Here is a 70,049-nt window from a genome sequence, read left to right as displayed (position 1 = left end):
GGAGGCAGAGGGGCCTGGCTTCCCCCCGTCTGGAAAGACCTGTACCTGGGGAAGGGAATCAGGCGAGATGACCTGGGCCACTAACCTGGAGGAGCATGATTTCCCGGAACGTTCTCTGGAAGAGACAGAAACACAGGCATGGGGGCCAACAGAGCAAGAAGCAAGCCTACATCCTGGAAGGCTCCAAACACCCACTGGACCACGGATCACAGAGGGGACAGTGTTCCAAGAGACACCAGGAAACCCGCTGTGATTGGGCTTGGGATCTACACCTGAGCCTCCAGGCACCAAGGCAGGGGGGTCCCTCCTGCCCTCATCCCACTCACTTACCTGGGCATCCGTCTTATCCCTGAAGGCATCAAAGATTTTCTTGATGGCCACGACCTCACCAGTCCTCCGATCCACTGCCTTCCACACAATGCCGTAGGCCTGGGGAGGAGCACGGGCAGCCTGCTGAGGACAGGGCCAGCTCCTGCCCAGCTGTCCCCTGACCATCCAGATTGCACCCTGAAGACAAGAGGCTACTCCTTCCCACTCTGGGTCCTGGGAGGGGACAGGAGTGTGGTGAGGTCTGGAGCTCTGGACCCCATAATTGCAGGCTGCCCAGGACTCTGGCACCTTCCAGAGCGGGCGATGAGAAGCAAGGGGAGATGGAGGCAAGGGAGGAGGTGAGAGCTGGTGAGGTCTCTGGAGGAGATGAGGTCACAGAGAACTTCTGGGCGGGAACTGAGGGTGGTCTTTCACCCTTCCAGCCACCTAAGTATTCTCAATCCCTCTTTCTCACACACCCCATCCAGCCTGCCAGCAAACCCCATGGACTCTGCCTTCAGAATTCATCCAGAATTCAACCAGTTCCCACCGTCTCTGCTGCCTCCACCCGGGTCTGAGCCTCCAACATCTCCTGCTGGATTGCCACACTAACCTCTTAACTAATCTCCCTCTGCCACTCCCGCCCACCCCCACAGCTGATCCTTAACTGCACGGGCAAGGTGAGCCTGGTAAATGGTACCGACAGCTGCTACAGATCCCAGTGTCAATAACAGTAGAAGCCAAAGTCCTCAAAGTTATCCAAAGCCCCTCAGTCAGGCCCCTCATCGCTTGTTTAGCAGGGTCTCCCCACCCCCCACCCCTGTCTTACTCCCCAGTCACACATAAGTCTGCCCTCTCTCCAGTAACCAAGCAGGCCCTTGCCTCAGGGCCTTTGCACGTGCTGTTTGCACTCTGGACGCTCTTCCTCCCCCTCCCCTCCACGCACTCCAACACACCCGCACAATCACACCTCCACATACACAGCCCCACATGCTCACGCCTCTCCACGCCTACCCCATATACCCGCTCTGGTCCTTCCTGGGCCTCCCCATGCGCTCCTGAGACAGGGCTGATGCCGGGATCCGCCCCTCCTGCCCTTCGGCGACCTAAGCCGGACTGACGCTCCCGGGAGCGTCCTGTGGGCATAGGGAGAAGCGACCCAGAAGCAGGGGACGGTGGGCGACCGGGACGCCAGGATCGCTCCGCCTGAGACCGCTGGAGGCCCTGGCTGCCACCTGCTTCCCGGAGCCAGGCCCCTGGGTGGAGGCACTGCCAGGATCGTGTTACCCCATGAGGAAACTGAGGCACAGAGGGGTGCGGTGGCCTGCGCAAGGCCTGTTCCGCAGAGCTGCGGCGCCCCTCGGTAGCTCACCCCCTTCCCGAGCCTCCGCTTGAGCAGGTATCTGCGGGCGACGTGGCAGTCCACCTCGGCGGCGCACATGGTGGCCGGCGGGCGCCCTCGCAGGGTCGGCGTGGAGCCCCGCGGGGCTGGCGCTGTTGAGTCCGTCGCCCTGGGAACCGACGGCGGCCCGCGCCTGCGTCTGGGCGGGTGGGCGGGTCGGAACCAAGCCCCGCCCACCGGGCCGCGCGGCCCCGCCCCTCGCCCTCCAGCCCCCGAGCAGGCTTCGGTCACCGCCCTCGGCTCCGGTGAGGTGCGCTCGGCGTCGAGGCGGGGCTCGCAGACGCGCCGCTCGTCCGGAGCCGTTTGCGGGCAGGGGCCGCGCGCGGTCGCCGCAGCATCCAGCCCAGCGCGAGCGGGCGCCGAGTGGGCAGGTCCCGGCGCGGCGAGGGGACTGAGCGCCGGACGCCGGGGAGGCCGGGGGCGGGCGCCCGACGGAGAGCAGCGCCTCGGCGGGAAAGAGCGGGGTCAGGGGCCGCGGGGCGGGGCGGCGCGGGGCAGGAAGTGGGAGCGGCCCCGGACACCGGCGGAAAGCTGGGGAGGGCACGGCTGGGCACGGGAGCCCCGCGTGGAGGAGCGCGGGCGCGGGGACCGAGAGCGACGGCGCCGGCGGGGCAGGGGTGGGTTCCGGCTGCAGTGGAGCCCCTGGATTTACTGTGAGGAAGAGGAATCCGCGTTGACGGCCACGTTCACGGCTCTGGAAGGACGGGGCGGAGACGGGGAAGGCGGTGGCTAGAGCAGGTTTAGCGAAGAGACTCAGGAATTGGGACATCTTAGAGACATGACTTTGGAGGGACGAGGTGACAGACACTGGGGGTGCTGGTGCAGGTGTCACTTAAAGTAGCAGCCAGGCAAGATCACCAGGGGGCGAGGGTGGGTACAGAGCAGGGCCCGGCAGAGTCCTGGGGCCCCGCCCCGTTCTGAGCCCGCTTCCCAGACTGCCTGGGGACCAGCATGTAAGAATTCTGTGCATCTTCGACAAGGTGATTTTCATTCCTTTGCATATACACCCAGCAGTGGGATTGCTGGATCGTATGGCAGTTCTATCTGTAGTTGTTTGAGGAACTTCCATGCCGTTTTCCCTAATGACCGCACCAATTTACAGTCCCACCAACAGTGCAGGAGGGTTCCGTTTTCTCCACATCCTTGCTAGCATTTGTTATTCTTTTTGATAATAGCCAGTCTAACTGGGGTGACATGATATCTCAGTGTGGTTTTGATTTGCATTTCCCTGATGCTTAGCGATGTGGAGCACTTTTTCATGTGTCTGTTGGTCATTTGTATATCTTCCATGAGAAATGTCTGTTCAGATCCTTTGCCGATTTCTTAATTGGGTTACTTGTTTTTTTACTGTGAAGTTGTTTGAGTTCTTTGTATATTCTGGATATTAATCCCTTGTCAAATGCATAGTTTGCAAATGTTTTCTCCCATTCTGTAGGTTGTCCTTACACTCTGTTAAATGTTTCTTTTGCTGTGCAGAAGCTTTAGTTTGATATAATCCCATTTGTTCACTTTTTCTTTTGTTGCCTGTGCTTTGGGGGTCATATTCATAAAGTCTTTGCCCATACCTATATCTTAAAGTGTTTTCCCTGCTTTCTTTTATGAGTTTTATAATTTCAGGTCTTATATTTAAGTCTTTAATCCATTTTGAGTTGATTTTGGTATATGGTGAGAGATACTGGTCGTTTCGTTTTTCTACATATGTATGTCCAGTTTTCCCAGCACCATTTATTGAAGAGGCAGTCTTTTCCCCAATGTATGTTCTTGTTGTCTTTATTAAAGATCAGTTGGCTGTAAGTATTTGGGTTGGTTTCTGAGTTCTCTATTCTGTTCCATTGGTCTGAGTGTCTGTTTTTATACCAGTACCATGCTGGTTTGATTACTATAGCTTTGTAGTATAGTTTGAAGTCAGGGAGTGTTATGCCTCCAGCTTTATTATTATTATTGTTAATTTTTTTCTGCTCAGGATTGCTTTGGCTATTTGGGGGTCTTTTGTTGTTCCATATGAATGTCAGGATTGTTTTTTCTGTTTCCGTGAAGAATGTCATTGGTATTTTGACAGGGATTGCACTGAACCTGGAGATCACTTTGGGTAGTATGGACATTTTCACAACGTTAATTCTTCCAATCCATGAGCATGGGATGTTTTGCCATCTTTTTGTGTCCTCCAATTTCTTTCAGCAGTGATTTGTAGTTGTTGTTGTAGAGATCTTTCGTCTCCTTGGCTAAATTGATTGCTAGGTATTTCATTTTTTTGGTGACTATTTTAAATGGGCTTGCTTTCTTAATTTCTTACCTGCACTTCCATGTTTATTTATTTACAATAAATAAATTACAATAGCCAAGAGCTGGAATCAACCTAAATATCCATCGACAGATGACTGGGTAAGGAAAATGTGGTATATATACTCAATGGAATGCTACTCTGCCATAAAAAAGAATGAAAATTCTGCTATTTGCAGCAACTTAGATGAACTTAGAGAAAACTATGTTAAGCGAAGTAAGCCAGGCACCGAAAGAGAAACACCACATATCCTTACTCATATGTGGGAGCTAAAATAAAGAAAGAAGTAAGTAAGAAAGAATGAATGAATGAATTACAATAATACATTAAACTAAAAAAAAAAACAAAAACAGAACTGTGGTTATCAGAGGTGGGAAAGGGGGAGAAGGGTTGGCGAGAAACTAGTTAAGGGTCACAGAGATTCATTACACTTTGTGAACGTGAGTGTACTAATACTGATTTGATCACCACATTTTGTACACGTGTATTGATATTCAATTCTGTACCCCACCAATATGTATAATCAATTACCTTTCAATAAAAAAACTGTCAAAATAAATAAACTCAAAAGAAAAAAACAAAAATTAAATTAAAAATTTGGAAATCTGTGGCAGATAATTTTGTTAAATACAGTAAAAATGAATTACTAGAAAAAATTTAAAACCATAGACATGCAAAACAAAGCCCCAACTTTTTTTTTATTAGATCCAACAGTTATAAAACTACCATGTGCTACAGGCATGTGAGTTTCTGAATTCTTCCTCTCCATTTCTGAGTTTACGTCACTGTAGATCTGTACCAAGCAGTATGTGGGAGGGTGCTGGAGACTGAGGGGCATGGATGGAGTAGGACACAGGACAGGCAGCTGCGCTGGCTAGTGGCCATGTGAGACAGCGTCTGAAGGGAGTGGGGTGGGGATGAGACTCTGAGGTGCCGCGTGTGTCTGCTAGAATGGCTGACATCAAGGGAACTGACCACAGCAAGTGCTGCAGAGGATCCGGAGGGACCAGGATGCTCCTGCACTGTCGATGGGACTACAGAAAGCTACACTCACTTTGGAAAACAATTTGGCAGTTTCATAAAATACTGAACATAATTATCACCCAGCCGTTCTACTCTGAGGAACTTAAGAGAAATGAAAACACAGATCCACCCAAAGAAGCGCACACTAGTGTTCATAGCAGCCTTATGTGTAATGGCCCACGTCTGTTTATCCATTCCCCTGCTTCAAAGGTTGGAAGCAACATTTGGGCTGTTTCCAGTTTGGGTTAATACACATAAAGCTGTTATGATTCCATCTATGCAGTATTCTAGAAAATGCCAACTATGGATCACTGGCGAGGTGGGGTGGAGGGACAGATGGATTGCAAATGGTAGGAGAAAACTTTGGAGGTGCTGAAAAGCTCAGTTGCAGTGATGACTTCAGGGTTTTATACTTGTGTTGGTACTGTTCATATCATACACTTTAAATACATGAAGCTTTTTGTACTCCAATTATACCTCAATATAAAGTTGGAGGGGTGGGGAATACATGCATGAAAAAGAAGGAAGGAGAGACTTCTGGTCATGATGGAGTAGCTGGAACTGTACATGCCCGCCTTCAATTACAGCTAGAAAACTGGACAAAATATGTGAAGTGGCTATCTATAAACCCTGGACAACCAGCAGTGTGGGGCTGTGATTCCTGAGAAAACAAACAAAAAACCCCAATAGTCCTCTTGATTCTGTAGCTGAGCACTAAGTCAGGGAGAAGTGGAAATTTCTACGAGGCCCGGCAAAGAACAACTCAAGGTGTGTGGGGGATGGGGAGCTGTCATGTGGACAATTCCCAGAAATCACATAAGGAGGGCAGATCTAAGTGCCAAGGCGGAGAGACTCCGTGGAAGACCAGAAAGTTCAGGAGAAACCGCAGACAGGTCACACCTTAGTGATACGATTAAATTAGCTCCAGATTAAAGGCCACTCTACACCCATCATGAGTGTTGAAGACAAGCCTTGATACAAAAATAGCTTAACTGACTAGAAGAACAAACTTCCACAATCTTGAAAGGGAAACAACAACACAGGAACGCTTGGCCTGAAATTCACAATACACAGCAATTACAAACATGGGCAAAGGGACCTGGGTAGACATTTCTCCAGAGAAGATACACAAGTGGCCACCACCACATGAAAAGATGCGTGGCATCATCAGTCATCAGGGAAATGGAGACCAAGACAAGTGAGATACCACCTCACACTCACTAGAACGGATGTGATTTAAAAAATGAAAAAAGTCGTGGCAAGGATGCAGAGAAAGCAGAACCCTGTGCATCGCTGGTGGGGATGGGGCAGCCGCTGTGGAAAATAGTCTGGCCACTCCTCAAAAAGTTAAACACAGAATTGCCATGTGATCCAGCAATTCCACTTCAAGGTTTATACCCAAGAGAATCGAAAACAAATTAAACAGATACTCATGCATTAGTGTTCACAGCAGCACCATTCTCGGAAGCTAAAATGTGGAAACAACCCAAATGTCCAGCAACCGATGAATGCACTGTATTAGGGTTCTCCAGAGAAACAGACCTACAGGATATATACAGGTGTGTAAGAGTGGGTTTATTATGGAAATTCGCTCATGTTATTACAGAGGCCAAGAAGTTCCACGATATACCATCTGCAAGCTGGAGACTCAGGAAAGCCCGTGGTGTAATTCAGTTTGAGTAAGGCCTGAGAACCAGGGTAACTGGTGGTATAACTCAGTCCAAGCTGGAAGGCCTGAAAAACAGGGGTAGCAGGGTGAGTGCAGGGCTGGTGTTAGTCCCCGAGTTTGAAGGCCTGAAAAAACCTGGAGTCCTGATGTCCCAGGGCAGGAGGAGATGGGTGTCCCGGCTCCCGGAGAGGCAGCGAACCTGCCTTTCCTCCACCGTATCAGTCCATGGGGCCCCCAGTGCATTGGATGACGCCCGACCGTATTGGTGAAGGCAGATCTTCTTTACTTACTTTGCAAGTTCAAATGCCACACTCAGAAATCATGTTATGTCATCTATCTGGGTATCCCTTAACCCAGTCAAGTTAACCGTCACAGGATAAACACAATGCGCTACATCAACGCAACGGAGTGGTATTCAGCCATAGGAAGGAATGAAGTATGGGTCCATCTATAGTGTGGATGAAGCTTGCCAACCTAAGCAACAGACAGAGAGGCTCTCTAAAAGAAAACGATGTTTATTTGGGTATAGAGTGTTGCAATGGGAATACATGTGCCATAGCAAACTATGTGTAGATTCAGGGAGGTAAAGGAAGGCAAAGGTTTTTAAAGAAAAAGTGATGGAGGATGATGTAATTGGGGATAATTATCCTTTGCTACAAGGATCAATAACAAGGTTAGACGGGCAGCAGATGGTCACATGTCCTCACAGAAGTATTTATTTATTTGGTATAAGGTTGCAATAGACTTTGTGTAAAGGTGAGGTGTTTACAGAGTCTTTTGTGATGGTTCTTGTCATCAGAAATTTATGCATAAAAACCTCTTTGTGGCCTTCCCTGGCTCTATTTGTCACAGATTTTTAACATTTATTTTTAACATGTACTTTGATTCTGGAAACTTTTACATTTTCCTCATTTGATCAGTATCTTTTTCCAAAAGTATTGCTGATCAGTCATCCTCTAGTTAGGTTTCCATGTCCACTGATGCCACAGGGATGTGTCCTGGGATGCTGGTCTGGTTCCACACTGGAGAGAGTGTCAAGCTGGGAGTCAGTGTCAAGACATTTTCGCCACACTTGAGCAACAGGGGAGGCTTGAAGAGACTGGCTCTCAGGCTGTGTCCCCAAAGTCCACTGTCAAGTTCAACTTTGTTCTGTAGGCACGCTATCATCTCAAAGTGCTGGGCCAGCATTATTCCTTTAGGAGTTGTACTTCTCCAAAAATTTAACAAGTAACAGATAGAAAGTTTAAAGTAAAAATACAAAGTAAAATTAATAGTAATATGACTATTCTAGGTTGTAAAATGGTTTTCATTCATAAACCTAGGCTTCAAGACAACAAATTGAATAAACCAAATGACCACTATACTGCCAAGTGAAAAAGGTGGACATGAGGAGGGAGAGTTTCACTATGATACGGAGTCTTGTTCCAATATCTTGGGAAAAGCTGTCTACAGCATGAAACCATTAACTTCTCATCCTTGTTTGCAGTTTGAATTTCTCTGGTTATGGCGTCAGGTGGTTTGGTAAACTTTTTGTGTGGACATCAGGCACAAGATTTGTCCCTTAAAAATCATATAGTTTCATCATATAGGGCTCCAAGAACAGAGAAGTTCCCATTTTTAGCAATTCTATGGAAGAAGGTTGGATTGCAGAAACTTAGAAGATTTTAGGACCTAGTGTAGTCTACAGGTAGATGATAAAAACTCAATTACAATGCACAGGCTACAGTCTAATAACAGGTTTATTATCGTTTTTTCTTATAAAAGCATAAGTTTTTTCTCTACATTGATCTCATAGGAATCTCAGATTTAAAAACCTCTTGAGGTTAGGAAGCCAAACCAAGGCAGACCAGATTTCACCTAGGGTCTCCAGGTTCCTGGGCTGCCAGAAAGTGACCATTTTTGCTCACTCATTGTAAGACTAGAAACCCTTGAAATTAAGCATTTTATACACATTCTCAAATATGATAGTCCAGTGAAAGCTTTGGTAATACAACTAATGTTTTCAATTGTATCCTGTAACAAAGACAGAACAAATTTCTATTAAACTTGTTTAAGTAACCATATTGCCAAAAAAAAGAGAGAATATTGATGAATAGTTTTTGAATTTGGGGAAAATCAAGTAGGGAGAAAAAGCAAATATTTCCATCTTGTTCCCAAAGGCTTACTTTACCAAGTTGTTGTAAAGTATAGATAGCTTGACTTCTGGTCAAGATGGCATAACAAACAGTCCCCAGTGTCATTCTTTCCCACAAATCAACCAATTTACAACTATAAAAAAGCAGTGACAGCCAAGCTGTGGCCACTGGAGCTCAGGGGGAGAGGAGGAGAGACCTACAGAGTTCATGAAGACGGGAGAAGCCACGATGAGAGAAAGAAAAAACTGCTCCAACCATTTCAAATCCCGGCTGTCTCCAAGCTGGACCTGCTGAGTGCAGGAGCCGGCAAAAGCTTCTGCTGTTCCCTTCGGATGAAGTTGCTTGGAGGCAGCGGGGGAGAAGAGGGCCTTGGTGGCCCCCAGGCCAGCAAGACCACTGACAAGTTTCCTGTGGACCCACATAGGAGCAAGGAGCCACAACAACGGAAAAAAAGGAGCCACTCAGAGGCCGATGAGTCATTGAAAGGGACCAGAGCACAGCCCGTCCTATGGGAAGTGTTTGCAGCACAGGTGGTGGGGGAGATGAGCCCACGAGGGGAACACTGGGGCACAGCAAGGACAGCTGATCTACCCTCCAATCAGCTCAGGACCACCCCGAGGAGACTGGTCAGGAATATAGAATTGCAGGGTGTGCAGTTTGATGAAAAGACTCAGGCTCAGACCAGAGTTTCTACACAACCCAGGTGCACTGGATCTCACTAGACTCGGAAGTACCTACAAAGTCAACCATTAAGAGCTGAGCTGCACAAAAAGTCTTCCCTAGGGAATCAGCAGCAAAGCAGCAATTTAGCTCAACCACACAGCTCAAGTGCTGGTCCCCACAGGAAGTTCCCCCATTTTTGAAGTAAGCAAAGGACAAAAATTAGTTCCAGTGCAGAGTTTAAGTGGTGGGAACAGCAAATAATCCAACACAGAACTGAAAGAAAACACAAAATACCAACAAAGTTTGGCAGTAACTAGTAAAGGCCTCATGTCACCAAAGAACACCTATAACATCTAGAAGGACCAGAAGTCCCCTGGGCTACCAAGCCAGAAAGGGGGGAGGGCTCGTGGCCTCAGCCATGCCCCCAACACCTGCAACCAGTCCTGAAGGTGGGGGCCGAGGGTCTTGGCCACACACCCCTGACACGTGCAACCAGCCCAGCAATGACCACCGAGCTCCCGCAGGAAGCACACCAGACTCTCCTGAGCTGGGGCGGTGGGGGACTGAGGGCCTCAGCCATGGCCCCCGACACACACAACCAGCCCAGTGATGACCACCGAGCTCCCGCAGGAAGCACACCAGACTCTCCTGAGCTGGGGCAGTGGGAGGCCAAGGGCCTTGGCCATGCTCCCCCTGACACATGCAACCAGCCTAGCGATGACCACTGAGCTGCAGCAAGAAGGGCCCCAGGTTCCTGAGCTGGGGTGGTGGGGGGCAAGGGCTTCTGCCACACCCTTCTGACATCTGCACCCAGCTCAGCAATGACCCAACCACCGCTGGAAGCCCCCTGGTCTCCCCTGCGGGAACGAGGGGGGTCCACAGGCCTCAACCCCGCCCCTCCTCCTTCCTCCTTCTTCCATCCCATTTCCTCCCCCTTTCCCCCTCCACCTCCCTCCCAACTGCACTGCAACAACATCCTAGAATGTAAATAATATGAAGCATGATTTGGTTTAAAAAAAAAAAAGTATAGATAGCTTAGGAGAGAAAATTTTGTTAAATCTGAAAAACAAAACATTTAAGTAAGAACCAAAAATGTTTCAAATAAAAGTCATAAAAACATTGTCTTCTTCAGTTATTCAATCTCTTGTAGTTAAACTTTATTCTGCTTGGTCTCGATTAGCAGTTTCATGAACCCATCATTTTCTTCATTAACATTCTGGAAAATTTTATTTAGTTTGTTGATCTTAAAGTCATTAGAAACCTGTAAACCCAGGATTTTATGTATGTTGACAATTTTGAAGATTTTTTTTTATTTTATCAACAAATTTAAAACTAGCTTCTTTATTAAAGATTTACTTCAGTCATGTGAACTAACACATTTGAACTAACTATTACATATTTTAGCAAAGTTTATGAGTGCTCTCTTATTTAAGCCAATCTGAATAGAATTCCTTAAGGATTTTCTGGCCAACTATGTCAGATTTTATCATGTAGACACAACATGCAACATAATACATGTACATATGCATAAATATACCAAACATATAAACATACACCAACAAAGATCTTATAGCTTTCATTTTAGAATTTTAGTCATGAGACAGTAAAACGATGTAAATATAAACTCATTTATAAAACACAGTAGGGTACAAATTATATTTCTGACAAAATGGGACCTGTTCACATGGCTAAACTTTATTGCCCCTATAGGTAATCTAATGAAGGCTGTGGACCAAAATTTTGGGTAAAGCAGTTTGTTATTTAAAAAAACAAACAAAAACCCTCTTTTACCTTTTTCTTTTTCAGTTTTAAATGAGTATAGGGTTAAATTTTCAAATGTTTGCATTTTAGCTAGGACTGGCTCAATTATATAAGAAAAAAATCTCCACTTGCCTTTGAAATAGTAACAAATTTATCTTTTGTCAGTCTGATTTCCTTGACTAGTCAATGAGGGCAGCAAAGCATTTTTTTGTGTGTGTGTGTGTGATGGCAGCAAAGCATTTTTAAAAAGAATTTGCAGAATTTCGAAAAAAAAAAAAATTTTTTTTTTCTATCCCAAATGGCAGACAAAGCAATTTTTATGTTGAACAGAAATACCTTATATTATTGCTCTGAGCTCAAGATTTTGACATGGTTGATCTGAGAGACTAAGTTTTATAAACATTTATCTAGTTCTTTTCTCTTCGATTATCAATCCTTCAATTAGCTGTTTTATCACCCTAAGCAATTGTTTGTCAGGAAAACCTAAATTTACATTTCCAAAAGGTTTCTAGGTTGTTGGTTGCCACAGAGTGGCTGTAATTTGTAAAGACATTAATTTGAAGATTTTTTGAAGACTAATTTAAGACTTCTTCCCTTTCTTTATATCTTAGCTGGAATGCCATAAACAGTGAGCTTATTTCAACACCAGCAGAATAGTCTGCAGGTTCAAAGTAGGCAAGGGAAAAAAATTTAGAAAGCTCTATATGTTAATGCTATAATTGCAATCTCTTAATTTGGTGCTAAGAAAAAGAACAAGCCTGGCGAGTCCGAATGTTCCCCACAATGGCCATCGATTTTAAAACATGCATATGAGGAAAAATCCAGCCAGCTGGAGTCCCAGAAAGCCATTGAGAATACCATCTGTTTCTTATTAATCTCTTGAAAGCAAAGAAAATCCTATAAATCCTGTCAGAGAATGTCAGAAGTTTGGATCAGTGCTTTAGATGGTGGAAACTGCTCCAATGGCTTTTTTTTTTTTTTTTCTTCCTTAAAGATGACCGGTAAGGGGATCTTAAACCTTGACTTGTTGTTGTCAGCACCACACTCTCCCATAAGAGCTAACCGGCCATCCCTATATAGGGATCTGAACCCGTGGCCTTGGTGTCATCAGCACCACACTCTCCCGAGTGAGCCATGGGCCAGCCCTCTAATGGCTTTTAATTAGCCATCCTGCACCCACCATTTAGAATGTTTATTTTCGCTCTCAGAAGATTTCCAGAAGCAAGCCAGGGAAAAGAGCCAAATTGTTTACAGACACAAGTAACCAAAACAAAATAAGACCAAGAATAAAAGTGTTCACAAAAAGTTTAAACCAGGCATGCAAATCAAACAAAATATTAAAATACGTGTGCAGAACCAAGAGTAAAGTCACCAGTAAAGACATGCCTCACAGAGGGAACATAAATTCTGTAGAAACCAGAGTATTCAAACAAGAAAGGTTGTCTTTGTACCAGAAAGGACTTCCTAGAAAAGACAAAAATTATTTTATCTTTCTTGGAGGGATGCAAGATCCTTTATTAAGGTGGCTTTATTACCAAATCAGATCTCAAGTAAAATGAACACCTTCTACCAAAAAGAGGAAGGCTTGTGCTGAGAGAAGACTCACCTGGGCAAAAAGGTGGGCCATGAAAGTTGAAATCTCAAAGGGCTCAAGTGAGTTCTGCACATTCATTCCAAGATTTGCCAATTTGTTCTGATGGGGATTTTGTGTTTCTGTCCCACTTCTTTTTTTTTTTTTTTAAAAGGTGACCGGTAAGGGGATCTTAACCCTTGACTTGGTGTTGTGAGCACCACGCTCAGCCAGTGGGCGAACCGGCCATCCGTATATGGGATCCGAACCCGGGGCCTTGGTGTTCTCAGCACCACACTCTCCCGAGTGAGCCACGGGCCGGCCCTTCTGTCCCACTTCTGACACCATTTATGTCAACCTAAATGACAAACTGAGAGAGGCTCTCTAAAAGAAAATGATGTTCATTTGGGAATAGGGTGTTGCCATGGGAATACATGTGCCATAGTAAACTATGTGGGTCTTCAGGGAGCTAAAGGAAGACAACCGTTTTTTAAAGAAAATGAGGGAGGATTACATAATTGTTTGGGGATAACTGTCCTTGCATATAGGATCAGTAACAAAGGGCACCAGTCCAATGTTGGACAGTCAGTTGCTGGTCAGATGTCCTTGCAGAGTATTAATTTATGTATTTAGTATAAGGTTGTGAGGGCATTTGTGAAAAGTTGTGGTTTCTATAGACTCTTTTGTGATTGTTCTTGTTATCAGACATTTATGCATGGAAACCCTCCCTTCATCTCCTTCCCTGGCTCTATCTGTCAGGATTTTTAACACACGTGACTCCATTTTGATTGTGACAACTTTCAGAAGCTCAAAAACATGTTAAGCAAAAAAATCCAGCTACAAAATGTCCCATATTGGATGACTCCATATATATAAAATATCCAGAATAGGCAGGGACATAAACCAGATTAGTGGTTTATAGGGGCTGGGGGGAGAAAAAGTGGGTTGTGACTGTTTAATGGGTACAAGGTTCCTTTCTGACATGATAAAAATGTTTTGGAATCAGATAGAGGTGATGGTCACACAAAATTGTGAATGTACCAAATGCCACTGAGTTGCACACTTTAAAATGGCTAATTTTATGTTATGTGAATTTTACCTTAATAAAAAAAGGTTACTAGGCTTGTGAAGAAGCTGGAAAACATGGCTTATAACCAGGAGGAAAATCAGTTGATAGAAACAGACCTATATATGACAGAGATGATGGCGCTAGTAATGACTTTAAAAGCAGCTATTATAAATATGCTGATGGATTTTTTTTTAAAAGCACAAATAAAATGAAGTGAGACAGGTAATTTATTAAAAGAACCAAGTGGAATTACTACAGCTTAAAAATAAAATATTTGAAATGGAAAGGTCATTGGATGAATTTAGCAGAAGAGATGATGATTGGTGAACTCGCAGACATAGCAATAGAAACTATCCAAACTGAAACACACAGAAGAAAAAATATTCAAAGGGCCAGCCCGTGGCTCACTTGGGAGAGTGTGGTGCTGATAACACCAAGGCCACAGGTTCAGATCCCTATATAGGGATGGCCTGTTGGCTCACTGGGTGAGTGTGGTGCTGACAACACCAAGTCAAGTGTTAAGATCCCCTTTCTGGTCATCTTTTTTTTTTTAAAAAAAAAGGAAGAAAAAAAATACCCAAAACTTGTGGGAAAGTATCAACAAAAGGGGAGTGGTGCAGAAAGTATATTTGAAAAAGTAATGACTGACATTTTTGCAAACATGAAAAAAAAAAAAAGAAAATACAGTCACAGGTCCAGGAATTTAAATGAAGCCCAGGTAAGATAAACACAAAGGAAGCCATAGCAGTACAAAATAACTGAATTGCTGAAAAAACGTGATATAGAAAAAAAATTAAAAGCAACCAAAGGAACTTACAGAGGAACAAAAATAAGCATATAACTTCAGAGTTCTTATTAGAAAAGAAATGTCCAGCCAGAAGTCAAAGCAACAAAATCATTAAAAAAAAAAAAAAAAAAAAAAAAACTCTGCTGATCTAGAAGTTATATAAAAGAAAAAAATTCTGCTGATCTGGAGTTATACATTCAGAGAAAATATTATTCAAAAATGGAGGAAAAGAAAGACTTTCAGACAAATCTGAGAGTATCAACAGCAGACGTACACTACAAAAATATTAAAGAAAATTTTTTAGATAAAAAACAACTCTAGATGAAACTTTGGATTGATGCAGATAAATTAAGTGACCTGAAGATGATAAATAGTAGCTGAATTTATTAAATTTCATTAAAATATAGGTAACTGTTCAGTCGATTAGAGCTCAGTGTGGGGGCCGGCCTGTGGCTCACTCGGGAGAGTGCGGTGCTGATAACACCAAGGCCACGGGTTCGGATCCCATATAGGGATGGCCGGTTTGCTCACTGGGAGAGCGTGGTGCTGACAACACCAAATCAAGGGTTAAGATCCCCTTACCAGTCATCTTTAAAAAAAAAAAAAAGAGCTCAGTGTTACAACACCAAGGTCAAGGGTTTGGACCCTGTACTGGCCAGCCCCTAAAACCAAAACAAACACACAAAGCAAAACAAAAAAGATAGTAGACTGTTTAAAGTAAAAGTAATACAACTCATTGTGGGGACTATGACTTGTGGAAGTAAAATGTGTGATACAAGCGGTGCAAAGCACGAAGGGGGAAAATGGAAATAGACAAGGTTGTACACAACTGTACATGTTTTGAGGTCCTTACATGATGAATCAAATATTATGATATTACTTGACAGATTGTGATAAGTTAAAGAAACAAACCTTTATCTTAAATAAAACAAAAAAAAGTAAACATACACATAGATATAGCTAATAAGCCCTAGTCTAGACAAAATACAATATGAAAAATTACTCAGTCTGACCGGTGGGCTCAGTTGGTTAGAGCACAGTCTTATAACACCAGGGTCTTGGGTTTGGATCCCTGTACTGGCCAGATTCCCCCTGCCCCCAAAATAAATAAAGAAAAATTACTCACTTAGTCAGAGAGAGCAGAAAAAGAGGGAAAAGGAACTAGAAACAGATGGGACAAATAGAAAACAAGATGGTCGACTTAAACCTAATCATATCAATAATTACATTAACATACATGATCTACATACTCCATTTAAAAGTCAGAGATTGTACGGCTTTATTTTTTAAAAAGTAAAATTCAAGAATATGCTTTATTATACAAATTATACATATACAAAGTAAATACATATATTAATTATATGCTAAAAATATACAATAATACAAGAAAATGCATTTTATTTATAAAGACATAGTTAAAATTAAATGGATGGAAAAAAGATATACCATGCAAATACTAATCATAAGAATGCTTTATTTTTTTTTTTTTTTTTTTTTTTTTTTTTTTAAAAGATGACCGGTAAGGGGATCTTAACCCTTGACTTGGTGTTGTCAGCACCACGCTCAGCCAGCGAGCGAACCGGCCATCCGTATATGGGATCCGAACCTGGGGCCTTGGTGTTCTCAGCACCGCACTCTCCCGAGTGAGCCACGGGCCGGCCCAATAAGAATGCTTTAGTAGTACTATTAATATCAGACAAAGTAAACTTCAGGGCATGGAATATTACTGGAGATAGAGAAGAACAGTTCATTATGATAAAAGTGTCAATTCCTCAAGAGATACAATAATCTTGAGAGTGTATGCACCTAATAACAAAGCCTCAAATACACAAAGCAAAACCTGACCTACTGAAAGAAGACATAATGAATCCACAATTACAGGTGGAGATTTTAGCCTTCCTCTTTCAATAATTGAGCAAATAATCAAAAAATAAAGATGTAACAGACCTGAACACGGTTATGATCCAGCTGGCAGCCACAGGACACTCCACCCAACAACAGCAGAGCACATATTCGTTTCAAGTGTGTAGGAGACATTCACTAAGACAAACATATTCTAAGTACCACAAAACAACGCTCAACAAATTTAAAGGTACTAAAATCTTACAAATTATGTTCTCTGATTCCACAGAACTGGATTAGAAATAAATAACAGAAAGATATTTAGAAATTCCCCCAAAGATTTCAAGATTAAAAAACACACTTCTAAATAAACAGTGGGTCAAAGAAATCACAAGGTAAATTAGAAACTATTTTGAACTGAAATATGATGAAAACATAACAGAATTTCTGGGATGCCACTAAAGCAATGCTTAGAGGGAAATTTCTAGTTCTAAGCACCTATACTACAACAGATTAAAGGCGTGAGTTTCTGCCTTAGGAAGCTAGAAAAAGACAAGAACATTGAACCCAAAGTAGGTAGAAAGAAGCAAATAGCAAAGATAAGAGTAGAAATCACTGGAATGGAAAATTGACGAGCAAAAAAGAAAACCAACAACAACAACAACAAAAAAGCTGGTTATTTGGGATTTTTGTTTTTTGTTTTTTCCTAAAGATGACCAGTAAAGGGATCTTAACCCTTGACTTGGTGTTGTCAGCACCACGCTCTCCAAAGTGAGCCATGGGCCGGCCCCCAAAGCTGGTTATTTGAATGCATGGAATAAAACCTAGCTAGACTGATGAAAAACTAAGAGAGGGAAACTACAAATGTCAGGAGTGAAAGAAAGCACGTCTACACCAAATCCTTCAAACGTTGAAAGGGCAATAAGGGATTATTATGAACAACTTTACACCAATAAATTTGACAACTTAGATGAAATGGCAAATTCATTAAACAAGTGGGAATAGCCCCCAATATAATCAATAATAAATGTAAATATGAATTGAGAAGCTAAATGCCCACAGGTCAAAGAGAGAGTGGAAGAAACATAGGTGTTCATTGCAGGGAGCACTGACAACCGGTTGAGCGGCTGAAGGAAATCAGAGTGGACGTGCGGCGGAGGGTCTGAGGCCAGCACCGGGGTGAGTGGAGCCGGGAGCTGGAAGGTGAGCACACTTGACCTAGACAGGGCGGCCGGACCTAGCACCAGCCACGGCCACCTCAGGCAACAGAGCTGCAAGTGGACAGCAGGAGCCTTAGTCAACTTGACCAAGAGGAGCCAGCTCCTAGGAGACCTGGAGGAGGCCCAGCTGGTCCCCAAGCGCCTCTGAACCCCAGCTAGAAGAAGTCTCGACCCTGCCATTCTGCCCGAGAGTGTGGCCAATGGCAGAATTATAGCAACCTCAGTGAATTTTCAGCAAAAAACAATTTTTCAGAGTGAAACGGTGGCAGAGGCTGCTGGGAGTGCTCAGCCACGGTCAGGCACACAGCCCAACCCCGCTGGCTAGTCCCAGAGGAGGGGAGCTCACCCTCGGTCTCAGATGTGTTTTTTTTCTTTGGTGGGGGGCACTGGCCAGTACAGGAATCGAACCCTGGGCCTTAGCGTTATCAGCACCATGCTCTAACCAGCTGAGCTAACCGGCCGGCGCCAAGTCTTAGGGGATGAGTAGGGAAAGGTGTTTAAGACAGAAGGAACAGCAAGACAGGGGCACAGAGGGAATCCTGGGGGGCCAACTGGCCTGCGGACAGTGTGAACAGCATCCCAGGAGCTGGGCAAAAGCGACGTTGTGCTGCAGCCTTTGGGGTCATTGGCAGGTCCCAGCACAGGGATCTGGGGCAGGGAAACAGGAGAGTCTGGCTGAGCCACTGCGTGGGGGCGGGGGGGCCATTGCAGAGGCTGAGCAGACAGCATGTGCCCCTCCTCCCAGTGTCTTTCCAGCTCACTGTCCGGCCCAAGAGGTGAGTGACCCTCCCATCCTCCCCAGCGAGTCTGAGGAAGGTGTGGTTTGGGGCCCCAGGATGCGAGAAATGTCACAGGGAACAATCAGTCTTTAAGCCGCAAGCCTAGGAGGTGACCTCTGTCGCCCGTGGGCAGAGGCAGGACCGGGCAGGCACCAGAGACACCACTTCCTAGGACACTGAGAGCAAAGCCTGGGGGTCCTGGGGAGGCCTCTCCGCCCTGGATAAGTCACCCCCACGCCTGAGGCCAGCGGCTCTGGGAGAGCCCGGGGGAGCTAAGGAGGCAAAGTCCCCCCGCGCCCCTAATCACTGTAGGTCAGAGGTGAAGCCCCGCACCTGGTGGCCAGGACTGTGGTGGGGACACAGGTTGAAGCGCCAGGCTGGCAGGTGCTTAGGGCTGGGCTGGCTGAGAGGTGGTCCGGGCAGGACCCGAATGCGGTGGGGCAGGAGGGAGCCTCTCGCGTGGCTTTCCAAACTATCCCGCAGGGACTGCAGAACTGGGAATTGCGGAATTGGGAAGGAGGCTTCAAGGAAGCTAGAGACAGAGGACAGCAGGATGCTGCTGGACCTCTCCTGGGAGGAGGCACTGGTGAGCTTCAGAGCGGGGACAATTCCCCGAGAAACCCGGCAGGCTGGGACCATTTACGACTTGAAGCCCAGTCGAGCCCCTCCGCTCCCAACAGTAATTAATGACAAGGCCTAGATGGACCCAGACGACGCAGCTGTGTGCGGCCCGGGGGCACGGGAAGGGGCGGCAGGAACCGAGATGTGGCCTGGGACGGCAGAGGGTCCGAGACGGGGAGAACCGGCCTGGCCCGTGTGAGCAGGCCTCAGTTTCCCAATCTGTCAAATGACAGCAACCCCAGGTGAGCCGAGGGCGGCGAGGAGAGCGCCAGGGAGGGGTCCTGGCACCGCCTGGAGGAGCCCCCGCTGCAGGGCCGCGGGGTGATGCTTTTTCCCGCGATGCTACTAGATCTTCTCACTGTTCGGTAAGAAGTTAGACCCCCCCTTACATTAAGATTCCGTGTGTTGAGGCCAACAATCAGATCCAGTGTTAGGCGTCTATAAATCAATGTTTCTTTAAAACTTTTAGTGCTAAAACAGTTTCTCCATTGTCTTGCAGCTTGTATCGTTTTATCTTTACTTATAAAATACATTTTTTAAAAGGAGGTGTTTCTTCCCGCTGAACCCGCGGCTGCAATCGCCCCAAAAGCGGCCGCAGGGGAGTTCCCACGAGGCAGTGCCCCAAACCGTCCCCAAACGGGCCGTTTGGGATCCCAGAGAAAGAAGCACGACACTCCAGGATGACCGGCCCAAAGCACTTATGAGGGCGACCTACGTGCTGCCGTGCGTCCCTGCGACAGGCAGCGAGAGACAGGGACGTGCTACCCACGTCTGTCCGCAGCGAGGGGTCAAGGGACGGCGCTCACGTGAGGGTTTAAGGCATTTGGCTCAGGCTCAGGGCGGTTCTCTGTGTTGCGGGCCACGACCTCGATACCTTTCCCAGCGTCTGAGCAAGTTCAAGGCCCCGGTTTTGTTTCAAGTCTGCTGGGAGGAACCTGCGGCTGGCGGGTCACAGAGCGGTCAAGGTCACCTGATTTCTGGTCAGGACACAAAGAGGAAGTGGGAGGACCTGGGGGACCCTGCAGGAGGAAAACGCCTCAATAATGTACCTAATTAAGAGTCCTCGTCACACCTTTTCCGAAAGATGTAGCTAATTAGAGCAAGTCCAGCGACGTGAGTTACCAAGGTTCTGTCACCAAGCTGAGGGTTTCAACACAAACCTTCGTACACGTGTGGTTTCCTGAGCCAGATCCCTCGCAGTTACTAGTCAAGCGTCCTCGAATCTGCCCACGTCCCAGCAGATATGGACTAGCCTGGGCAGAAACTCAACCATATAAGACGGCACAAAACGGGTAGATTAAGTCGCATGTCACAGGCTGCCGGACCTCCTCCGAGGCGGCTGACAGGACGGGGAGCGGGGACCCCCAGGGTCCTGCCGGCTCCTCCAGGCGCTCCAAGCGCCGCTTCCATTTTCTAGTCAAGACTAAAATAATGACGTTTCCACAAAGTCAGCAGCCAAAAGAGGAACAGCCGCAGCCCTGACGGACCCCTGACGGACCCCTGACGGACCCCTTGCCCGACCCCTGACCGACCCCTGACGGACCCCCGACGGACCCCCGACGGACCCCCGACGGACCCCTGACCGACCCCTGACGGACCCCTGACGGACCCCTTGCCCGCTGCTGCCGTCCGGGCACGCTGGAAAGGGAAGCCGGTCAGGCGCAGACCCGTGGATGAGTTGACCAGGTGTCACAGGTGTGGGCTCAGGGACCCCAGAGACGCGCGCGGCACAGCACGCTCATCGCAGGCTCATCCGGATGGACTCGGCGCTCCCCTAATTCCCGCGCAGGCGTCGGAAGCAGCCGGAGAAGTCGGGTCCGGGAGCTCCGGGGAGCTGCGGGGACGTGCTCCGCTCTGACGGCCGGCGGAGGGAGCGCTCACACGGGCGGTGGGCGAGCGCTTGCTCCAGGCTGCAGCGGAGCGCGGCGAGGCCCCTCCCGTGTGGGGGCAGCAGAGGCCAGAGCCCACTGGTGGACAGAAGGCGAAGGCCACTAACTCCCTGGCACCTGCGGAGCGGGGGCTGCTGCTGCTGCTGTGTCCGAAGCAGGTCCAGAGGCGTCCAGCGGCTGAAGTGCTGCCGCTCGGGCTCGGGCCCTACCTCCGCGGGGCGCATGCAGAGGCTGCGACGCCCTGACCTGGGCCGGGGGAGTCGCGGGGCACGGGGGAGTCCGGCCGTTGCCCAAGCAACAAGGTGGGGGTGGGGCGACTGAGTTCTGTCTCCATGGAGACGGTGCCGCTGAGCATCGACCTTACCAATGCTGGACGCCCCCGAGGGACGGCCGAGGTCCAGAGCGAACGCGTGAGTAAAGGCCGGTGGCGCGGCCCCGAGCCGGGAGACCCTGCGCCGCCCACTTTCCCGCTCCCCAACCTCCTGACCCTGAGGCGCGCCCCACCCCGGACCTGGAATACTCGGGCTGGGGAGGGGGAGAGGCTGAGCTGGGGGGCCGGGCGGGGGAGGCGCCCTCACGAGCGCCCGCGCTGCAGGCCCCAAGCCATGGCGCCCAAGAAGCCGAGAGTGCAGTACGCGGAGCGCCGGCCCGGCGCGGGGGCCGAGGGCGCCGAGCCGCAGCCGTCGGAGCGGGCGCAGCACCTGCAGCGCGAACACGCACTGCTGTCGGGGCAGCTGCGCGCCTGCGAGGAGCGCGTGGACGCGGTGCTGGAGGAGAACGCCCTCCTGGAACGCGAGGCGCTGCGCCTGCGTGAGGAGAACCGGCTCTACGCCGGCTATGTGAGCGCGCGCGCGCAGCGCTGCGCCACCGCCGTCGTGCGGCTGGACGAGCAGGACCGCGTGGCCCTGGCGCAGACCCGCCGGCAGCGGGCGGAGCTGGCGTCGCTCTACCAGGCGCGCGAGGACGGGGTGCGCGCGCAGCTGCTGCAGATGGAGGCGCGCGCGGCGCAGACGGCGCGGCAGGTGCAGGAGCTGCAGCCCTACAAGGCCAGTGCGGCGGGGCGGGCGGGGACCGGGGTGGCGAGGCCCGGGCGGGGCGGGCGCTCCGGGCCTGGCGCTGACCCGCGCCCCCTCGGCAGGAGCTGCAGCTGGAGCAGCTGGCGCGCATCCGGGCGCTGGAGCGCGAGCTGCTGCACATGCGCGTGGAGCACACGCAGCTCCTGCACCGCGCGAAGCGGCGCTTCCTAGAGGACAAGGCGGCCTTGGAGCGCGAGGCGCGCCAGCGTGTGCAGTCCCTGGCGCGGCGCGCCGAGAGGGAAGCTGCACGCGCGCTCATCGCGCACACACAGGCCGTCAAGGCGGAGAACGGGCGCCTGCGGCAGGAGCTGCTGCGGCTGCTCCACCGAACCCAGCTGCTGCACGACACGCGGCGCCAGCTGCTGGAGCAGCGCGAGCAGCTGCGGCGCGAGCACGAGGATACGCGGGACCTGGCGCGCGTGCACAGCTGGCTGCGCAGGGGCCCCGGGGGCCCGCCGCTCTGGCAGCCGCCCCTCTCCTTCCCGCCCACCTCGCGCCCGTCACGCGCGACCTCCCGGGTCCCGTCCCTGAGCCCATCGCGCGCGAGCTCCCGGACCCTGTCGCTGGCGTGGTCACGTGCGGACTCTCGGCTCTCTTCGCTGTCCTCACGGCGTGTAACCTCACAGGACACTGTCCCCTCTGCGAAGTCTGGCCCCGCAGTTCCCTGGGGTCTGTCCCGCTATCGGGGCTCTGTCCACCCCGCAGGCGGCGGAGTCCGTGAGCACTGACGCCGCAGCAGCAGCCGCCTCCGGAGAGTCCGAGCCCACCGGGAGGAAGGGCCGTGCGGCCGTGGGGGGGGGGGGCTGGCGCGCAGGGCGCTCATTTGGGGAACGCAGTTGTTAATAAAGGCGTGACCTCTGGGCCGCTGTGCCACCTGCCTGGCTCGCTGCTCTAGCTTTTCCGGCCGGCACAGGGGCCCCTGGTTCGTGCCTCCAGTTTCCAGGCTGCAGGGGGAGCCCGATGCCTCCTGTTCCCTGTGCGCGCGCTGGGCTCGGTGTCCCTCCACCGGCCGCGAGCGACTAGCGGCTGCCCCCGAGGGGTGACAGCCGGGCGGTGGACCGGCGTTGCCGGCAGGACAGGGCGTGAGGAGTGGGGTGACCGCGCTGCGGCGGAGGGCCTGCGGGATGACCGCGGGCTTTGTCCTCGGCACCGTGGGGACGTTTCATGTTTAACCTACTGGGAGTACTTTTCGGTAGCTTTAAATTTTGATATAATTTCCAACGCAGAGGACATGGCCCGAGTGGTGCGGGAAACTCCCAGACGGTTTTCCAGAGGCACCGGCAGCTGACGTGTCGCCGTGTGTCGTGTGTGTGCGCGTTTGCGCGGATTTTCTGCGCCCCTAAGGTTCGGCTGGAGACGTCGGACCCTTAACCTTAAACGCTTTATGTGGCTTTCCTGAACGAGGACGTTCTCCTGCGTCGCTTCAGTACAGTGACCAAAATCAGGAGTCTTACGATGGAGAAAATACTATTATCTAAACCACAGCGCACATGAAAATGTTGTCACTTGTCCCCAGTGTCCTTTGTAGCCCCACTCCCCAGGGTCACTTATTGCCTGACGTTGTCACTTCTCGATGCGTACAGGCCAGTTAAAATGCCCTTCAACTGACGCCTGAATTCCCCACGGCTGCATCCGGGAGGCCAGGCCCGGCGCGCGCCGGGGACCCGAGGTGTCCCCCGGGAGGTGCGACCAGCGAGGTGGCCCGGGGCTAGAGCGGCCGGCCCTACTTCCGGTGGGCGGCACCTCCCGCCGGAGGGGCTGAGTCCCGGGAGCGCGGGAGCCCGAGGGTTTCTTGCAGAGCTGGACGCTCCCACCGTGAGCTGCGCACCCGGGCCCTTGGCATGGACCTGAAGGAGCCGAAAGCTCGGCGCGCGCAGAAGCCCACACGCAGGTGTCTGCACGACCCCCAGGAGGGGAGGGTAAACTGAGGTGCGCCCGACGCTCGGCTGCGGTTCGAAGGCGCTGTCGGGGAAAAGACACGGAGGAAAGGCCACGCGTGCCACCGAGTGAGGGGCCGACTGGAAGGGCTGCGTGCTGTGCGACTCCACCGCACGACGCGCTGGCAAGACAAAGCTGGGGACAGCCAGTGAAAGGTCGCCCTTCGCCAGGGGCTGGGGAGGGGGTGAGTGGGTGGAGCACAGGATGTGGGGGGCACTGAAACTACTCTGCGTGAAGCGACAGCGGTGCAGACGTCATTGTGACTCGTCCGCGGGGGACACGCACAACGGCGGGAGCGAACCCGCACAAACGAGGACTTTAGCCCACGGTCATGTATGGCCGGACCGCGTCAAACACTTTAAGGCAAGATGTGATCGTGGGGAAGTCGTGCATGGGGGATAGGGGAACTCTGGACTTTCTGATTAATTTTTCAGTGTATTAGTCCATTTCTGTTGTATGTAACGAAATACATGGAACTGGGTAATTTGTAAGAATATGAAATTTATTGCTTATAGTTGTGTAGGTCCAAAGAACACATTTGGTGAGGGTTTTCTTTGTGGTGCCTTTACAGCAATGCAGGGGTCTCACATGTCAGAAAATGGCAGAGCAGAGAGAGACTAGCCTCTCACTCTCCTTTTAATGACCTCAGAACCACGCACCTGACCACCCTTATTAATACATTCACTATGGTGTGGTCCTAGAATCCAATCACCTCTTCAAGCCCCCACCTTTCAATGACCATAATAGGATTTCCCACCCTCAACAGTCACAGTGCGGATTAAGCCTCAGTGAGTGTCCCGACCCTCGGGATATTCAACGCAGACCCTGGAGGGGGGAGTGGGAATTGGATGGAAACAAGAGACACGAGAAATGGAGACAAGACAGTATTCTGATCAAGTCTCGTTTATTAGCCAGAAGGTCACAGCTTATGTAGACAGCAGGAGGGAATCAGCAGATAAGGAAGTATGCAGATGTTTTCTGGGAGAAATCACAGGGCAAATCTTTCCAGGAAATGGGACATTTCTCAGCTATCTAAAGCAAAGCAGCAGTGATCTATGCCTAGGGCTGTGCAAGCAGTAAGAAGGAGAAAAGGGCGAAAAGGTCACAGCATTTATATCTTTAGTGTCAGAGGGCTATTGGCAGGGCTTCATGACCCTGGGCAGGCTATGACCGGGCTCTTTGGCTCCGGACAGTTCCCCCTTTTTTATTTTTTCAAGCCAAGAGAACCTCTCGGGAACTGTGCCTGTCTTAGGTTGGGGTGACCCATCCCGAGCACGGTACCCATCATAGAAATGGGCTGCCATTAATGGCAGCCTTTTGTTTAGGGTGATGCGGGGGACTTACCCTCTTACCCATCTTTGGCTATCCAGTTCAGCTCACAGAGGCAGCATTTGTTAAGGTGAATGTGGTGGTATATAGGCACCACTTTGTTCTTGCATCTCAAGGCATTGATAATGGACCTGTATAGGCCTTGCCTGAATAGCCTCAATTTGTTGTTTAACAAAGGCTGTGACTTTATTAAGTAAAAAGGGCCCCAAAGAAAGCAAAAGAAGCAAGCCCACAAGCGGCCCTAAAAAGGGTAAGAGATAAGGCAGGAATCCATTAAGTCCAGTCCAAAGGGGGTTTTCTGCCAGTTGTTTTCTTCTCTTTTCTAAGTCGTCTTGTAGTTGTTTGATACGGTCTCGAACTATCCCGGATTTGTTGGCATAGAAGCAGCATCTTTCCTGTAGGGCTAAACAAACACCTTCTTCTGCAGTTAGTAAATCGAGACCTCTTCTATTTTGTAAGACTACTTCTGCCAGGGAATCTAATTGGTCTTGGAGGTCCTGTATAGTTTGGGAAAGGGCTTGCACATCCGAAATCAGCTGGGTAGACAATTTTGTATATTGAGATAGAGAATGGGTGAGACCAGCAGTTCCAGTAGCAACTGCTGCAGAAATTCCCAAACCAGCAAGTAAAGGAATAAGCTGTACAGCCCTTTTAGATCTTCCAGCTATATGCTCAAAAGTAGGGACAGGGACAGGTTCGCTCCCAGATATAACATTACATCAGGCAGAAGGAGAGCCAAAACACATAACCCTGTCCAGTTAGTGGGTAAATGGGTATAAGCTTTATTGCTACCACAGACAAAAACCGAACTGTTATGGGAACACAAGGAAGTAGAAATGTTGATAAACGACTGACAATTTGCAAATGTAGCAAACCCAACATCAACCTCAAAACTATTGTTAACTGAAGGGGAGATGAAACAAGTAGCATTATAAAACTGTAAAGGTTGTACCTGCAAAGGGAAAGTTAATGAACACTGATGACCATCAGAATAATTAAAAGACAAAGCGGGAAAAACAACAGGGACAGGCTGTCCTACTATCAGACAGAGCCAACAATTTTGAGCAAGATCAGGATTGGTGGCATTAAGCAACTTATGAGTTGCATAAACAATGTTGGAGGTCTGAGGATCAAGCCCTAAATCACCCCTGTTCTTGGGCAGGGCCAGGGGGTGATAGGTAAGCTGAGGAAACAAAATGTCATGCATTTCTTGAATTTTTGTTTCCACTTTTAGAATTCTAGTTTGGTCTTGAGGGCCTCCTCCATCAGATATGTGAACGAGGGGAGTGGTGGACCAACAAACAGGTTGACCTACCGAACCTGTACAAGGGGCTTGGGCATACTTATCCGAGGCAAGCCCAACAGCAAAAGGGGGACCTGCAAGATCCCCTCCAAAAGTCCCCGCATAATTTTTAATCAGGGTGGCTGTGAAGTATGTTTGGTTTCCAGAAGTGCACAATTGGTATGAAGAATAACAAGTGCTATGCATAGATTCAGCAAACGTGCGGCAAGGACATGGCTTAAGGCTCCCACCACTGCTGGCTATGAACTTAGGTTTTTCAACACAACTATAAGCGGGAGATGATGAGGACAAATAAGCTGAATGGGTGTCACAATCTACAACAGATATGTATGATGTAGGAGGACTAGAAATGGTCCCACCCTTGCAATCACATGGTTTTCTGTACTGTTTGTTCACCAATTGGCGAGCGAGTCCAGGATCTCCAAAGCCAGACTGGACCTTGGGCAGTTGACCAGACAAACCAACAATCAGGAAGAAGATGCTGGTTGCCATGACCCCTGTGGAAAAGAAAAGAAAAAGACATTCTCAGGGATCTACCGAATCCCTGGCTGAGAGGTTATGATCAACTTGTTTAACCAGCCATTCTGGCAGCCATCTAGCCAAGTTATGAGTGCGAGAAAAAACACAGACTGAACCTCTACCCCAGATCAAAACTGGATCTGGGCCATTCCAGGAGTTATCTAGGGGGTCCTTCCATTTGACCATGGCAAATTGTGATTGGGACTTGGAATACCAAAAACGGTCAGCTGCTGATTTGCTGTTGACATCAAGATTTTAAAAATTAAGGATGAAAAGGGCATGACTTAGTAAATTCCGGGGGGAGCCTCTTGTGGGGTACCATTCCCCCTTTTTTATTTTTTCAAGGCAAGTTTTTAGAGATAAGTGGGCTCTTTCGACAATTCCTTGGCCTTGAGGGTTATAGGGAATGCCTGTAATATGTTGAATCTGTAATCTAGCACAAAAATCTTGGAAAGCCTTGGAGGTATAGCCAGGGCCATTGTCCGTTTTAATCTGTTTTGGGATTCCCAGGATTGAAAAACAATGTAGCAAATGAGCAATAACATGTTTGGTTGCTTCTCCTGTCTGTAAAGTGGCGAGCAAAACCCACTGTAGGTGTCTATGGACACGTGAACATATTTTAGATTACCAGATTCTGATAAATGAGTGACATCCATTTGCCAAAGCATATTTGGGACAAGTCCTTGAGGATTCACTCCCAAATGGGGAACAGGCAAGAGTGTAACACAGGAAGGACACTGTTTAACTATCTGTCTAGCTTGTTCTCTAGTGATTTGAAACATTAACCTAAGTGTGTGAGCATTGATATGATGAAGGGAGTGAGTAGTTTGTGCCTGTGTAACAGGATCAGCGGTAATGGTGGCCACTGTTTTAGTGGCCGCATCAGCCAATTTGTTTCCCATGGCGAGAGGGCCTGGGAGGTTGGAATGTGCTCTAACATGACCTATAAAAAAGGGCAAACGTCTTTGTTGAATCCGTTTTTGGCATCGCAAGAAAAGCTCAGTGGCAGTGGAGGTATGTTCGATTTGGGGAACTGTTTCTAAAAGGGGGATAGAATTGGCTAAATAGGCACTATCAGTATAAAGATTGAGGGCATGATTTGGGAAGGTTAAAAAAACCTGAATAACAGCTTGTAACTCCACAAGTTGGGCAGAAGTGTAACAAGTAGGAAAGCGGACTGTGTGATTATTAATGGCATAAGCTGCAGTCCCTGTGGATGAACCATCAGTAAACACCAAAAGGGCATTAGTTACCGGTGAGTTACGAGTAACTCGGGGAAAAACAAAAGTGTGTAAGTTACAAAACTGAATAAGTTTATTGGATGGATAATGATTGTCTATTGTGCCTTCATAAGAGGCACAGGCCACTACCCAAGTGTCAGAATTTTGTAAAAGCCAGTGGACCTGTTGTTGGGTGTAGGGCTGGATTAATTTGTGTGGTTCAAGCCCAAAGTACTTTCTACTATTTTCTCGACCTAATATAATTAAATCTGCAACAGCATCAAAGTAAGAAGCAAGGGTTTTTTGGTGATGAAGGTAAATGAACCCACAAAATAGGGTTGTTCTGCCAAAATAGCCCAGTAGGGACAAGAGCCGTATTGAATAATAAACGTTGAGGGTTGGGTAGAATCCAAGTAAGAGACGGATTGAGCTGCAACAGCATTTTCTACTTTTTGTAATGTAGTCAGTGCTTCTGGAGAGAGAGATCTGGAAGATTTAGGGTCAGGATTTCCTTTCAAAATATCAAATAAGGGCTTTAGGTCTCCAGTAGTAAGTTTTAAATATGGACGGAGCCAATTTATATTGCCTAAAAGTTTTTGAAAATCATTAAGGGTTTGTAATTGATCTGTGCGGATGGAAGCCTTCTGGTTAGTCATTTTGTGTCCTGTCATATGAAAACCCAAAAAGGTGTAGGGATCATGAAACTGTATCTTTTCTGGAGCTATTTGTAAACCTGCTAAAGCTAACTGCTTTTCAAGCTGGATAAAACATTGTAAAACCCTGTCTTTTGAATCGCCAGCAAGTAAAATGTCATCCATATAGTGTATAATGTACATATCTTTCCACAGATCTCTGATTGGTTGGATGACTGCAGCCACCCATTTTTGGCATAAGGTAGGACTATTGGCCATTCCCTGGGGCAGGACCCGCCATTGGTATCGTTTCATGGGTTCCTTAAAATTTATGGAGGGGAGACTAAAAGCAAAACGTTTTTGGTCACTAGCATGTAGGGGAATTGTGAAAAAGCAATCTTTGAGATCTATAACAATTTTAAAAGAGCCTGAAGGAATTGCCACTGGAGATGGCAAGCCAGGTTGCAAAGTGCCCATAACCGCCATTGTGGCATTAACAGCTCTTAGGTCCTGAAGCAGTCTCCATTTTCCAGATTTTTTTCTATTAACAAATATAGGAGTATTCCAGGGGGAGTTACTCTCAACAATGTGTCCTGCCAGTAACTGTTCCTGTACTAACTGTTGGGCGACATATAATTTTTCCAAGGTTAATGGCCACTGATCAACCCAAATGGGCTCGCTTGACTTCTAAGTTATGGGGTCAGCATGCCTTTGGGGTACAGGCTTGTCAATGGCCGAGATCAAAAATTTCCAAGGCCCTGTTTGTTAAGTTGGCCTGTTGCCTGAATGGGTTGTAAAATACCTTGTTCCTGTTTTCCTAAACCTTTGCCTGGGCTATATCCTTGAGCCAGCATTTGTGCTGTAACTATTTCATTAGGGCTGCACATTATTATTTTCATTTGTGAGAGCAGATCCTGCCCCAAAGATTGACAGGCAAGTAAGGGATGACATACGGTTGAATAAGACCTGAATTATTTTCCTTATCTGTCCATGTAAGAAATTTAGAACTCTGTTTAGGATTGCGGCTTTGTCCAATTCCCTTTAGATTGGTTAAGGTATCACAAAGGGGCCAAGTGGCGGGCCAGCCCTCTTGTCTAATGATTGTAACATCAGCCCCAGTATCTATTAGGCCAGTGAATTGTTTACCATCCAACCATAAGGTAAGAGAGGGTTTTTGATGGGAAATCTGTTGGACCCAGTAAGCATCTGAGGATCCAAAATTGCCTGCACCTCTCACAATATTATGGGCTTTATTATTTGTTTTAATTAGGGGAAGTAGGATACACTGGGCTACTCTTTCTCCTTGTGGAATCGTGACAATGCCAGTAGTTGCTTTGGCCAGAAGCTTAATTTCTCCAGTAAAATCATTATCAATTACTAAAAATTTGTAGCCCTTTGAATATTGAACAGCCGCGACCTAGGACAAGTCCAAAAGTACCAGGGGGCAATGGACCAAAGACCCCTGTATTTAAAATGTGAGGTCCCATTTCAGAAGTTAATACTGTGCAGGAGGTGGAACAGAGGTCCAGTCCTGCGCTCCCTGGGGTTGCTCTAGTGAGGTTTGAAACGGATTGTTGTTGGCTGGGACAAACTTGATAGCCCCACTTTGGTTCGGCGCCTGGGGCTGGCCCCTTTTCCCGTTTCCCTGAGGGGGTGGTAAGGGATTTCCCTGAGCATCAGTTTTGGATCTAACTTCATTTGCTCAATGTTTTCCTCTTTTACATCGTGGGCAAAGTCCAGGAGGCTTGGTGACTACGGCTTTTGTCTGGTATTCCTGACAGTTTTTAGCAAAGTGACCAGGCTTGCCACATTTAAAGCAACCTTCATTATTTTGGCCTTTATTAGCTAAAAAATCCTTTACTGTTTGTCCACTGAGGGCTGCGGCCATGGCTAGACCTTGTTGAGAAGAGGAGCCAATGTCCGAGCAAAGACGAACAAATCCTTGAAGGTCAGGTTTATTTTTGCGGGGCCTAATGGCTGCCTGGCATGCAGGATTAGCATTTTCAAAAGCCAATTGTTTTATATAATCAAGATTGGCATCCGCATTGCCTAACAACCCATCTGCTGTTGTCATTAGCTGGTTAACAAAATCCGAAAAAGGCTCTTCAGGCGCTTGTTTTACTCCTGTAAGCGAAGCGCTTGAATCCCCCTTAGCTGGGAGCCTTCTCCAAGCCTTTAAAGCGGCTGTTTGAATTTGGGAAAATAGACCTGGGTCGTAGTTTTTTTGTCCCTCAATACTAGAATAGTCACCGGAGGCAGTCAACATATCAAGACCCCAATCTCTATCAGCCTGAAGGTTTTTTCTAGCAATGTCTTTGCAGTTTTCAAAAAATTCGGACTTCCAGAGTACGTGATCACCCCCTGAGAGTGTGGCTCTGACAAGGGTGTTCCAATCTATAGGAGTGAGCCAGCTTTCAGCCACAGATTCTAATATAGCAAGGGTATAAGGCGCTGTGGGCCCATATTGGGAAATGGCGCCTTTTAGCTCTTTGATAACATTAAATCACAGCCTGTCATGTTTGCGGGTCATTCGTCCCACGTTATCCACAGATTCGGATACTGGGAAGGCCTCAAGTTGGTCAAAAAGACTTTGATCTACATGAATGGGAGCTCTTTCTGTGGCGGGGCTAACTTGTTGTTTAACAGAGGGCAATAGCCAGTCGCTTTAGTTTGACATGTTGTAGTCTTACGTTTTGTTTGTAATTCTTGCAGTTTGGTAATTAAGACCTGGAGCTTTTCCTCTAAGAGAATTTGTTTTTCTAATTGTTGAACTTCTGACTCTAAATTTTTTAAAGGATCTGATACCGTCACCACCGCGGGAGCGGAGGGCAAATTGTAAGGGGGAGGGCACGACAAGGGCTGAGCCAAAAATGCATCATCTGACGCATGGCATTCAGCGGCCTCTGTGTCCAGATCGCCCCAATCAACTCCTGAGGGGTCAGGATTCTGTGCCTCCTTATCATCCTGGAATTTTAATAGTGGATACTTTTTAGATCTCTTAGGTATGGCACTGGCTGCCTTGACCTCCTCACTCTCATCTTCTAGGGAGATTAGATCTACGTCCTCCCTAGGCGGTGGAGAGGGATTTCGGAGGTCAGTCTTGGAACTGGCTTTTAATGTTTTTTCAGTTTGGGCCACAGTTTCTGAAACTTCTGGGGATTTTTCCCTATCCTGAATCATGTCCCTGATTAAATTCCAATAGGAGAAGGCAGTCACAGGGACCTTTTCCGGCCCAAAAGTCTCATAGAAATCTTGTAAAGCATCTCCAACTCGAGACCACTTTTTATAATTAATAGTCCCTTCTTCTGGGAACCAAGGACAAAGATTCTGCAAGAAATCAAAAAATCTTAATAGATCACTTGTTTTAACCTTTACTCCTCATGTCTTTAAAGCTTTTTGTAACTGTCTTATGTAGACATCATGACAACTTAATTCTTGTCCCATTATCGGGCGCGCTTACTCACCTTATCCTGACGCGGCAGGTTCCCACGGCGGACGAAGGTTTTACTCTTTCATTTTCAGTGGTCGACCCTCCAATGCGCCATCTTCCTCACGGTGTCCCCCGTATCCAGTGCCCCACGTTTGGGCACCAAAAATGTCCCGACCCGCGGGATATTCAACGCAGACCCTGGAAAGAGACGTGAGAAATGGAGACAAGACAGTATTCTGATCAAGTCTCGTTTATTAGCCAGAAGGTCACAGCTTATATAGACAGCAGGAGGGAATCAGCAGATAAGGAAGTATGCAGATGTTTTCTGGGAGAAATCACAGAGCAAATCTTTCCAGGAAATGGGACATTTCTCAGCTATCTAAAGCAAAGCAGCAGTGATCTACGCCTAGGGCTGTGCAAGCAGTAAGAAGGAGAAAAGGGCGGAAAGGTCACAGCATTTATATCTTTAGTGTCAGAGGGCTATTGGCAGGGCTTCATGACCCTGGGCAGGCTATGACCGGGCTCTTTGGCCCCAGACAAGTGAGGTTGGGAGCATCCAATCTACAGCATTCAGTAAGCCTAAAACTATTTTAAAAATGTAAAGTCAGAACTGGCCCATTAGCTCAGTTGCTTAAAGTCTGGTGCTGACAACACCGAGGCCCAGGGTTTGATCCCTGTACCCTCCAGCAGCCCCTCCCCCCGAAAACATATATGAATAGAGTCTTTTTTTTTTTTAAGTAAAAACATGAAAGTATTGGAAGCAAATATAGAAACCTTTTATAATCTTGAGGAGTGGAAATCATTCTTTAACAAGAAAATCCAGAGAAATAAAAAAGATTTTTTGTGAAGACAGGAAAATCAATGTGACGATGGCAGAGATTAGAGCAATTCACCTACAAGCCAGGATTCACCGGCTCGCCAGCAGACACCAAGAGCTAGAAGAGGCAGGGAAAGATCCTACCCCCAGGTTTCAGAGACCACACGGCCCTGCTGACGCCTTTATTTTGGACATCAGGCCTCCAGAACTGTGAGAGAATCAGCTTCTGTTGTTTTAAGCCAACTGGTGTGTGGTGCCTTGTTACAGCAGCTCCATGAGACTGCCACAAGGCACGTGTGTGCACAGAGATGTGAGAACAGTGTGTTTACTGTGGCATGATTTGGGATACCACAGAATTGATCACAGGACATGTCTGGTATTGTGGAACACCATGAAGTTGTTAATAAGAACGGGGGCAAGGAGTGGTCCATATGGACTGAATGACAGCACGTGTAGGGGCCCCTGGCAGGAAGATTCCACATGGCAAGGACAACAGATACACGGTGTAGTGGATTGAATTATGTCCCCCCCAAACTCACTGAAGCTTGAGTTGTATCCCCAAGTTTTATGTATTAGAAAGTTGGCCCCCGGTTTGACTGTTAAGAGGGTGGGAAATCCTATTATGGTAATTGAAAGGTGGAGCCTTGAAAAGGTGATTAGATTGTAGGACCGTGCAGGAGTGAATGGATTAAAAATGGTGCTCAGGGGTGTGGTTCTGAGGGCTTTAAAAGAATAGAGAGTCTGTCTCTCTCTGCTCTCTCTGCTCTGCCATTTCACAATGTGATTCTCTGCATCAATGAAATCACCACCAAGACCCTCACCAGATGTGTTCCCTGGACTTTGGATTTCTCGGCCTCTGAAACTATAAACAATAAATTTCGTTTTCTTACAAATTACCCAGTTCCAGGTATTTTGTTATAAGCAACAGATGGACTAATACAGAAAATTGGTACTAAAGAAGTAGGGCGTTGCTTATAAAAAATAATTGAAAATGTGTAAGCAGCTTTGGAATTGGGTGTTGAGGAAGGATGGAGGAATTTAGGGGAACAGGCTAGAAAAAGCCTAGGTGCTGGTGAAAGTTTAGAATACAAGAAAACCAGGGAACGTTTGGAATGTTTTACAGACTGGTTAGATGGTGGTGCCCAGAATGCCTATGGAAATAGGGTCTGTAAAGACCATTCTAAGGAGGTCTCAGAAATAAGGAGTTTATTGGAAACTGGGGCAAAGATCATCCTTGGTGTGGACTGGCAAGGAACTTGGCTGCATTTGGTCCATGCCCTAGGACTTTGTGGAAGTTGGAACTTAAGAGTTATGAACCAGAGTATTTGGCAGAATAAATTTCTAAGCAGCAAAACATTCAGGAAGCTTCATGGCTACATATAACAGCCTACACGGAGTTATGGCAGCAAAGGCATGACATAAAGCCAGAATTTAAGAGGGAAACCGAGAGTAAAGATTTGGAAAATTTGCACCCTGGCCATGTGGTAGAGAAGCAGAGAGCATTTTCAGAAGAAAAATCCAGTGGTACTAAGAAGATTAGTACATATGAAAGGGATTATCAAGAGAAGGGGAAAGGCCCTGAAGGCATTGCTGACGCCTCTGGAGCCAAACCTTCCATTTCAGGCACAAAGGCCTATGGAGACAGAATGGTCTTGGGGAAGCAGGACCGAGGTGCCTTCCATGGGCTCGCTGCCCAGGGCCACCTCGGGATGCTGCTTCCAGCACCAGCACCCCAGCTGCTTTGACTGCTCCAGCCATGGCTAAATTGGGCCCAGGTGTAGCTGGATGTGCAGCTTTGGAAGATACAAGCCAGAAACCTTGGCAGGGTCCACATGGTGTTAGGTCTGCAGGCTCACAGAATGCCAGAACTGGAAGGCTTGGGAGCCTCCATCCCGATTTCAAAGGATGTATGGAAAAGCCTGGGGGCCCAGGAAGAGATGTCACAGGGGCGGAGTCACCACAGATAGCCTTCACTAGAGCAATGCCGAGAGGAAACGTGGGGTCAGAGTTGCAGCAGAAAAACCTCGTCAGCACCATGTCTAGTGGAGCTGTGAGAACGGGACCGCCGTGCAGACCCCAGACCTGTAGAGCTACCAGAGTGGAACCCAGCCTGGGAGAGCTGAAGCATCACCCGAGACCAGGAAAGCCATAGGAGCAGAGCTGCCAGAGAACTTGGGGACCCAGTCCCCGCACCAGCATGCAGAGGACTCTGAACATGGAGTCAAGGTACATGATTTGCTAGCTTTGAGATTTAATGCCTGCCCTGCTGGGCTTCAGACTTGTTTGGGACCTGTTACCCGTTTCTTTTGGCCTATTTCTCCCTTTTTGAATGGGAATACCCTATGTTTGTCCCACCATTGTATCTTGGAAGTAGACAACTCGTTTTTAATTCACAGATGGGACTTTGAACTTCGGACTTTGAGTTGAAACAAGTTAAGACTTTGGGGATGAAATAAATGTATTTTCATGTGAAAAGACATGAGTTTTGGGGGGCTAGGGGTGGAATGTAGTGGATTGAGTTATGTCCTGCCAAAACTCACTGTAACTTGAATTGTGTCACCCAAGTTTTATGTATTTGGTCCCCACTGTGAATGTTGAAAAGGTGGAAAATCCTATTATGGTAATTGAAGGGTGGAGCCTTGAAGAGGTGATTGGATTGTAGGACCGTGCAGGAGTGAATGGATTAAAAATGGTGGTCAGGGGTGTGGTTCTGAGGGCTTTAAAAGAAGAGGAGAGTCTGTCTGTTGCTCTCTCTGCTCCGCCATTTCATAATGTGAGACCCTTCATCAGTGAAGTCACCATCAAGACCCAACCAGATGTGTTCCCTGGACTTGAGACTTCCCAGTGTCTGAAACTGTAAGTAATAAATTTTGTTTTCTTATAAATCACCCAGTTTCAGGTATTTTGTTATAAGCAACAGAGATGGACTGACACACACGGTGTCTACGTAGGCACCAGACAAGTGTCTGGATGGCTCTGTTGACAGCCGTCACTCTGAGTGGGGGCAGTAAGGGGGAAATTTTACTTTTGCTCCACATTTCCCAGAGAGGTAAAGTTCACTTAGTGTAGGGCTTACGTGCAGTTGTGACTTGGGATAAACTTCACTAAAACAGCACTCACTCAGCACTCTTTTCTACGCAGAAGTCGCCTCTTGTGCAGAGAGAGGTGAGCTCCCTGCAGGTGCAGGAGGGTTCCACAGGGAGCTCTGCAGCCGGATGGTCTTCGGGAGGAATGGAGGCTGTGAGTGAATCTCAGTGCTCGGGGGTGCAGACGGCCCTGGTCCTTCACCACCGAGCTGTCACTGTGGTAGTGACAGTGGATCCCAGGCTTCCGCAGTCAGCCCTCACTTTGAGCATGGTGACTGGCCCAGGTGAAAAGGGAGCTTCCTGTCATTTTAAAGTCCAGCATTAGCTCTCTCTGCCCCGCTATTCTGGCCATGTGACACTCTGCATTGCTGTAGGGACACCTCGCCAGTTGTGTTCCCTGGACTGTGGACTTCCCAGCCTCCAAAACTTTGGAGGAGCAGCAGATACACAGCATGGACATCTGCGCCAATGGCTCGGCCTTCATGGGGTTCTGGTGGGCAGCTCGGCCGGAGGCCCTCCTGGTCACTTCATCTTTCATGTCCCTTCCAAGAGCCACAGTGGCTGAAACCCCAACTGTGTTTGCATTTTGGGGCCTGACAAGTTGGTCAGGGCAGCAGCCAAGAAGCGCTGGGGCTGTGTCGAAATTGTTTGCAGCCGGCCCTACAGCAGGGAGCCCACCTGTGGCCTGAGTTTTGTGTGGTTTCACAGCCCCCAGACAGAGGCAGAGGCCCCACCCCAGGTGACTATGGTTGGCCAGTTCAGTGTAAAGGACCTGGCAGGACCCAGCCACGCAGCTGCCACACTCCAGGCCTCTAGTGCTGCCTCCTCAGCCTCTTCAGTCCCGAGGCTGTGGGCAATACCTCAAAGCCTCAGGTGTCTCCCAAAGGGAAGAGGAAGTTGGATTTGCTCGAAGAAGAAAGGAAGACGCCCAGCAAACCATCAGCCTGCTCTCACCACCTGCCTTCAAGAAACCCGAATTGCCAGCTCCCACCCATACATCAGCCACGGCCCCAGTCCCTGCCGCAGCACAGAAGGCAGTGCCAGGGAAGCTCTGGGGAGAAGACACCGAGCACAGGGCACCCTGAGCTGGCCCACGGGAGCTGGGCGAGATCCTTCAGGGTGCGGTGATGGTGCTGAGTGGCTTCCAGAACCCCTTCTGCTCAGAGATCTACATTTACGATGAGAAGCAGAAGTTACTTCCCCAGCAGCTCTCTGGGGTGGTGGCCCAGGCCTGAAACACACACACAGATGATAAGTCCAACATTAGGCTCACGCTGGGGGATCAGCTTTTCTTTACACTACTGTTCAAAACCTACACATTTCATGTTCCCCCAGGCATTTCTTCTGGTGGGCCCATGATTTAGATCCCGAGGCCACAGAGGCAAACATCACGGTGAACTGTGAGGGCTGGACGTGCGCTCAGTGAGGCAGCTGTCCTCCCACCCTCAGTCGACTCCACAAGCACACACTTCCTGTGAAGTGTCCCTGTGGTCTGAGAGGACAGCAGAGTCCACGAACACCCTGGATGGCAGCTGCGTAGTTTAGGACGCACCATAACTAAAATGACCCCCAAGTGTCTTCACTCACCTGGCATTACACACACTTCCCAAAAGAAGTGTCAGACCACTGCCACTCACAGAGCTGGGCCTGCAGGGGACGCGCAGGCCTCTTCCTAGTGCCATGGACTCCTTCATCTCTTGGCAAGGTTGCCAGTGGTTGCCATGTGGCCCTCTGTTCCTGGAGCTCTCAGCCACATCTGCCACCCTCCTTCCTGGTGGATCTTAGATCAGGTCACAGGCCAGACAAGCAAGTGTCCCCTGGGGACAAGGGTGGAAGGCCAGGTCATGGGCACAGCCCTGTCTCACCTGCTGGCCCCACTGGGACACCTATTCTGGCTGCAAAGCAGCCTCACACATCTGGCCCTTATCAATGCAGACAGAAGCTGAGGCTACTTCCCAGGCTGACGGGGAAGCTGCGGCTGCTGGTCAGGCTCACTGGCCCCGAGGAAGCAAAGACAGTGGGAGACCCTTCTGTCACTCTGTCCCTAGGAAGGTGGTGCCAGTGGCAAGCAGGCTGGAAGGGCAAGATGCAGATGACTCCATTGCCTTCTTGTGCCTGCACATTGCACCTTTACCACCATTCTCTACCCAGGGCTGTCTAAGGGCAGAATTTCCTCAAGCAACTGCGTGATGCAGGAAGGGATGTCTAAATATTGACAAATATATAACAGCCTTAAATCAGTTGCATATCACTGTGTTCCTCAACCGTCTGCCCATTACCTCTCCCAGAAAGAAATGCCGAGAAAGGAGACAACTGTCTCCACTCAGAGCCCTGCTGAGCAGGGCTGAGAAGCTATAGACTGGGGCTAATGCCACCACTGTGACCTAGCCAGCCAGCCCAGATCAGCTGACACTGGCCATCAAATGGAACGAGCACGCTTCCAAATTCTGTAGTGTTCATATTTCATTCCTCACAGATGCATCGTGAAGGAGTAAACACCCGGAACAGGTGACCCCAGACACGGCCAGCTACTTACTGCAGGACACTCAAAACTCAAGTCTGTGTTATCCTCAGCACTTACTGCCCACAGACACAAGCAGCTCTGCTCCATGACAGGTCCTGCCCACCTACACACAAACCACCCACTGGACGGGAACAAACCAGACACCTGCCCAACGGCCCCAAGATGGAAGAAAAGCATGTGCACTTTCACAAAAGTCTGGATCATGTAAGGAAAAGAAAAGCCCCACGAATGTCCCATTGGGTAGACTTCCATTTATCCTGGAAGGCCCAGGTGGCTTCACTGGTCATGGTGGGATGCGTGGAGCTGCCGGGCCTCGCCCTACAGGACTAATGCCCTTCCCTGGTAGGGTCTATGGGCCAAGACTGACCTGGAGAAGCTTCTGCTGTGGACTGAAGCGTGCCCCCTAAAGTTCATGTTGAAGCTCTAAACCCGGTGTGATGGTATCAGTGGTTGGGCCTTTGGGGTGATTAGGTTTAAATGAGGTCATGAGGGTGGACCCCTTGATGAGATCAGTGCCCTTATGAGGAAAGGAAGGGACACCAGAGGATCCCTCTTCTGCCCCCATGACACCCTCTGTAACCCAGGGAGAAACAGACCATGCTGGCACTTTGATCTCTGACTTCCAGCCTCCAGAACTGTGAGAAATAAATTTCTATTGTTTGCAATGCCCAGTCTATGGGATTTTGTTATGCAACCAGTGCGGACTTAACGCAGTATTGTAACTTCATGGTTTAATGGATGATTTGAACAATCTTCATATGTATTAATGAACTTAAAAATATCCTGTAAATAAGAAAAAATTATGGAAACTTTCAAACACACCCACTTCCTAGCTTCAACAACTATCCACGTTTTGTCATCCATTTTGTCTTTTATTAGAACTTTAAAGCAAATCATGGACACCATGTCATTTCCCCATAAATATCAGAATGCACCTTAATTAGGACTTCTTAAAACATAACCACCACGTCATCCTCTCGTCAAATTCCTCAATACCACCCAATACCCAGCCCATGTTCAGACTTCCATGACTGTCTCAACAATGACTTCCTACAGTTGGTTTTGCTCAAGTCAGGGTCATGTGCAGCCCCTTGGGCTTTTCTCTGTGCCACTGACTACTGGTGGCATGTCCCCGTCTGACCTGGCCAGGTACTTCCTTCTGGTGGGTTCCTCTACTTCCCCCTATTTCCTGTAAACCCATCTCTCATTCCATCGTCCCATGTGCATGTTAGCTGGAATTCTTAAATAAAACAAAACAAACACAACATTCCTCACCAAACGCTTGGATGACCTGAACTGGGGCAGCACGAGTGCTCGGTCCCTTCATCCACTCTCGCAGTAAGGGCCGCCGCCCTCCCAGCTCCATGTGGCAGGGCAGGCAGAGACACCCTACGTATAGAACACAGAGGCCGCCCCTTCCCCCAACACACCCTGTGGTGAACATGGCTGCCTCCCACTGCTGCGAGACCCAACGTGATTTGACAATTCAAGTGTGTGATCAGCTCTCAAGCTCTGACCGATGGAGCCAGGCGATGGCAGGGGATGTGGGGAGCTCGAGGACTGGGAAAGCTTCTTCCTGGGCTGGTTTTCAGGGCTAAAGAGCAACTGCTCACTGCAGCTCTTCCCAATACTCCAGCAGAGGCGCAGACCACCCATCGGGCACCTCTACACTTCCCCGCGCCCGTGAGTTCTCTGATGCCGCGTGAAGAAGCCGAGGTGGCGGAAGCCTTTCCCGCAGCGGTCGCACTCATAGAACCTCTTTGTCAGGTGCAGCCTCTGGTGGATGCTGAAGCCCTTGGGCCACCGGAAGGCCTTCCCGCACTCCGCGCAGGTGTAGGGCTTCTCGCCGCTGTGGATCCGCTGGTGGTGGCTGAGGTTCTCCTTGGTCCGGAAGGCCTTGCCACAGTCGGCACAGTAGAAAGGCCTCTCCCCGGTGTGCACCAGCTGGTGTCGCAGAAGGTTCGACTTCTGTTTGAAGGCTTTCCCGCAGTCGCCACACGAGTAGGGCTTGTGTTCGGTGTGGACTTTGCGGTGCTGTGCGAGGCGGTCTTTCAGGCTGAAGGCCTGTCCACACACCTCACAGCGGAAGGGCTTCTCGCTCGTGTGATTCCTCTGGTGGCGCAGAAGGTTTGAAACCCACCTGAAGGTCTGGCCGCATTCAAAGCACTCGAAGGACTTGGTCCCCGTGTGCACCGTCTGGTGGGCAGCGAGCCGGCTGTGGCAGCTCAGCACCTTCCCGCACGTGCCACAGATGAACGAGTGCCCTTCAGCATGGCACTTCCGGTGCTCTTGGAGGCCCAGCCGGTGCCCACAGTCCTCCCCGCACACCTTGCACTGGAAAGCCACGGGCTTAAAGGCTTTCCGTTCTGAAGTGGCTCTAGGAAGCCGCACGTTGTCTGAGTTCAAAACAAAGCTCTTCCTAAAGCAGACTCCTTCTTTGGCTCTTTCTAGCATGTGAACTTTCTCCTGAGCCCAGGTCGGCTGATCACAGTGTGTCTTGTGGTCAACGGATTTCCTTGCCCCTGTGGAGGAAAATAGACACACATGCACAGGGTTAGTGGCCACAGACAGGCCAGTCATGCAGCAGCAATCCACAAAGCATGAAGAATGCTGTGTGGACAGCAGGTCGGGGCCAAGCAAGCCCAGCCCAGATAGCCTTGCACTCACCTGGGTAGGGACCCCTCTGCACTTCCTGAAACTCAGGTCTCTCCCAATCCTCAATCCATGGCTCATCCCACTGTTCCAGGCGAAGGACAAGGTCTGGTCTGGGGCCGCGGAATCCTTCTCAAAAGAGAAAACATGCAGTTTCATTTGTACAGAGGACAGAGTGAAGGCTGGAGCTCGACCAGCTCTGGGTCAGCACAAGGCAAACAGAGAGAGGCCAGGCCAGCCCTCGGGGTCCCCTGGAACAGAGACGACAGGAAGGAAGAATGGCGTCTGGCTGCTGCCCTCACCCCTCGTCGGTTCTGAGGTAGGAAGATGGGGCTGTCTTCAGGGAGCCCCAGAGGAACGCCCTTGACCAGACTCAGCATGGGGTGGGCCTCTCCACCCACACAGGCCACAAACTTCCAGCTCCTGAGTCCCCTCAGCTCGGGCTAAAGGCCCAGATACCACTGTGGACCAGACAGGCTCCAGAGGCTGACAGCACAGCCCTTACCCAGCACGGCCAGGCTCCCGAAGTTGTCCAGCATCACGTCCCTGTAGAGGGCCCTCTGGCCAGGGTCCAGACACTCCCACTCTTCCCTTGAGAAGTATATAGCCACGTCCTCGAAGGTCACTGTCTCCTGCCACACAGACAGCTCCAGAGCTGGCCGCTTCTGCACAAGAGAGAGAAGGCTAAGACCCGTGTGACTGGGTAGGAGGGAAAGAAGCCCACAGCTAAGGCACTGGGGAGGCACCTGGTATGGACCGAACATCTGTGTCCCCCACATTCATATGCAGAAGCCCTGACCCCCAGTATGGCTGTATTTGGAGATGGGGCCTCTAAGGAAGCAATCAAGGTTAGATAAGGTCATAAGGTTGGGGCCCTGATCCAATATGACTGGTGTCACTATAAGAGACACAGAAGAGCTCCCAGCCATCTCCCCACACATGCCTGAGGACACAGTGCAAAGGTGGCCGTCTACAAGCAAGGAAGCAGGGCCCCCAGCACCTCGATCATGGACTTTCAGCCTTCACAGCTGAGACAATAAATGTCTGTTGTTAGCCACCCGGTCTATGGCATTCTGTTACAGCAGCTCTCACGCACTGATAGCATCTGAGAGAATCAAGTGATTTTCCAAGTCTTCTACGACATCTACTATGCTCTGAATGTAAACAAACCAAATTTTCTTCTTTTCTTTTTTCCTTCCCCATAAAAGAGAGATAACAAAAGAATAGGCACAGGCCCAAAGCCCCAGGAGCTACAACTGCAGACCCTTCCCCGTGTGTGGGCAGGGGCCCTGGCATGCAGGGCAGAGGGAAGGCCATACTCAGCAACGGGCTCACCTGGGACTCATCCATGGAAACAGCAGTGGCAGCCCCCTCTGGGGAAATGCAGGTGCCAAGAAGCAGCTGATCTTGGGAGACAAAGAAGGGTGAGGGGTGAATGGGAGCAGTTGGCCTGGGAGTGCACATCTGACCCCAAGAGCCCCCAAACTACTCAGCAAACTGACGGGAATCTGGGAAACACCAGGGAGGCACTTGCATGCAGGGTCTGCTCTGTAAGCCACTGAAACCCACCAGACGCACCGCTCCCTTCCTCTACAGTATGATGCAGGTGATGCCTTCTCCTGCACTATGAGGCAGCAAGAAGGCCCTGGGCAGGTGTGGCCCCTCAGCCTCCGAACTATAACATATTTCTGTTCTTTATAAATTACCCAGTCTCAGGTATCCTGTTACGGCAGCACAAATGGATTGAGACAGATTCCGCCCCAGAAGCCAGGCCCAGAATGGTCAATTCCCATAAAGCTACACATGTGAAATGTTCTCAGGTGCCTTCCCACAGCGAGACCTTTCCCCACGTCACAGTCTTCCTCCAAGTCAAAAATGGCGCAGCTCCAGGAAATCCCATTAACCTTTGCTGAGTTTCTGTAATGGGCCACAGCTCCCCTAAGCTGCACAGCTGGGGTTGGCTGAGATCCAGCCTCTGCCCCCGGCCCATTGAGAATCACCCGCCTCTGAGTCCCGAAGCTCTCCTGCCACACAGGGTGTCTATTCTTTCCCGAGTAAAGCTCCCAAGATGCCTGAGAAAGACTCACCAGCTGTAGGCAGACGGTCCCTGCCTAGTTACCAACAAGAGCACGAAGAAAGGAGAGCTCACTACAGATCCTGCAGATGTTGAAAGAATCACAGAAGCCCATCATGAGCAACTTTATGCCAACAAGTTCAGCAACGTAGATGAAATGGACAAATTCCCTGAAAAACTCAATATCATGAAGCTGAAAAAAAAGAAAAGGAAGCCACACAGCCGATATCTATTAAGTTAATTAAAACTGTAACTAAAAACCTTCCAACAAGGAAAATATCAGACCCAGCTGGCTTCACTGGTGAACTCTACCAATCCCTTAAATAAGAACAGTACTTAATCATAGAAGCCTTCACAGAAAACAGTGAAGAGCAAAGTCTTTGCAGTTTGTCTTGATAGGCAGCAAAGCCTGGTAAAGACATCACAAGAATAGAAAATTATCAATCTCTCTCACAAACACAGCCACAGAAATTCCTAACAAAATACTAGGAAGCCAAATCCAGCAATTTATAAGAATTCTATGTCATGACCAAGTGGATTTATCCCAAGCCTACAAAATTGATTTGACCCTCATTATTAATGCTGGAGCTGCGAGGTCAGGAGGTGCCAGCGCGGTGCACAGGTCCAGCCCTCCCACGCAGCCGGGTGCTGTCTCCCTTCACCTCCGCCCACCTCCTTCTGACACTCACTGGAAGTTATGTCTAACTGCTAAAGGTTTTCATAAAGATGTTTTCCGATTTGAGATTTTTTTCACCTTTTCAAGAGCACGGCATCAACTTTAATCACAATGACTTCCCTAACTTTTCCTAAGTCATTTGAAAATGAATCAACATAATTAACCACATTAACAGAATAAAGGAAAAAACATATAAAACTATGTGATGGTCTCAATAGATGCAGAAAAGAAGCTGCCCATTAGCTCAGTTGGTTAGAGCACGGCCCTGTAATACCAAGGTCAAGGGTTTGGGTCCCTGTACTGGCCGGCCACCAAAAAACAAACAAAACAAATAGATGCAGAAAAGGCATGTGTTAAAATTCAACACCCAATCCCAATAAAAACTCTCGGCAAACAACGACAGAACTTCCTCAACAAACGTGCAGCCAGCATCCTACTTAGTGGTCCAGTACTGTACTGAACTCTTCCCCCCCAGGGAACAGGGCCAGTGCCAGGAGGCAAAGAAATCGAGCCATGAAGATGAGAAAGAAGTAAAACAGTCACTATCCAAGGGTGACACAATGTGCTTGCATTGGTCCGTTTTCTGTAGCTTATAACTATACCTGAAACTGGGTAATTTATAAGAAAACTAAATTTATTTCTTACAGTTTTGAAGGCTGGGAAGTCAATGGTCACAGGGGCGCATATGGGGAGGGCCTTCTCGTTGGGAATTCTCTAGAGTCCCTTGGCAGTGCGGAGTATCACATGGCGAGGACAGCATGAGCAAGAGAGTTAACGTGCTCACTGGCTCTCCTGATAAAGCCATCAGCACCACTTCCTGATAATCCATTAAACCACTGACTCATTACTCCATGAATGGACTAATCTATTCACTAGGGCACAGTCCTCATGATCCAATCACCTCTTAAGGCCTCACCTTTCAAATACCAAAATCGGATTTCACACCCTCTTAACACTGTACAATGGGGATAAAGCTTCCCACACATGAACTTTTGAGGGACTCAATTCACAGCAATGCTGGTAGGAAAATCCTAAGGAATCCCCAAACAAACAAAAACTAGAGCTAATAAGTGAAGTAAGGTCACAGAATATAAAAATCAACTATATTTCTACTAGGAATGAAAAATGGGAAAATGAAATAATGTTAAAAGTAACATTTAAAATAACATCAAGAAATCAAATATTGGGCTGGCTGGGTTAGGTCACTTGGGAGAGCGTGTGCTGGTAAGACCAAGGTCAAGGGTTCAGATCCCCCTACCAGCCAGCTGCCAAAAAAAAAGAAATCAAATACCTAGGAATACATTTAAAAGATATGCAGGTACTCTACTCTCAAAGCTATCTGTAAAAACACTGCTGAGCAAAACTGAAGACGAAAATAAATTGAGAGATGTGCATGTTTTGTGGACACTAAGTTTTCAGTTCTCCCTAAACCGATCTATAGATTCAACACAACTCCAAGCAAAATCACAGCAAGCTTTTTGTAGAAATGAATAGGCTGATAAAATTTACATGGAAATGCAAAGAACCTCGAATAACCAGTCTTGAAGCACAAAGTTGGAAGATGTACACTGCCTGATTCTAAGACTACCTGTGAAGCCACAGTAATTAAGACAGTATAGTACTGGCATAAAGACAGACACACAGATTAAGGGAACAGACCTACATACACAGTCAAGTGTCTTGTGACAGAGGCAGCAATGCAATTCAAAGGGTAAAGAAATGTTTCTTAGGGCCGGCCGTGGCTCACTTGGGAGAGCGTGGTGCTGACACCACCAAGTCAAGGGTTAGGATCCCCTTACCAGTCATCTTTCAAAAAAAGAAAAAAATGTTTCTTTTTCAATTAATGGTGCCGAAACAACAGGGGAAAAATTAACCTTGAGCCGTGTCCTCACACCATACCCAAATGCAAAAGCCGAAACTAAAAGTTTCTGGAAGAAAACCACCAGACAACACCTTCATACCCTGGGCTAGGCAAAGATTTCTTTCAAGGGACCCCAAAGCACTAACCTTAAGAAGAATTATAAATTGGACTTCATCAAAAGACAGCTAAGGAAGTGCAGAGCCGCAGACAGAGTGTCCTCAGTCCCTGTGCCGTGGCTGACATGGGGCTCGCATCCGGAGTCACCGCACGAGCAACAGCGACAACGGAGCTGAACACCGGCCAAGTGTCTGACCCGACGCCCCGCCAGCGGCGTGAGCGGTCCGCAGACACGCGGGGGGCCGCGGGGCCGGGTGAGGCGCGCGGCGCCCCGGACGGAAGGCCGCGCTCGGGTCAGGACGCGGGGAGCAGCCACGCACGGCCGAGGACCCGTGGCGCCGGAGGGCAGGCCGCGGGCAGGGGACCGGGCACGAGAGCGGCCCCAGAGCAGCCCCGGCGGGCCCAGCTCCCCGGGCTCACCTGCGCGGCCCCGGCGCGCCCCGACCTCCCGCGCGGAAGTGGCGCTCCCGCCGCCGGAAGCAGCCGCGGGCCCCTCTAGCAGCCCGCGTCTCGGTGGTGCGCGCACTGGCGGGGCGGGTCCCGCCCCCAGGCCCGCTCGACCCCTCCCCTTCCCGACCCCGCCCCGCGCCCCCGCGCCTCGGTGTGACGCCTGCCGGGCCCTCGCCTCTGGGCCCCGCTCCCCGGCTCTCCCGCTCCCCGGCCGCCGCCCGCTCCTCTGGAGGACTCCGTCCCCCTTCTCCGTGCGCTCGGCGCTCCGGGGCCTGCTGCCCTCTTCGTGGCCCCGCGCGAGCGTCGCCGTGCAGCCGTCCTTCCACGTGTGGGCTGGTGACCGCCTCCCTGGGTGCGAGACGCCAACCCCGGAGCCCCACCCGGACACCCCTGAACCCGCCGGCTGGGGTGGCCGCCTCGAGCCTGCCGGCAGATTTTACTTTTAATGCGATAAAAAGAAGTAGGTAGCAAAATTGACCGTTTTAACCGTTTCTAAGTATGCACTGCGGCAGTGTTGAGTGCATGCACGTTGTGCCTTGAGTCTCTAAACCCTTCACCCTGCAACACAGAAGCGTCGTGCCCACTAACCCACAGTTCTCCGTCCCTCCGGCGGCCCCTGGCAGCCAGCCTTATGAGCTGGACTACGGTAGACACCACACGAGTGAGACCAGCCCCCAGCCCCAGGCACCCCTCGTGTTAGTCAGGGTTCTCCAGAGACACAAAACCAATAGGACATGTTTACAAACATATGAGAGGGGATTTAGCAGCAGAATTGGCTCACCCGATTGCGAGGAGTCCCGCGATAGGCGCGGGCACACTGGTTGCCCGTAGCGTGGCTCAGTACAGCTCCAGAGGCCTTAAAGCCAGGGCAGCGGACGGTGCTGTTGATGGAACTCCTGGAAGAGAAAAGCTGAACACTCTCCAGCTCTGTTGTCCACAAACAGGAGAGCAGAGTCTATCCCAGCGCCAGGAGGTAGACAGATTTACATTTTTCCTCCCTTTGTTCTCTTCCAGGCCCCAATGAATTGGATGGTTCCCGCCCATATTAAGGGCGGATCTGTCCCACCCAGTCAACTCAGCTGCTCAGGCTAATCTCTTCTGGAAACATCCTCATGGACCCACCTGAAAAGATAGCTTTACCGGGTTTCCCAGTATTCTTTAATCTAATCAAGCTGACACCTAGAATTAACCTTCACACCTGTGTAAGCCCCAGCACGACCAGTGCCCAGTGTACCTATCAGCACCACCAGTCACCTGGGCACCCCCCCCAACGCACCACCAGCCACCTGGGCACCCCCAGCACCCCCAGTCACCTGGGCACCCCCAGCACTCCCAGTCACCTCTGTACCCACCCTAAGTGCCAGTATAGGCAGCTGACCCTTTTCCTGAGGATGGGGTGGAACACAGAGGTCTGGAAAGTAGCAGGGATCATTTTTAGAACTTGTATTCGCCTGACCTATTGATAAGAGTTCTGCCTTGTGCACGGGGGAAACAGGGTCTATGAAATCTATGCAGAAATGGGATGAACTGGATGATATTCAGTAGCTGGAGATTCGGGCTTGGAAAAGAGGAAAAATGAGAGAAAGCAGAGAATATGCACAAGGTCAGCCCCAGAAAGAGTCTGGTCGGAATGTCCCTGTGTCACTAAAGGCCTGCACCGCTCTGGCCTCTGGACCCTGCAGCTCCACCGAGAGTGGGCTCTAACTGTGCCCGTGTCCCGATGCAGACTCCTGGAGAGAAACCGAGGGGTCCCGGCCCTGCTCTGGTGTCAGGGAAAGGAGGCTTGGGGTCCCCAGGGAGCTTCTGCAGAGGGGAGCGGGCTCCTGCACTTCCTCTAGGACAGTCGCGACCTCACACGACAGGAGACCCGAGCCCCCGCAGGCCCTTCTGCTCTCCACAAGGCCACTGCTCTGTGGGACGTGGGGTGAACACACCCCTGGGGTGAGCTCAAGGGCCTCTTGCTGCTACAGAGTGGGTCCTGCCTCTGACACGGTGCCCTGCGGGGTGCTGGGGCTGTGTGTACAAGGGGTGGCAGGAAGGAATTTGCCAATTCAGTGGGAACATCTATTTCAGCCTGAATGAATGTGTCCCCTTCACAGCTGAAGGTGTCAAAGAAAACCTGCTCTGGCTGCACCCTGCAGCCATGGCCACGTGGCTCCTGAGCCCTTGGAGTGAGTCCTCCAGTCCATTTGCCAGATCAGAGCCCTGTGCTCTCCAAGTTTCTCCTCGTCTGTCCAAACCACTAGCCACACAGTGTGAATTGGTAAAGCGGGTTTGCTTGGTGGGGACAGCGTCTGGTCTAGATCAGTCTTGAAAAGAGGGGCTCACATGGCCACTGTCCCTGCCACCGTGACCACTCTGATCATGGGCCTGCTGACCGATGTCCCCAGAACAGTCGTGATGTCCACCTGGTTGTCAGGTTCCCCTGCAGTGGACTCTGGTGGCGTCACAGTGAGACACAGAGCCAGCCCCACATGCTTGGTCCCACCCCCACCCACAGGCTCATCCCCAAACCTTTACTGGATCTCTGTGTCAGCTGATGAGACAGCCCAGCCCTTCATCTGTGCCCAGGGTCAGTCATAAGCATGGCTCAGGCTACCTTCCTGTCCACAGGAGGAGGGTGACTAGGTGCCCACTGGGGGCTGTCCTCCAGTGCTGCCCCTCAGGACCTCCTGGCACAGGGCTGTAACGTGGTGATGGTCAAAGTGGAGTTGGTGCCACCGTGGGGACTGATGTCCTGCCCGAGTCCTCTCCATGGCCAGCCACTCCCCTCCCAGGAGGCGTCAGCGCTCCAGAAGGGGAGGAACATGAGAGGATGTCAGCCGTGGACCTTGCCTGGCCCCGATGCCTGGTTTCTGTCACATGGTGGGCTGCTGCTGTGCTGCCCGTGCCGTGACTCGGTGGCACTGAGGTGGCACAGTCTGTGAGGCACGACTCTGGGGCCTGCTCCATCAGGTCCAGGGGCAGGCCAGGAGCTGGCGTCACACAAGGAAGAGCTCCTCACCATGGGGCGAGGCCCTGCTCCCGGACCCGGGGGTCCGTGCTGCGACTCTCCCCCTGGGGCTGCCCGAGGCTCCTCCACCACAGACACCACACACGTGGGGTCACCAACTGTGTGGCCCATGCAGCCGGCCGCTCCCACCTCAGCCCCAACCTCTGGTCCCCTGGAGACTGTTTGCTTTCCAGGTGTGCAGGTAAGTGGGCTGCAGCGGTGTCCCCAGCTGGGACGTGGTGCCGGAGACCAGCTCCAGTCGAGTTGGGGGACCTTGAAAAAGGGATGAGGGGTCAGCGAAAATAACAAACACAGACGGAGACCTCAATGCATCAGTCTGCACGTTCTCTCTCTGCGGGCTGTCAGCGTGTTGCAGCTGGAGCCCAATAGAGTATGAGACAATGCCTTTTATTTAGATTTTTCTCTGCAGGGGGTTTTTGGGTACTATTTTTATGACATCAGCAAGCTTAAATCAATAGTCCAAAAAGCAAGGAGGAAACTTTTTTAGGTCAGCCAGTCCTTTCCTTTTGTCAGCATGTCTCAGGTGATCAACTCGTACTTCTTTTTCCTGGAATCAGGTTATAAGATCCGAACCAACCCTTCATTGTCTTGAAGTTATCCTGTGACCTTTTTCTGTTAGCAAGCTGTGGTTAATATCCACCCTATTAACAGGGTAGCAGCTATTTAGTCTTACATGTAAATGAACCTACTGTTCATATGGAAAAAGAACAGTGGATATTTGAGCAGCATTATCATGCACATTTTAAGGTTATGCATTGGCTGTGGCCCTGTAATCTTGATCTAAATGTCAAAGTGTCATTGTGCACAGCACCAGTTGCACTCTCTTATTTTTCTAAGATCTAATTTTGCAGGTTTAATAATTTTACAGCATATATTTTTATCCTAACACCTGATTCTTAATGATTTATTTAAAACTGGACACCACCAAGTAAAGGGGGTTCTACGGTTTCATTCCCATATGCTTAATTTATCCCAATCATATAATTTCTCATTAATGGCAACCATTCTCTTGCCATTAATACAATCTTCAGTATATGACGTTTGCCAACTTACATCATATTTTGGACGTCCCCTAGGGGGATACCAAATTTTTCCTTTCCCCATTTTGTATCCCATATATCACTTCGCGTCTTTAGGCTGCACCTCATATTTAGTCATGAGCGGTGCTTTTGGAACATATGTTGCTGTGGTCAATTTATCATAAGGGGATAATTTTAAATTGTCCAATTTACTCGGATCCTCTGTGGGAATGTTTAGTTCAATGACCACATAATCATTTGTGTTATTTTTATAATCTTTTGGGACTTCAGAGAACTGCCACGCTAACCAGAATATCGAAAGAGAAAGCAAAAGCCATGAAGCCGAGGCAGGAGCCCTTACGGTTGTAGCAAGTGCTCGTAGCTGCGGCCTTGCCAACAGCTCTCCCTCCGGCGGTCCTGCCAACTCGGAGAGGGCAGCCCAAGCTGACTCCTTTAGGATCCTGCCTTGGTGTGGACCGCGCCAGCGTGGGCTCCCCCGGAGGTCCTAGGAGGCCTGTGGCACTGGCCTTCTCACTGGACGGAGGCCGCCCCTGGACTATCCCACCATGAGGAGCCTTTCTCCGCCGGCCACGGAGCCCACGGGAGTGTCTGCTACGGCGACGGCCACCTCTCCCCACGCAGGACAGATCCACAGATGCGGCAGACACATGGCAGAAGGACGTGGGCCGCAGTGCCATCCGTCCTGTGGCCTCCACTCTACAAGCAGAGGCCCACAATGACACTGCAGAGCTCCTGTCTGGTGGCAGTAGCAGTTCAGATGCCCTGTCTGACCGCCCCAAACGTCTGTCTGTCCCCTTTTCCCCAGGGCACAGTCAACCCTGGCGAATGGCCCAGGCTGCCTTGGGCAGGGCTGGGAGCGCGTTTAGCGTGAGTAGGACATTTAGTATCGGTACAGTTCTTCTGGTGGCATCACAGGGTCCTTGTTCAAGGGCATCTGGCTTCCTCTTCAACATGACACCTGGAGTCTTTGAACTTTTATCTGGACACCGGGGCAGAGACTGTGGCGGCTGGTGCCAGATTTCTGGTTGGCAGAGCCGGACTTTTTCCTGATTGTACAAACCGAGCCACACCCTGTGCGAGCGCACCTGCCTCACCTGCAGGCCGAGGCTTCCTGAGTGTCACCTCGCCTCCGACAGGTAAGCGCCACCACGTAACCTCCTCGACCCGGAGTCTCATCATCCCCGTCAGTCCTCGGGCAGCCAAGTCCCCGGCCGTTGTCCCACTGTTGACCCAGCCTGTAGAGGACGGTCTCCGAGAGCTTGGCAGAGGTGCTGGCGGTCCTGTCATCAGAGTGTGTCTTGTCGCAGTGAAGGGCGTTGCCTCGGCCCTGTCCCGGGCCCCGCAGGCCGCCGGCTGCACAGGCTGGTAGTGGGCAGCTCCTGCAAACCTTTGGGAAGACTCTTTCCTCCCGGGGCTGACTCGTCCCTGCCCTCTCTCTCCCAGCACCTGCCTCCGATCACCGGCCTGGGTGCGGTGAGGGGATGGCGGCGTCCTCTGTCCAGGCGCCCCCTTCGGGCCAGGCCAGGGCAGGGTCTTCAGAGCACGAGGCCTGCTGTCCCCAGCACAGGGAGGGACTCGCTCCTCCCAGCGTGGACCAGCCGCTGGCGGGTGTGTGATGGCTGTCGCTGGGTGATGCCAGCAGGACCGGCGAGCACCAGGGAGGACTAAGTCCCTTCCTCCTCCTCCTGCTGCCCCGACCTCCTTCTCATGTTCCCTGCTGGCAAAATCAAACAGGACGCAGGCGGCAGAGTGAAATGTCCCCTGCAGAGTCCCAGCCCCAGCACTGCAAAGCCCAGCGCAGAAGGATGGGTTTGGGGCTGAGAGACAACAGCTGGATGACTGACACGGTCCACCCCTGAGGCCACTTGTCACCCCCACACCTTCTACACCTACTGGAACCTCCATGCAACCGTGTGAGGCTTCTGCCTGACAAGATGTGACTGTCTTTGCACGAACGCAGATGTTCTCACCTGTCTCCAAAAATGGAAACGAAGTCCCAGCTGTCACCTCCACATCTCTGCGTGGTGGTAATCACACCTCAAATTCACGTCCCGCCCGGGTGTTTTGTAACTTAAATACTAAATTGTAAAATATACCAACACCCACTACTTTTATCAAAAATAAGGAGAGAATAGAAACGACAGAAAAATAAATTAGTTAATATATACAAATATACATAAAAATAAGGAAGAAAGTGTACACAGCTGTGACGTTCTTGCTTCTGGAGCCGACCGTGGCCTGCGGTGGCCTCGACAAGTCTCTCCTTCCATGGCCCGTTCCACGTGCCTTCTGCCCTGGGAGAGGACGGCAGCGGGCGTGGGCTCACCTGCAGGGGAGCGTCCTCAGTGGCCTTTCCTGATTGATTGATTTATAGATGCGGTACCGTGAACTTTTTCCACTATTTTATTGTGGTTAAATATATATAACATACAACTTACGATCTTAACCATTTTTAAGTGTCCAGGTTAGTGGTAATACATGCATTCACGGTGTTGTGCAAACACGACCAGCGTCCATCTCCAGAACTGTCTTCTTCCTGTAAAACTGAAACTCTGTCCCCATTAAACAATAACCTCCCATCCCCAGCCCCTGGAAAGCACCATGTACGTTCTGTCTGTGTGATTTTGACTACTCTGAGTGCCTCGTATAGATGGAAGCATGCGGTGTTTGTCTTTTTGTGACTGGCTTATATCATTTAGTGTGATGTCCTCGGCGTTCAGCTGTGTTGGAGCACGTGTCAGCATTTTCTTCCTTTTTAAGGGTGGTCATATTCCATTGCATGCGTGAACCACATTGCATTTATCCATTCATCAGTCAATGACACTTGGGTTATTGTGAATAATGCTACAAAGAACATGGTGTAAGGTACCTGTTTGAGTCCCTGCTTTCAATTCTTTGGGGTATACACCTTATACCTAGCAGTGGAATTGCCGGATCGCATGGTAATTTTCTCTCTCTCTCTCTCTCTCTTTTTGGAGGGATCGAATTCTATGGTAATTGTTTGAGGAACAACCGCACGTTTTCCTTAGGCGCTGCACCAGTTTACGTTCCCAGCAGCAGTGCACGTGCTTCCAATTTCTCCACGTCTTCCCCAACATCTGTTATTTTCCTATCTTGAGTTGTTTCTGGGTTTTGTTTGTTTCTTTTGTTCTTTTAATTAGTAGCCATGCTGATGGGTGTGAAGTAGTTTTAATTTGCATTGCTCTAATAATTGGTGTTGTCAAGCATCTTTTCATGTGCTTCTTGGGTTATCGTACAACTTCTTTGGAGGAATGTCTGTTCACGTTCTTTGCCCATTTTTGAATTCAGGGGTTTTTTTTTAGTTGTTGTTTTTAGGTGTTCCCTACATATTCAGGGTATTAATTCCTTATTAGGTATGTGATTTGCGAATATTTTCTCCCATTCTGTAGGTTGCCTTTTCACTATTAATAGTGTCCTTTGATGCACAAAAGCTTTTAACTTTGATGAAGTCCAACTGTGGTTATTTTTTTCTTTCGCTGCCTGTGCCTTTGGAATCATCTCCAAGAAATCATTGCTAAGTCCAATGTCATAAACCTTTTGTCCTATAGTTTCCTCTATGTCTTGTGTTGTTTTAGGTCTCACATTGAGGTCTTTGGTCCATTTTGAGTTAATTTTTGAATATGGTGGTAGGTAAGGGTCCAACGTCATTCTTTTGCATGTGGATGTCCAGTTGTCCTTGCACCATTTGTTGAAAAGGCTGTGCTATCTCCGTTGAATGGCTTTGAAACCCTTGTCAAAAATCATTTGTCCATATGTGTGAGGGTTTAATTCTGGGGTTTCTGTTCTATTCTGCTGGTCTATTCAGTCTCTGTGCCAGTGCCACCTGGAGACTTTATACCCATGGATGCTGGTGACACTGGCCCTCAACAGATCAAGTCCATACATACTGTATGTGATTCCATTTATATAACATTTTTTTTTTTTGTCTGTTTTGTGACCGGCCGGCACCGCACTCAGCCAGTGAGCGCACTGGCCAACCCTATATAGGATCCGAACCCGCAGCAGGAGCACCACTGCGCTCCCAGCACCGCACTCTCCCGAGTGCACCACGGGGTCGGCCCTCCATTTATATAACATTCTTGAAAAGATGAAATTATAGAAATGGAGAGAAGAGATTAATGGTTGCTCAAAGGAGGGGTTGGGGCTGGAGGGATCGGGTGTGGCTACAAGAGGGTGACAGGAGGGGTACCTGGGGAGTGAGTGCTCTGTATCTGGACTTTATCAATGTTAGTATCCTGGGGGTTATGAACTTCAGGGTTCAAGGTGCTAGCGCTGGGGGAGGTCAGCAGTCCCCATCGTATCTGTGTTACATCTGACAACTGCATGTGAATCTGCGATTATCTAGAAAAGCTTAATTGTAAATAAGCCGAAGTGTGCCTCCTGGGTTGCCCGGTCTAACAATGTCAGGGTCTGCATGGGCAGCCCGGCTGCCAGGGTGAGGCCGAGCCCTCTCTGGGCTGATGCCGCTGCTTCTGGGCACCACCGGGTCCCCGCACAGGGCACAGCTGCAGCTGACCGTGTGACCCCTCCCCAAGCCTGGGTAGGGGAAGGAGAGAGGCCGCAGAAGGCCGGCGTCCTCTGAAAAACAGCTACGAGGAGCTCAGACCCCACACAGAAGGCCCTGTGCACCGGCTTGTGGACAGGAAGACCCTGCCCGGAAGGGGACGTGCTCGGGACAGCGTCGGGCAGCGTCCGGGGGGGCTGCGCCCTGTCGCCCCTGCACACACGGTGCGGGGCCACCTCCTAGCACCCCCCCTTGCTGTCTAAGGCCGGGACCACCGGGACCCGCAGGACCGATGTGCGTCCTCAGAGCCATTAGGAGATAAGAGCCCCACCCGCTTCCACTGTTTGCAGGATGGGAAGTAGCCTCGGACCTGCTGGCATGCAGTCGGCGCTTAATAAGTGCTTCCCACGTGGGATGGACGGGAGCGGCGGCGGCAGCGACACGCGGGAGGATGCGCCCCGCCTGCGCCAGGTCATGAGCCCCAGGGCGGTGTCCCGCTGGGGAACTGAGACACGAGGGGAGCCAGGGTGGGCCTGAGAAGTTCAGAGGTGTGAGAGCAGCGGGTCCCTGCGCAGCACACCCCGGGCAGCCCTGCTGGCAGCGACCTGGTGGGGCATGGAGCTGAAGGGAGTGCCCGCTGCAGACGAGCACGGGTACCGGGTGTGGACGGCCACCGGACGTGGACAAGGACGGGGCAGTGGACGAGGACGGGGCAGTGGACGAGGACAGGGAGCGGACGAGGACGAGGAGTGGACGTTGACAGGGAGTGGACGAGGACAGGACAGCGGACGAGGACGGGGCAGCGGACGAGGACGGGGAGTGGACGAGGACGGGGAGTGGACGTTGACGGGGAGTGGACGAGGACGGGACAGTGGTCGAGGACGGGACAGTGGTCGAGGACGGGGAGTGGACGTTGATGGGCAGTGGACGTTGACGGGCAGTGGACGAGGACGGGGCAGTGGACGAGGACGGGGAGTGGACGTTGATGGGCAGTGGACGAGGACGGGGCAGTGGACGAGGACGGGGAGTGGACGTTGATGGGCAGTGGACGAGGACGGGGCAGTGGACGAGGATGGGCAGTGGACGTTGACGGGCCAGCGGACGAGGACGGGGCAGCGGACGAGGACGGGGAGAGGACGAGGATGGGGAGCGGACGAGGACGGGGAGCGGACGTTGACGGGGAGCGACGTTGACGGGGAGCGGACGAGGACAGGGAGCGGACGAGGACGGGGCAGTGGACGAGGATGGGGCAGTGGACGAGGACGGGGCAGTGGACGAGGACGGGGCAGTGGACGAGGACGGGGAGTGGACGAGGACGGGGAGCGGACGTTGACGGGGAGCGGACAAGGACGGGGAGCGGACGTTGATGGGGAGCGGACGAGGATGGGGGAGTGGACGAGGACGGGGCAGTGGACGTTGACGGGGAGTGGACGAGGACGGGGAGTGGACGTTGACGGGGCAGTGGACGTTGACGGGGCAGTGGATGAGGACGGGGTGTGGACGTTGACGGGGAGTGGACGTTGACGGGACAGTGGACGAGGACGGGGAGTGGACGAGGACGGGGAGTGGACGAGGACAGCGCAGTGGACGAGGACGGGGAGTGGACGTTGACGGGGAGTGGACGAGGACGGGGAGTGGACGAGGACGGGGCAGTGGACGTTGACGGGGAGTGGACGAGGACAGGGAGTGGACGAGGACAGGGAGTGGACATTGACGGGGAGTGGACGAGGACGGGGAGTGGACGAGGACGGGGAGTGGACGTTGACGGGGCAGTGGACATTGACGGGGAGTGGACGAGGACGGGGAGTGGACGTTGACGGGGAGTGGACGAGGACGGGGAGTGGACGTTGACGGGGTGTGGACGAGGACAGGGAGTGGACATTGACGGGGAGTGGACGAGGACGGGGAGTGGACGAGGACGGGGAGTGGACGTTGACGGGGCAGTGGACGTTGACGGGGCAGTGGACGAGGACGGGGAGTGGACGAGGATGGGACAGTGGACAAGGACGGGGAGTGGACGTTGGCGGGGAGTGGACGTTGACGGGGAGTGGACGTTGACGGGGAGTGGACGAGGACGGGGAGTGGACGAGGACGGGGAGTGGACGTTGACGGGGAGTGGACGTTGACGGGGAGTGGACGAGGATGGGGAGTGGTCGAAGATGGGGAGTGGACGAGCACCGGGCTTGGACCTCCTGTCAGAGAAGAGACACCAACGCGCTGGAAGCCTCAGGCTTCATGGAGGAGGTTTTTTTGGGCTGGTCCTTGAAAGATGAAGAGGACTGAAGAGAGGCCATAGATAGAAAGACAAGCACACTTGCTGAGAAGGGCCCGGGCTCCCTTGAAGGGACAGAGCTCTGTGAGCGGGCAGACGGGAGGGCTGCTGAGTGAGCCTGTGGGGTGGAGCGCCTGGCAGCTCTGCGGCCTCCCAGCCCAGCTGAATTCCAGGAGTTCCATCCCCAGCTCCTGGAATATGCAGCCTCTGGAGGGCCTTGCATCTACTCGGTGCTCGCCCGCATGGCTTCCAGCCACATCTCAGGGACCCTGTCATCCCTCACCAGCAGTTTCCTGTCTCCCAAACTGGTGTGAGCTTATAACTAAAGCAGGGGAAAGAGCCTTGCAGCTGGAATCTGCAGGGACAGAAGGAAAAAGAGATCTCAGGAGACACTGGTGATGGTGAGCAAGAGCCAGCGTCAGGTGACTAGCCCACCTCCAACCAGTCAGCCGCCCGGAGCAGATCCGAGTACCTCTGCCAAGATGCCCCACCACACTGCCCCTCTGCCTCAAGTGGTACAGTGTTTGTTTTTGATTCAGCAAGCTTTTCAAAATAGTTGTGTGTCGTTTCCAGACACATGCTAGAACGCACTCCTTAACTGAATCTGACACACATTCAAGTTTGAGAACCATTGTTCTGTGCATGTAATATTTAAAAATTGAAAGAGGTCCACCATGACATTAGAATAAAGAGATAAACAATGACCAACTGAAAGCTGTGCAGACTGTTTTAAAAGCTTGGTTGGATTCTATTGTGAAAGGAAGAATAAACAATTACTGTAGAGTTTAAAGCAAAAAGACACCTGTTCAGATTGTTTCCCATATAGAAAGACTGTTCTGGTGGCAGAGAGTGGGAAGATCAGAAGAGACAGGGCTAGAATTGCAAAAATTCATCGAGAACGAAATTCTAATGGCGGATCACTTCCAATGGAGGAGAAACTGTGCTGATGAAGTGGAATCTAACCAATTTGAGAGCAGTTTCAGTCTGAACCCAAAGGTGGTCAGCACGACCATGTGGGTGAGAGAGTCCATCACTGAGGTGCACATGGCAAACACTTCAGGTAAAATTCAGTCCTAAGTAGACCTGAATGACCCAAACAACATAGAAGCCCTACAGAGGTGATGAGGGTGGGAATGCCTTCCATAAGAACACATGTCTTATTGAACGTGTAAAAATACACATTGGAGAATGTCCCTACAAATGCACGAATTGTAGGACAACCTCAGAGTGCCGGTCGCATTCAGAGGATTCACACGGAAGAGCAGCCTTATGAATGTGAGGAATGTGGGAACACATCCAGCCAGAATGCAAACCTTTCTGATATCAGAGAAATCATACTGGACAAAAATCATTTAATGTAATGACTGCGGGAAATATTTTTCCTGAAGTTCAGACCTTATACAACACCAGAGAATTCATACTGGAGAGAGACCTGATATGTGTAATGAATGTAGAACAGCAGTTAATTCTATCTCAGTTGTTACAAAGTATCTGAGAATTCATACTGGATAAAAACCATATGAACATGGGAAGCCTTCAGCCAGGGTTCACAGGTTACCCAGTGTAGTGGATTGAATTATGTCCCCCCAAAATTCCCTGAATCTTGAATTGTGTCCCCCAAAATTTAAGTATTAGAAATTTAGCCCCCACTGTGACTGTTAAGAGGGTGGGAGATCCTATTATGGTAATTGAAAGGTGGAGCCTTGAAGAGGTGATTGGATTGTAGGAACGTGCAGTAGTGAATGGATTAAAAATGGTGGTCAGGGGTGTGGTTCTGAGGACTTTAAAAGAAGAGGAGAGTCTGCCTTTTGGTCTCTCGGCTCTCTCTGCTTCCACCATGTTGCAATGTGAGACCCCTGGGTCACTGTCACCACCACCAGATGGACTTTGGACTTCCCAGCCTTGGAAACTGTAAGCAATAAATTTAATTTTCTTTATAAATCACCCAGTTCATGTATTTTGTTATAAGCAACAAAAATGGACTAATACACCCAGTATCAGAGAGCACACACCAGAAAGGGTTGCTGTATCATAACACAGGAGGGAAAGCCTTCTGTTACAAATCACAGTTCAGCAAACACCAGAGAATCCACACAGGAGAGAAACCCTGTGAACGTGATGACATGGGAAAGCTGTGGCCACATCATGCTGATAGAAGCCCGTACCTGGTGATTGCAACCATCAGGAAGCATATGACAATTCACACCAAGGAAGGGCCCTAGGGAAAGCTCTCCATTCAAGCTCACAGTTCAAACAACAGGAAATTCCAACTGAAAAAACACATGAGGGCAATAAATATAGGTAAGCCTTCAGACAGAATTCAAACCCTACTGAGCAACCAAGTTCCTATTAGAGAAAATTGCCTTAAATACCTAAACTTAGAAAAATTGAAAATCATCAGCAGTCATACCTTCTAAACTGATGTTCACATGGGCACAAGAAAAGGAATAAAGCTAGAAGTTGAAAAGTCAGCTGTTTGTGTAAAAAGTATAGGCACTGATGCCTACATACTGTGGCACAACAGTGACTCTGCCACTCATCTCCATGTCATATTGAGCATTAAAAATATCTTGACACTAAAACCTAATACTCTTGGTCTTCATACTTGATTTTTGTGCAGCAACAGTTCACAGATTAAAAAATAAAAACAGAGGACCCATAAAGTAGATCATGGAATAAGACAAACAATATGTGACAAATAGAATGATCAAAATATTCTTACCTAAATTGTATTAAGAACTGCTTGAACTTGATGGAATTTGGATGTTTTGTCCCCAACCAAAACTCATGTGCAAAATTTGATCTCCAATGTGGCAGTGTTGGAAACTGATTGAGTCTTGGGGGCAGATCCCTCATGAATGGATTAATCCTCTCCCTCGGGGAGGGGGGATTAATGAGTGAGTTCTCACTCTATTAGTTCCCACGAGAGCTCATTGCTTAAAAAGACCCTGGCACCTTCTCTCTCTCTCTTGCTTCCTCTCTCACCATGTGATCTGCTTGTACCCACCAGCTGCCTGCCACTTTCTGCCGTAAGTAGAAGCAGCCTGAGGCCCATGCCAAATGCAGCTGTCCCAGAATCATAAGCCAAATAAACCTCTTTTCCTTATAAATTACCCAGTATCAGGTATTTCTATTATAGCAACACAAACGGACAAAAACAGAAAATTGGTACCAGGAGTGGGGTGTTGCTAAACAGATACCTGAAAATGTGGATGCAGCTTTGGAACTGGGTAATGGGCAAGGGTTGGAGGAGTTTGAAGGACTTAGAAGAAGAGAAAAAGATGAGGGAAAGTTTGAAATGTCTTAGAGACTTATGTGGTGGTGAGCAGAATGCTGATAGAAATGTGGACAGTAAAGGCCATGTGGATAATGAGGTCTCAGATAGAAATGAGTAACTTATTGGGAATTGGACAAAAGATAACCCTTGCTACACCATAGTAAGGAACATGGCTGCATTGTTTCCATGCCCTTGGACTTTGTGGAAGTTGGAACTTAAAAGTTGTGAACCAGAGCACTGGGCTGAAGAAATTTCCAAGCAGCAAAGCATTAAGGACTTTGCATGGCTACTTCTAACAGCCTACTCTGAGTTATGGTGGCAAAGGCATGATGTAAAGCCCGAATTTAAAAGGGAAGCAGAGCGTAAAGGTTTGGAAACTTTGCAGCCTGGCCATGTGGTAAAGAAGCAGAGAGCCAGAGAGCAGTGCAAGGGTGAAGCAGATAAACTGGTTACTAAAGAAATTATCTTGGCAGTGAGGCAGCCAGATGCTAATAGCAGAGAAAATGAGAGGAAGGCCCTGCAGGCATTTGAGAAGTCTGGAAGGGTGCCCCACCTATCACAGACCCTGAGGCCTAGAAAGACTGAGTTATCCTGGAGGGCAGACCTAGGGCACAGCTGCCCTCGGGAACCTGCTCCCTGCATCCCAGCTGCTCTGGCTGGAGCAGCCCCAAGTGTGGTTCGTGCAGCAGCCCTGGAGAGTAGAAGCCTGAAACCTTGGTGGCATCCACGTTGTGTTAAGTCTGCAGGCCAGCAGGACATGCGAGCAGTGGAGGCATGGCAGACTCCACCCAGATTCCAGAGGATGTATGGAAAAGCCTGGGGGCCCAGGCAGAGACCTGCTGCAGGGGTGGAGCCACTGCTGAGGCCATCTACTAGAGCAATGCCAAGCAGGAAAGTGGGGTTGGAGCCCCCACAGTGAGCCCCCACCAGGGAAATGTCCAGTAGAGCCAAGGCAGTGGGACCACCATGGAGACCCCAGACTTATGGAGCTGCCAGAGTGGAACACCGGCCTGGAAAAGTTGCAGGCACCAGCGCAGCCCACTGGGCTGCACCTGGCAGAGCTGTGGGAATGAGGCTGCCTGATGCTTTGGGGGCCCAGAGGCCCAATTGTGCCCAGGATGCAGGACATGGAGTCAAAGAAGATTGTTTTGGAGCTTTAAGACATAATGCCTGCCCTGCTGGGTTTCGGACCTGTTTGGGGCCTGTTTCTCCTTTCTTCTGGCCTATTCCTCCCTTTTGGAATGGGAATGTGAACCCAATGTCTGTTCCACCATTGTGTCCTGGCAGTAGATAAATTTGGTTTTGACTTATGCAGGTTCACAGCTGGAAGAACTTTTGCTTTTGGTCTCAGAGGAGACTTTGGACTTTGGACTTTTAAGTTGGTGCTGGAGCAAGCTAAGACTTTTGGGACTGTTGGAATAGAATGATTGTATTTTGTATGTGAGAGTGACATGAGTTTTGGGGGGCCAGGGGCGGAATGATGGAGTTTGGATGTGTTGTCCCCTCCAAAACTCATGTGGAAATTTGATCCCCAATGTGGCAGTGTTGGAAACTGATTGAGTCATGGGGGCGGATCCCTCATGAATGGATTAATGCTCTCCCTGGGGGAGGGGTGATTAATGAGTGAGTTCTTGCTCTATTAGTTCCCACGAGAGCTCGTTGTTTATAGGACCCTGGCACCTTCTCTCTCTCTCTTGCTTCCTCTTACCATGTGATCTGCTCATACCCACCAGCTGCGTGCCACTTTCCACCATGAGTAGAAGCAGCCTGAGGCCCGTGCCAGATGCAGCTGTCCCAGAATAGTAAGCCAAATAAACCTCTGTTTCTTATAAATTACCCAGTCTCAGGTATTTCTATTATAGCAACATAAATGGACTAAAACAGAACTTTTCAAAGTTGTCATTAGCTTCCAGTTGAAAGTTGAATGTGTGTATATATGTACGTGCATGTGTATATGTATGTTTGCACCTACAGCTCACACATAATTTAATTTGGAAGAAATGCACATACTAATACAGCATACTGAAGAATGCTCAGCTGCACAGATAAATATGTTTTAAAGTTAAAATGTCCAATTATATCCACACAACTAGCAAAGAAATTACTAAAGTCTAAATGGTTGAAGCAGGAAATGAAACCTCGTGGTGCTAGTGCCACTGTGGGTGCTGGTACGCCGCAGGCCAGGCACTGTGTCCTGGCAACATAAAGATCAGTAAAAGTGGTCCCTGCCGGTGAAGAGCTCACGGATGCATAGGGAGAAAATAGTAAAGCAGTCACTGCAAAACAACTTGATGAAGTGCTGATAGTTGTATAAAATGCTGCGGATCAGGAGTGACTTGACAAGGTGACATTTAAACTTCTAGAAGACATAAGAAAGCACTTTTTCAAGTTACTAAGGCTTTTATTAGGGTTGAGTACAGGTATTTAAGCAGAAAGGGATTTAACATAACAGAATTAGGCACTTGCACATTTGTTGGAAGACTGGAGAAGCAGGTGCCGGAAGCCTGCCATGAGGACTAACGAGTTCAAGAGTCTAGCCCTGTAACTATGGCCAGGAGATAAGAAAGGGAACCGCCACCACCGTCACTGCTGGAACTGCGTCCTGACAGCCAGGAGGTGGGACTGGGGGCTGCAGCGCCTGGTGCCTCTCAACCCTTGCTCCTCCATGAACTTGCTTTACAGCAGAACCAGCAGGTGAGAGAAGCCTCTGCCTCACTTTACCTTTCAGATCTCACTCGGGTCATGTAACTGGCACAATATACTTCCCGTCCAGAACCTTAGTGGCATGGAAGTTTGAGAAATGTAGTTGTTAGCTTTCTACCGCTACAGTGTAGGAAGGAACGGAGGTGGGTGCTGACCAAATATGTCTAGCCTGTGGAGTAACAGTGACAGACAGGAGGTGACCTTTATTCCTACCCACTGTACACTTTGAACTTCATGACAGCTTTGTCCTTACCTGTTTCGTTCACCACTCTACATACAACCTTTAGCTCAGTACAAAATAAATCGTAGGTGTTCAACAAATATTTGGAAAGTAAATACAGAGTTAATACTTTTATCCTCAAGATGGAGCCACCCTTGCAGAGATCAGGGGGAGAACATTAGAGGCAGAGGGAGTGGCTGGTGCTAAGGGTCTGCCCGTGGACGTGACAACCTCAGTGTGCCCGAGGTGACGTGACAACCTCAGTGTGCCCGAGGTCAGAACTGCAGTGCGGCTGGACCGCAGCAGGCGGTGGGGAGACGGCAGGAGACGAGTGGGACAGGCTGCGAGGCTGAGGTCATACACGGCTTTGCAAGACACTGTAAAGAATTTTGATTTGGGGCTGACCAGTTAGCTCGGATAGTCAGAGCATGGCGCTGGTAACACAAAGGTCCAGGGTTCATTCCCCGTACTGGCCAGCTGCCAAAAAAAAATCTTTTTCAACTTTATTCTCAGTATGTTAGGAAGCCAACGGAAGTTTTGAGGTAAACTTGACATCATTAGATCTACACTTCAGAGGCTGCAGTCCACGTACACTCAGCTCTGTGGCTGTGTGACACGTGTCCAATTACTTGTTTCAGTCCGTTTTGTGTTGCTAGAACAGAAATACCTGAGACTGGGTGTCTGGCTACGACTAGGCTACTGCGAGGCTACAGCTAAGGCTAAGGCTGATGTCGTGTATCCTGTTCACAGCGCCAATTGTCTAGCTCTTAGTCCTGTTCGTGACGCCAGTTGTAAAGCTGGGCGACCACACCAGTTGTCGGGCTCTTTTACCTGCCAGTAATCCTGCAATGACTGGGCCAATTGTCGAGCTAGGGCTGGGTCTCTCCTCTGACCCCTCAAGCCCATTCACAGACTGGGTCACAAACCCTTCAGGCACCAGGCTGGGTCACCAGACCCCTTCACGCAGGTCTGTGAGCTAAGTAACCAGCCACACGGTCCTTGGAAGCTGCAGGTCTGGAAAAATATGGCATGCAGGGCGGGCGCCTGAGGCAGTAAAAACCAGCCAAAGTGGCATGGCCTTGCAGGTTCACGTACTCCACCCACACACACGATGTTACCCAATGACCTGAGCTGGCTCCGAGGTGAGGGGAGCCTGACCAAATTGTTCCATTTTCCCAACACTGGGTAATTTATTAAGGAAAGAGTTTTATTTGGCTTACGAATCTGGGACAGCTGCATCTGGCACAGGCCTCAGGCTGTTTCTACTCATGGCAGAAAGTGGCAGGCAGCTGGTGGGTACAAGCAGATCACATGGTGAGAGGAAGCAAAGAGAGAGAGACAGGAGGTGTCAGGGTCCTTTAAACAACCAGTTCTCGTGGGAACTAATAGAGCGAGATCTTACTCACTACCCCTCCTCCCCCAGGGAGAGCATTAATCCCATGAGGGATCCGCCCATGACTCAACCAGTTTCCAACACTGCCACATTGGGGATCAAATTTCCACATGAGTTTTGGAGGGGACAACACATCCAAACTCCTTTGTTACTCAACCTCTTTGTAGCTTAGTTTTCTGAGCTATTACATGGAAGGACAGCCATTGGTCTCACCTAGTTCATTTCCAGGCATACTGATGGGGTATCTCGGTGCCAATGGAAAATACAGTTATTCTCTCCAAAGGTACAGATTGACACAAACTCACAGTCTCTGTATCAAGGTCCAATCGGGAGACAGAAACTGCACAGTAATTCGAACAAGGAAAGTTTACTGTAAATAACTATTTACTATACTCAAATTATCTGTAAAGGGCTAAAAGAAACTCAAAAGACTCTTCTACAGCTGAGAGAGAGTTCCCAAGGAGGGAACAAATGGGGAAGAGAGGCCTCCTCCCCAAGGTTGGGGCTCAGATCTCAGAGGAGGTGTGCTAGCAGAGGAGGTGTGCTAGCAGAGGAGGTGTGCCAGTAGAGGAGGTGTGCTAGCAGAGGAGGTGTGCTAGCAGAGGAGGTGTGCTAGCAGAGGAGGTGTGCCAGTAGAGGAGGTGTGCCAGCAGAGGAGGTGTGCTAGCAGAGGTGTGCTAGCAGAGGTGTGCTAGCAGAGGTGTGCCGGCAGAAGAGGTGTGCCGGTAGAGGAGGTGTGCCTGCAGAGGAGGTGTGCCTGCAGAGGAGGTGTGCCAGCGGAGGAGGTGTGCCAGCGGAGGAGGTGTGCCAGCGGAGGAGGTGTGCTAGCGGAGGAGGTGTGCCAGCGGAGGAGGTGTGCCAGCGGAGGAGGTGTGCCAGCGGAGGAGGTGTGCCAGCGGAGGAGGTGTGCCAGCGGAGGAGGTGTGCCTGCGGAGGAGGTGTGCTTGTGCAGAGGAGGTGTGCCAGCGGAGGAGGTGTGCCAGCGGAGGAGGTGTGCCAGCGGAGGAGGTGTGCTAGCGGAGGAGGTGTGCTAGCGGAGGAGGTGTGCCTGCAGAGGAGGTGTGCCAGCAGAGGAGGTGTGCCAGTAGAGGAGGTGTGCTAGCAGAGGAGGTGTGCTAGCAGAGGAGGTGTGCCTGCAGAGGAGGTGTGCCAGCGGAGGAGGTGTGCCTGCAGAGGAGGTGTGCTAGCAGAGGAGGTGTGCCAGCAGAGGAGGTGTGCTTGCAGAGGAGGTGTGCCTGCAGAGGAGGTGTGCTAGCAGAGGAGGTGTGCTTGCAGAGGAGGTGTGCCAGCAGAGGAGGTGTGCCAGCAGAGGAGGTGTGCCAGTAGAGGAGGTGTGCCTGCAGAGGAGGTGTGCTAGCAGAGGAGGTGTGCTAGCAGAGGAGGTGTGCTTGCAGAGGAGGTGTGCCTGCAGAGGAGGTGTGCCAGCGGAGGAGGTGTGCCTGCAGAGGAGGTGTGCTTGCAGAGGAGGTGTGCCAGCAGAGGAGGTGTGCCAGCAGAGGAGGTGTGCCAGTAGAGGAGGTGTGCCAGCGGAGGAGGTGTGCCTGCGGAGGAGGTGTGCCAGCGGAGGAGGTGTGCTTGCAGAGGAGGTGTGCTAGCGGAGGAGGTGTGCTTGCAGAGGAGGTGTGCTAGCAGAGGAGGTGCTCAGCCCAATGGGTGTAAGGGAAGCATGCTGGGTGGCCTCCAACGAGAGTTGGCCCTCAGGCCACCTGCAGACACCCTTGCAGGCGTGAATAGGCCAGGGCTGGTGGACAGGGAAACACCTCTCTGGGGTGCTGGTAGGCTGTCTGAGATGCTGATCAGTGAGCACCTGTGGGACTCGCTGGGTCTCTACCCCCAGCAGTGCAGTTGACCTTGGGTAGGGTGAGCACCACTGACACCCCCACATGCACTGCCGGCAGTAGCAGAAGCAAAAGCAGCAGCTCAGGAGCAGGAGGAGCCACTCCTCCTCCATGGACTGCCAGCGCCCTCTACCCACAGAGCCTGGCACTGCATCAGCTTTGAAGGAGGCACGTCTGAGGCCCAGCCGCCTTCTCATGGAGCAGGCCGTGAAGACCGCACTGGAAGCCAAAGGCAATGAGCAGATAACTGAGCATTTGCAGCCACAGCTGGGCCCGCGGTGTGCCTGGCACCCACTCTCTGCTTCCCCCAGTCAGTCCTCATTTTGATTGTCCAAGCAGCTCTTTCAACACTCCTTAAACTCCCTACTCCACCATCTCTCTTCTCTCTTACTTTACAGAGAAAATACATAATAATGAGGTTTTAAATAAAACTGAGTAATGCAGACTTTGGGAAATCTACATGTTATGGGATGAACTGTCCCCCCGCAATCCACACGTTGAAGCCCTAACCCCCAGTACCTCAGAATGTGAATGTATTTGGAGATGGGAGACTTTAAAGGGGTGATAAATTTAAAAGGGGGCCATTAGGGTGGGCCCTAATCTGATCTGACTGGTGTCGTCATGAGAAGAGGAGATCTGGACACACAGAGAGACACAGGGATGTTCCACACATGGGGGGTGGCCATGTGAGGACACGGCCAGGGGGTGGCCATCTGCAAGCCACGGAGTGAGGCCTTGGGAGAAACCAAACCTGCCGACACTTTGATCTCAGACTTCTGGCTTCCAGAACTGTGAGAAAACAAGTTTCTGCTGTTGAAGTCACCCAATCCATGGTATTTCTTCAGGGCACCTGGCTGCCTGACACTACCAGTATTGGACTGTTTTATAGAGTGCGGAGGCCATGGAAACAGACACAGCCCTGCGGAGGTGGTGGGGCTTCTCTACAAAGGAATATTGCTTCCCCCAGCAGTCATCCTGAGAGAGGGCGTCCTAGAAGAAGAAGGGGGCGACAGGGCCAGGAAGCGGGTACGATGCCCTCCACTCTGGGGCTGGGGAAGCGGAAGGAGGCAGCCCTCATGGTAGTGCAAGTCTGGGCATGGCCAGGCGGAGCGGACCGAGAAGTCTGTGCTGGAGATGGTTGGCCTGTGCGCACCCTGGGCCAAAGTGACCGCTAGCAGGCACTGAGCGCTGCCCAGGCCCACTAAAGGCCAGCGACCAGGGCTAAGGAGCAGATCCCAGGCAGGTGGCAATGCCACGTTGAGCCTCTCTCTTGAGCTGGGGCAGAGACGGCCACCGCCGCAGCGTGGAGGATGTGCTTCTGTAGAGGGTAGCTCGGGGCTGGGGCAAGTCCTGGACCTGCTCTCTGCCTCTTCTTGTGAACTTCCCACTGATGTGGAAGGACAGGCAGGAACTGCTAGACATCAGGGTGCCAGAGGAAGGTGGCCTCATCTGCTCTAAATGTGGACCACTCTCCACTCATCACAGCCCGCACGGCCACTACCTGCGGCCTGCCTGGAGCACATGGTCACTTTGTGACTGGCCTCTGCCTGGGCCCTTGGCTCCTCCAGTTTATGAACACAGAAGCCAGGATGATCGTTGGGAACATACGTCCCATTGCGTCACTCCTCTGCTTAAAACCTCCTTCCAGCTTTGGGGCCTTACCCCACCCGGACCCATGGCCTCCTGGGCCCTGCTTGGCTCCTCCCTGCCAGCTCCCCCACTGTCGCCGACGTTTGTCGGTGGCGCTGGCCTCCCTGCCACTCCCTACATGCACCAGGGAGCGGGCACTGCAGCTTTGAACTTGCTGTTCTGTCTGGAATGCGCATCTCAGATGACTTCTCACACTTAACCTTTTACCTTCTGCAGATCTACTGCTTAAAATGGAATTCCACCTAGTGTTGCCAGATTAGCAAATGAAAGTACAGGATGCCCAGTTACATCTGAATTTCAGGTAAAGCCCTGTTTTTCCATGTAACTCTGTGCTATGCCGTGTTTTCTTTGGTAACCCTGACTCTACCTGACACTCTGACCCTTCCTGCTTGATTTTTCACCGTTTGTGGCAGGAACGACTGATTTTCCTCTGTGTCCAGTCTCCCGTTTTCTCCTTCCCAGCTTTTCACCAGGAGTGTGGTCGCCCGGCCAGAGGCTGCATTTTTCAGCCGTCCTTGTGGCCAAGTGTGGCTGTGTGATCCAGCTCTGGCTGGTGGCTGGGAGCAGTGCTGTGTGCACCCTCCAGGCTAGGTTCTTCCAGACAAAGCCGCTGGCTTCCCGGGCCCTTCCTCTGACTTCCCACGGGTGCAGAAGTGGCAGCAACGGGAGTGCCCCTGGACCATGCACAGAGGCTGACTGTGTGGGAGCCTTGTGTCCCTCAGCACTCGCTGTGACTCACGTGGACAGAAACAAAGTGCGGTTGACTGAAGCAACTGTTCTCGGGGTCTCTGTTCCATCCGATCGCCTGTGTCCCAGCCAGTGCGAGCTCTGCTCTGCGCGTCCGTCCACCCACCTTACTGTCCTGATCTCTCTGCTGCCCGCAGGCGCCCACGTCGGTGAGGATCCATCTGGCCGCCCTCCCGGGTGCCCACGCCTGGAGCAGCAGCCGGCTCGGGGGTGCCCCACACGCGTTTACGGACTGAAGGACGAACAGGCGAGTGGCCTGAGGAGCCCATCCGCACGTGTCTCTCGGGCGCCACCGCGGGCAGCCATAGGGAGACAAGGACGAGGCTGGCAGGCATCGCCAGCGCCCATCGCAGTGTCCCTGCCACGGATGATGGGCGGCTGATGGTGGCGGAGGAGGGAACAGTTCGTGGGCATACTTTGTCCTCTGTGTGTGAAGCAAAGCACAGCACCACGTGAGGGGCCTGAGCGGCTGGCGGAAGGACGCTGTCCCCGGATGTGGCCACCGGTGGGCAGCGAGAGGCTCTGCAGCGCTCTGTCTGGGACCTGGCACGTTGGAGACACCCAGTACGTTTGCAAGCGGACAAGTAAGCAGGGTGTCATCAGGCCAGGAAGCTGGGAATGAATCCAGGCCCAGGGATACCAATTCA

General features: G+C 50.4%; 3 protein-coding genes and 1 non-coding gene across 6 annotated transcripts in view; 1 reads left to right on the top strand and 3 right to left on the bottom strand.

The window, feature by feature from the left end:
* Positions 1-1,750, bottom strand: part of MAPK15 (mitogen-activated protein kinase 15) — a 5,837-nt gene extending 4,087 nt beyond the window's left edge. The window contains exons 1-3 of the mRNA XM_063080053.1: positions 1,682-1,750; positions 331-429; positions 86-115 (exon numbers count right to left, since the gene is read on the bottom strand). Coding sequence (XP_062936123.1) covers positions 86-115; positions 331-429; positions 1,682-1,750 — 198 coding nt within the window. The remainder of the gene's footprint in view (positions 1-85; positions 116-330; positions 430-1,681) is intronic.
* Positions 1,751-18,118: 16,368 nt separating this feature from the next.
* TRNAI-GAU (transfer RNA isoleucine (anticodon GAU)) lies at positions 18,119-18,192 on the bottom strand. The gene has a single exon. It is a non-coding gene; the product is annotated as a tRNA-Ile (tRNA).
* A 3,433-nt stretch (positions 18,193-21,625) lies between these two features.
* On the top strand, positions 21,626-22,824 carry CCDC166 (coiled-coil domain containing 166). The gene is made up of 2 exons (XM_063079297.1): positions 21,626-22,066; positions 22,159-22,824. The coding sequence occupies exons 1-2, from the start codon at positions 21,626-21,628 to the stop codon at positions 22,822-22,824; spliced, it is 1,107 nt and encodes a 368-aa protein (XP_062935367.1).
* Positions 22,825-39,745: 16,921 nt separating this feature from the next.
* ZNF707 (zinc finger protein 707) lies at positions 39,746-46,714 on the bottom strand. 3 transcript variants are annotated; one of them, XM_063079845.1, is made up of 5 exons: positions 46,304-46,714; positions 42,882-42,952; positions 42,052-42,211; positions 41,562-41,675; positions 39,746-41,416 (listed from the first exon to the last, which is right to left on the bottom strand). In XM_063079845.1, exons 2-5 carry the CDS (start codon positions 42,894-42,896, stop codon positions 40,560-40,562), a joined length of 1,146 nt encoding a protein of 381 aa, XP_062935915.1. In that variant the 5' UTR covers positions 42,897-42,952; positions 46,304-46,714; the 3' UTR covers positions 39,746-40,559. The 3 variants fall into 3 exon arrangements, with proteins under 3 accessions (XP_062935915.1, XP_062935917.1, XP_062935916.1); XM_063079847.1 differs by having other exon boundaries at positions 42,882-42,947; XM_063079846.1 differs by lacking the exon at positions 46,304-46,714 and adding an exon at positions 43,634-43,653.
* Positions 46,715-70,049: the final 23,335 nt, after the last annotated feature.

Source organism: Cynocephalus volans, chromosome 15, assembly GCF_027409185.1.
Source record: "Cynocephalus volans isolate mCynVol1 chromosome 15, mCynVol1.pri, whole genome shotgun sequence".
NCBI lineage: Eukaryota > Metazoa > Chordata > Mammalia > Dermoptera > Cynocephalidae > Cynocephalus > Cynocephalus volans.
This window is presented reverse-complemented; position numbering and strand designations above follow the sequence as displayed.

Bases quoted from the DNA above. Each gene is read 5' to 3' on its own strand.
- CCDC166 (XM_063079297.1), top strand. From the start codon at position 21,626: ATGGCGCCCAAGAAGCCGAGAGTGCAGTACGCGGAGCGCCGGCCCGGC. The intron at 22,067-22,158 runs GCCAGTGCGGCG...CCCCCTCGGCAG, and splicing joins AGGAGCTGCAGCCCTACAAG to GAGCTGCAGCTGGAGCAGCT.
- ZNF707 (XM_063079845.1), bottom strand. The intron at 41,676-42,051 runs GTAAGGGCTGTG...TCTTTTGAGAAG, and splicing joins CGGGAGCCTGGCCGTGCTGG to GATTCCGCGGCCCCAGACCA. The intron at 41,417-41,561 runs GTGAGTGCAAGG...TTTCCTCCACAG, and splicing joins GCAGAGGGGTCCCTACCCAG to GGGCAAGGAAATCCGTTGAC.